The following is a 72,089-nucleotide window of genomic DNA, read 5'->3' on the forward strand; positions in this document are numbered from 1 at the left end:
ACACACAGCCCTGCTACATGCAGTGGTCATATACACACAGCTCTGCTACATGCAGTAGTCATATACACACAGAGCTCTGCTGCATGCACTGGTCATATACACACAGAGCTCTGCTGCATGCACTGGTCATATACACACATAGCTCTGCTACAAGCACTGGTCATATACACACATAGCTCTGCTACAAGCACTGGTCATATACACACATAGCACTGCTACAAGCACTGGTCATATACACACAGCTCTGCTACATGCACTGGTCATATGCACACAGCTCTGCTGCATTCACTGGTCATATACATACACAGCTCTGCTACATGCACTGGTCATATACACATAGCTCTGCCTCATGCACTGGTAATATACACACAGCTCTGCTACAAGCACTGGTCATATACACACGGCTCTGCTACATGCACTGGTAATATACACACACAGCTCTGATGCATGCACTAGTCACATACACGCAGCTCTACCACATGCACTAGTAATATACACAGCTCTGCTGCATTCACTGGTCATATACACAGACAGCTCTGCTACATGCACTGGTCATATACACACAGCTCTGTTACATGCACTGGTCATATACACACAGCTACGCTACATGCACTGGTCATATACACACAGCTACGCTACATGCACTGGTCATATACACACACAGCTCTGCTACATGCACTGGTCATATACACACAGCTACGCTACATGCACTGGTCATATACACACAGCTCTGCTACATACACTGGTCATATACACACAGCTCTGCTGCATTCACTGGTCATATACATACACAGCTCTGCTACATGCACTGGTCATATACACACAGCTCTGTTACATGCACTGGTCATATACACACAGCTCTGCTACATGCACTGGTCATATGCACACAGCTCTGCTACATGCACTGGTAATATACACACACAGCCCTGCTACATGCAGTGGTCATATACACACAGCTCTGCTACATGCAGTAGTCATATACACACACAGCTCTGCTACATGCACTGGTCATATACACACAGCTCTGCTGCATTCACTGGTCATATACACACAGCTACGCTACATGCACTGGTCATATACACACAGCTACGCTACATGCACTGGTCATATACACACACAGCTCTGCTACATGCACTGGTCATATACACACAGCTACGCTACATGCACTGGTCATATACACACAGCTCTGCTACATACACTGGTCATATACACACAGCTCTGCTGCATTCACTGGTCATATACATACACAGCTCTGCTACATGCACTGGTCATATACACACAGCTCTGTTACATGCACTGGTAATATACACACACAGCCCTGCTACATGCAGTGGTCATATACACACAGCTCTGCTACATGCAGTAGTCATATACACACAGAGCTCTGCTGCATGCACTGGTCATATACACACAGAGCTCTGCTGCATGCACTGGTCATATACATACAGCTCTGCTACAAGCACTGGTCATATACACACATAGCTCTGCTACAAGCACTGGTCATATACACACGGCTCTGCTACATGCACTGGTAATATACACACACAGCTCTGATGCATGCACTAGTCACATACACGCAGCTCTACCACATGCACTAGTAATATACACAGCTCTGCTACATGCACTGGTCATATACACACAGCTCTGCTACATACACTGGTCATATACATACACAGCTCTGCTACATGCACTGGTCATATGCACACAGCTCTGCTACATGCACTGGTCATATGCACACAGCTCTGTTACATGCACTGGTCATATACACACAGCTCTGCTACATGCACTGGTCATATGCACACAGCTCTGCTACATGCACTGGTAATATACACACACAGCCCTGCTACATGCAGTGGTCATATACACAGCTCTGCTACATGCAGTAGTCATATACACACAGAGCTCTGCTGCATGCACTGGTCATATACACACAGAGCTCTGCTGCATGCACTGGTCATATACACACAGAGCTCTGCTACAAGCACTGGTCATATACACACATAGCTCTGCTACAAGCACTGGTCATATACACACAGCTCTGCTACATGCACTGGTCATATGCACACAGCTCTGCTGCATTCACTGGTCATATACATACACAGCTCTGCTACATGCACTGGTCATATACACACAGCTCTGTTACATGCACTGGTCATATACACACAGCTCTGCTACATACACTGGTCATATACACACAGCTCTGTTACATGCACTGGTCATACACACGCAGCTCTGCTACATGCAGTGGTCATATACACACAGCTCTGCTACATACACTGGTCATATACACACAGCTCTGCTGCATTCACTGGTCATATACACACAGCTCTGCTACATACACTGGTCATATACACACAGCTACGCTACATGCACTGGTCATATACACACAGCTCTGCTACATGCACTGGTCATATACACACAGCTCTGTTACATGCACTGGTCATACACACACAGCTCTGCTACATGCACTGGTCATATACACACAGCTCTGCTACATACACTGGTCATATACACACAGCTCTGCTGCATTCACTGGTCATATACACACACAGCTCTGCTACATGCACTGGTCATACACACACACAGCTCTGCTACATGCACTGGTCATACACACACACAGCTCTGCTGCATGCACTGGTCATATACACACACAGCTCTGCTGCATGCACTGGTCATATACACACACAGCTCTGCTGCATGCACTGGTCATATACACACACAGCTCTGCTGCATGCACTGGTCATATACACACACACAGCTCTGCTGCATGCACTGGTCATATACACACACAGCTCTGCTGTATGCACTGGTCATATACACACACAGCTCTGCTACATGCACTGGTCATATACACACACAGCTCTGCTGTATGCACTGGTCATATACACACACAGCTCTGCTGCATGCACTGGTCATATACACACACAGCTCTGCTGCATGCACTGGTCATATACACACACAGCTCTGCTGCATGCACTGGTCATATACACACACAGCTCTGCTGTATTCACTGGTCATATACACACACAGCTCTGCTGTATTCACTGGTCATATACACACACAGCTCTGCTACATGCATTAGATGAAAATTACTTACCCAGACAAAAAAAACAGCACATAATTAATGCTACATGTGAACACGCTGGGCAGTGACATTACATGTGTACCATTATACCCACACAGCTCTGACGAAGCTGAAGTTGGTTTCTTATTCGTTCAGTTTCTTATTCGTCGGTTTCTCATTCGGCAATTTTTTCTTTTCTGTTTTTTATAGATTTAACAACAAAAAATGATCATCACAATAATAACACAATGCAGCGAGGAGCCCTGATGTGAATACACTTAAAAACGGCTACAAAAACAATAAAACTGGCACAAAAATGGGCATCAAAGTGGGCACCAATGAGCGCTGAAGAAAGGGTTAAATGCCTTTGGGCCACTGATCTAACACTGCAGACATATAGAACAGGGCGCCCCACATCAAAACCAGTTTTTTCCAGCCTGGCCCAAATGGGTTCTGGGCACCAGAACTGGCATCAAAGTGGGAAAACAGCCCATTTTCACAGATTTGAATAAGTAACTGATGTTTTTAAGGGGTTAAATGCCTTTGGGCCACTGATATGACATGTAAAATTCACAGACAGTGATGCCCTGCATCAAGCCCAGGTCCCTCCAGCCTGGCCCAAATGGGTTCTGGGCACCAGAACTGGCATCAAAGTGGGCAAACAGCCCATTTTCACAGATTTGAATAAGTAACTGATGTTTTTAAGGGGTTAAATGTCTTTGGGCCATTGATATGACACGTAAAATTCACAGACAGTGATGCCCTGCATCAAATCCAGGTCCCGTCAGCCTGGCCCAAATGGGTTCTGGGCACCAGAACTGGCATCAAAATGGGCAAACAGCCCATTTTCACAGATTTGAATAAGTAACTGATGTTTTTAAGGGGTTAAATGCCATTGGGCCACTGATATGACACGTAAAATTCACAGACAGTGATGCCCTGCATCAAATCCAGGTCCCGTCAGCCTGGCCCAAATGGGTTCTGGGCACCAGAACTGGCATCAAAGTGGGCAAACAGCCCATTTTCACAGATTTGAATAAGTAACTGATGTTTTTAAGGGGTTAAATGCCTTTGGGCCACTGATATGACACGTAAAATACACAGACAGCGATGCCCTGCATCAAACCCAGATCCCTCCAGCCTGGCCCAAATGGGTTCTGGGCACCAGAACTGGCATCAAAGTGGGAAAACAGCCCATTTTCACAGATTTGAATAAGTGATGTTTTTAAGGGGTTAAATGCCTTTGGGCCACTGATATGACACTTACAATACACAGACAGTGATGCCCTGCATCAAACCTAGGTCCCTGCAGCCTGGCCCAAATGGGTTCTGGGCACCAGAATTGGCATTAAAGTGGGCAAACAGCCCATTTTCACAGATTTGAATAAGTAACTGATGTTTTTAAGGTGTTAAATGCCTTTGGGCCACTGATATGACACGTAAAATACACAGACAGTGATGCCCTGCATCAAACCCAGGTCCCTCCAGCCTGGCCCAAATGGGTTCTGGGCACCAGAACTGGCATCAAAATGGGCAAACAGCCCATTTTCACAGATTTGAATAAGTAACTGATGTTTTTAAGGGGTTAAATGCCTTTGGGCCACTGATACGACACTTAAAATACACAGACAGTGATGCCGTGCATCAAACCCAGGTCCTTTCAGCCTGGCCCAAATGGGTTCTGGGCACCAGAACTGGCATCAAAGTGGGCAAACAGCCCATTTTCACATATTTGAATAAGTAACTGATGTTTTTAAGGGGTTAAATGCCTTTGAGCCACTGATACCACAGTGCATATGTCAGGAAATAGGAAGAAGTCCTGATTACTTCAATTACACATACAGCGCTCTGAGCTGCAATTTCCTCTGCCTCCCCATACAAGGCTGGAATTCTAAGCCACTCTTTCTCCCTCCCCCCTCTATACAGCCGTAATGTAAGACGAGCCTGCCAGCGTCATTGAAGAATTTATATGGCCCTGTGCTGCTGTCACAGTAATGCCAAAAATTGTCATATTGTGAGTGTAGTTTAAGAAGGACATGGCTAACCACACACACACACTCACAATGCAGCTGCAACCCCTTGCTCTTCCCCCCACTCAGCTTTACTCCTACCCGAAACAAAGCCTATGATAGAGACTGGCAACCTGATACTAATGGTGGGCAGGGTGTGGCTTTAAACTGCAGGTGACCAATCCGGCAAAGCCCCCCGTTGTCCCTCCCCTCTCACTCAGGAATGTCTTTGTCTGAGACCTTGGAATAAGGTAAAGAACTATCCGATCAGTGCATATCATTAACCAGCCCTTTAGTGATGTCACAAGCTCAGAAGTATAAGTCACTATACTCTTAGACCAGCCATCAGTCTTGGCCGGGAAGCGATCTAACACAGCTAGGCAAAGCTGTTCCATGCATCTGGATGTATTTATCCTCCTAAGCCACAGGCCAGCCTATGACGGGGTGTACGGCAGAGCAAGAAGGGACAACAGGCCGAGGGATGATTCAACAGATTTATTATCAAGAACGCTGGAACAACACATGCAGGTAGATCTACAGAGTCCACAGTTAGTCCAATGGAACAGGTTCGGGGGCACCTCCCGATAATCCTTGTGCCAGGTAACAAAGCAATAGTCCACAATTAGTCCAAGGGATCCCAAAACAATCTCACAAACGACGAGATATGTCCTCAGCTTAAGTCTCGCCCAGTTCGCTTCCACAGTCCCAGATGGGCGTGGGGTCTTGCCTCAGCTAAGAATCCCCACTCCTTCTCCTTCAAGGACAAACTCACATCTGATCTCAAAATAAGAATGGATTGTCTGAGCTCCTGGGATCCGCCCCTGAAGGGGGGTAGGGGTCACACCTTCTATTCAATGGTTGGGTCCACCAGAAGATTCTAGACTGGTGGGCTCCGCGGAGTCTATGTAGTATGTACATTTGACTAGCCACCTGCTGTGAGGAAGAATGGCTATTCCTCCACTAGTGATGTTGGCAAAGCTTAATTACATTAGAGCTTAGGGCTGCAAGTATTGAGGGAAGGAGACATTGTTACAGGTGAACTCCCAGCCAAGAAAATACATAAATTACAGCTAATAGAAACCAGAGAACAGTTACATACATCAAATGGCATATTATTCAAATACAGGACAGGGCAAAAGTACATATCATGACACAGCCAAGATAATAAAGTTGTCTGCAGTATGCGTTTTTTCCCCATAGACTAACATTACAGACGTTTTGCTACAGGTCGCAACCGTCGTGCGACGGTTGCGCCATGTTGTGGCGGACCGCCTGTGACGGGGTGTACGGCAGAGCAAGAAGGGGCAACAGGCCAAGGGATGATTCCACAGATTTATTATCAAGAACGCTGGAACAACACATGCAGGTAGATCTACAGAGTCCACAATTAGTCCAACGTAACAGGTTCGGGGGCACCTCCCGATAATCCTTGTGCCCGGTAACAAAGCAATAGTCTACACGAGTCCAAGGGATCCCAAAACAATCCCACGAACGACGAGATATGTCCTCAGCTCAAGTCTCGCCCCATTCGCTTCCACAGTCCCAGATGGACATGGGGTCTTGCCTCAGCTAAGAATCCCCACTCCTTCTCCTTCAAGGATCAACTCACATCTGATCTCAAAATAAGAATGGATTGTCTGAGCTCCTGGGATCCGCCCATGAAGGGGGGTAGGGGTCACACCTTCTATTCAATGGTTGGGTCCACCAGAAGATTCTAGACTGGTGGGCTCCAAGTAGTCTATGTAGTATGTACATTTGACTAGCCACCTGCTGTGAGGAAGAATGGCTATTCCTCCAATAGTGATGTTGACAAAGCTTAATTACATTATAGCTTAGGGCTGCAAGTATTGGGGGAAGGAGACATATTGTTACAGGCGAACTCCCAGCACAAGAAAATACATAAATTACAGCTAATAGAAACCAGAGAACAGTTACATACATCAAATGGCATATTATTCAAATACAGGACAGGGCAAAAGTACATATCATGACACCGCCGACACAAAAAAACGTTCAATGTAGCTTTTTTTGTGCATTGTGTCCGCCCCCTCCTCCCCGCAACTCACAATGGGGCAGCGGATGCGTGGAAAAAATGCATCCGCTGCCCCCGTTGTGCGGCGCTTCCTCAGCATGCGTCGGTACCTGGGCCCGACGCTCTGCGACGGGCCGAGCCCGACGCTAATGTGAAAGTAGCCTAAGCCACAGGCCAGCCAAGATGATACCATGACATAACCTGTAAGTTCTCTTTTCAACGTTAATCCTTTTTTATTTTGTAATCTGTAATGTACTGTATTTTCCGGCGTATAAGACGACTTTTTAACCCCTGCAAAGCATCTCAAAAGACGGAGGTCGTCTTCTATGCCGGGTACGGCATGTGCAGGGAGCGGTCCTGTATGGTTCCCAGGATCTAAAGGAGAGGAGACTCTCCTTCAGGCCCTGGGATCCATATTCATGTAAAAAAAAGAATAAAAATAAAAAATATGGGATACACTTACCCTTCGACGGCCCGCGGCTCTCATCGGTGCAAGGGCCGGCCTCCAATCCTAAGGATGCATTGAGTGAAGGACCTTCGGTGACGTCACGGTCACCCGACCAGTCACGCGACCGCGACGTCATCAAAGGTCCTTCGTTCAATGCATCCTTAGGAACGGAGGCCACCTCTTGCGCCGCTGAGAGCCGCGGGCCGTCGGAGGGTAAGTATATCCCATATTTTTTATTTTTATTCTTTTTTTTACATGAATATGGATCCCAGGGCCTGAAGGAGAGTCTCCTCTCCTCCAGACCCTGGGAACCATCCGCACCGCACATGCCGTATAAGATGACTGGGCATATATGGATCGCCCCCAGACACAGGGCCACGCGTTCTCGGTACCAGGCCTCTCTGGTTCGGTTCCTGGGCTGTCACGGTGGCTAGATCCGGTCCGCGATCCTGCTAATGGGCGTCCAATGAAGGTGGTGCAGTCTATCAGGGGTTCCTGACGCCACCTGTGGTGTTCGGTCAGGGTGACCGACGCTGCTGTGGGGTCCGCTGGGGTGATGGAATGGCAGCTGGATGGTATACCTTCCCACAGGTGAAGTATGTCCCCAGGGCTTCCCAGTAAGGTAGATGGTAATGGTGTAGGGTGCAGTCAATAACGAGGACACAGGGTTGCAGTCTATTTACCTCTTTACTGAAGACTTCAGGATCCGCAATCCAGAGCACATTTAACAGGGCTATCTGAGACCGGCCGGTCCGATGGGCACATCCAGAGTTTCCTTCGCAGATGGAAATCGTTGCCTACCACTAGCGCCTGTGTGTTGTAGTCCTACCCTGCTGAGAATTCGGAATAGTCCTCACAACTGCTGTTCTCGTTCGTTCGTTCTCTACAGCTCTCTCTTTCTTTGGTTCCAGATCTTTCTAGTTCAACGTCCCCCAGGTATGTTATGGCGAGGACGCACCCGTATGACGGGAAGGCCTGGAGTTCTTCCGGGACCCTAGAGACGCCCCTCTCCCACAGTTGCCCCCTATGTCTTCGTAGGTGTTTAGGTGAGACAGCCAACCTATAATTAACTGTCCTGCGGAGTTCGAAGTAAGGCCTAGAGTCAGTTACTCCCGCGGTGTTCTGGCCACCGGCTACGCGCCTCAGTAGGATGTTGCCTCGGTCTCACGGCACGACTCCTACTGGTACTCCTTTGTGCATGATCTCGTTTACACTGTTCCACAATATCCTTCCCTTCGTGTCTCTCTCTTGGATACCTGGAACAAGAAAAAAGCTGACGCACTCTAATACCACATACTGATATGAACAAGATGGGGGTGCGAACCAAGGTGGCTGAAGTAGTATTGGAACAAAAAAAAAAAAGCCACTAGAACATATTCGCACACCACCAATAATACATATCAAAAAGGAACAACTTTATTGGAAGCATACAACAACAATACTGCAAATACTGCAGAAATGGCGCCAAAATGGTAGGAAATTGTTATACACAATATACATGTACTGGGATACAATACAGAGAGTCAAAACCTGCTACTGGGCAAGGGTACATCCTCAAATAAGGAACGTCAAGATATGATAGAAATGATAAATAAATGGTCCTACCATTTTGGCGCCATTTCTGCAGTATTTGCAGTATTGTTCAGGCTTTATATGTGGGTGGAGGCAGCTGTTGTTTGTACTGATTTTAACTGTTTTTAATTATGCTTCCAATAAAGTTGTTCCTTTTTGATATGTATTATTGGTGGTGTGCGAATATGTTCTAGTGGCTTCTTTTTTTTTTTCTTTTGTTCTCTCTTGGATACCGCCACGGGGTGTGCAGGTGCGGTTCCATTACGTTCTGTTCTGTTCGCTAGGTACCTGCAAGGTTCCCACGCCTGACAGGGACCCCCTGTGTCTTCTCCCTGCAACACCCCTTGCCACGGGATGTTGCCTGAATCCAACCCAGTCAGCTTCTGACTAACTTTCTATCCAACCCCTTTGTTTTACCAGTGTGAGGAGTGGCCCAATAAATAAAGCCTTTTGCTCCCCCTAGTGGCCGGAGTGTGAAGTGTAAAGTGTTCTGGTGATACCTGGTCAGGAGAACTCTTTTAGTGCCATCAGACGTGCCATCACTCCCCTTAGTGGCAGAGTGTCATACTGCAACGACCAGGTCTCTGGGGCGCTGCATTTACAAAGTATAAAAAGATATTAGAAAGGAGACAATTCATATATACCGTATGTTCTGGTGTATAAGACGACCCCCAACTTTTCCATATAAAATATGGAGTTTGGGATATATTCGCTGTATAAGACGAGGGTCATCTTATACGCCCAGTCATCTTATACAGCATGTGCGGTGCGGATGGTTCCCAGGGTCTGGAGGAGAGGAGACTCTCCTTCAGGCCCGGGGATCCATATTCATGTAAAAAAAGAATAAAAATAAAAAATATGGGATATACTTACCCTCTGACGGCCCACGGCTCTCAGTGGCACAAGCGGCGACCTCCGTTCCTAAGGATGCATTTAACGAAGGACCTTTAATGACATCACGGTCGCATGACTGGTCGGGTGACCGTGACGTCACCGAAGGTCCTTCGCTCAATGCATCCTTAGGATCGGAGGCCGGCACTTGCACCGATGAGAGCCGCGGGCCTTCGAAGGGTAAGTATATCCCATATTTTTTATTTTTATTCTTTTTTTACATGAATATGGATCCCAGGGCCTGAAGGAGAGTCTCCTCTCCTTTAGATCCTGGGAACCATACAGGACCGCTCCCTGCACATGCCGTACCCAGCATATAAGACGACCTCCGTCTTTTGAGATGCTTTGCAGGGGTTAAAAAGTCGTCTTATACGCCGGAAAATACAGTACATTACAGATTACAAAATAAAAAAGGATTAACGTTGAAAAGAGAATTTACAGGTTATGTCATGGTATCATCTTGGCTGGCCTGTGGCTTAGGCTACTTTCACATTAGCGTCGGGCTCGGCCCGTCGCAGAGCGTCGGGCCCAGGTACCGACGCATGCTATGGAAGCGCCGCACAACGGGGGCAGCGGATGCATTTTTCACGCATCCGCTGCCCCATTGTGAGTTGCGGGGAGGAGGGGGCGGAGCTTTGGCCGCGAATGCGCGGCCGAAAATGGCGGACACAACGCACCAAAAAGTTACATTGAACGTTTTTTTGTGCCGGCGGTCCGCCACAACACGGCGCAACCGTCGCACGACGGATGCGACGTGTGGCAATACGTCGGTAATGTTAGTCTATGGGGAAAAAACGCATCCTGCAGACAACTTTGCAGAATGCGTTTTTTCTCTAAAACGACGCTAGTGTGAAAGGAGCCTTAGGAGGATAAATACATCCAGATGCATGGAACAGCTTTGCCTAGCTGTGTTAGATCGCTTCCCGGCCAAGACTGATGGCTGGTCTAAGAGTATAGTGACTTATACTTCTGAGCTTGTGACAACACTAAAGGACTGGTTAATGATATGCACTGATCGGACAGTTCTTTACCTTATTCAAAGGTCTCAGACAAAGGCATTCCTGAGTGAGAGGGGAGGGACAACGGGTGGCTTTGCCGGATTCGTCACCTGCAGTTTAAAGCCACACCCTGCCCACCATTAGTATCAGGTTGCCCAGTCTCTATCATAGGCTTTGCTTCCCGTAGGAGTGAAGCTGAGTGGGGGGGAAGAGCAAGGGGTCGCAGCTGCATTGTGAGTGTGTGTGTGTGTAGTTAGCCATGTCCTTCTGAAACTACACTTACAGTACAATAAGACATTTTTTGGCATTATCGTGACAGCAGCACAGGGCCATATAAATTCTTCAATGACGCTGGCAGGCTCGTCGTACATTACGGCTGTACAGCGGGGGGAGGGAGAAAGAGTGGCTTAGAATTCCAGCCTTGTGCGGGCAGGCAGAGGAAATTGCAGCTCAGAGCGCTGTATGTGTAATTGAAGTAATTAGGACTTCTTCCTGTTTCCTGACATATGCACTGTGGTATCAGTGGCTCAAAGGCATTCAACCCCTTAAAAACATCAGTTACTTATTAACCCCTTACTGACCTCGAACGGGATAGTACGTCCGAGGTCAGCTCCCCTGCTTTGATGCAGGGCTCCGCGGTGAGCCCGCATCAAAGCCGGGACATGTCAGCTGTTTTGAACAGCTGACATGTGCCCGCAATAGCGGCGGGTGAAATCGCGATTCACCCGCCGCTATTAACTAGTTAAATGCCGCTGTCAAACGCAGACAGCGGCATTTAACTACCGCATCCGGCCGGGCGGCCGGATATGAGCGCATCTCCGACCCCCGTCACATGATCGGAGGTCGGCGATGCTTCTCCATTGTAACCATAGAGGTCATTGAGACCTCTATGGTTACTGATCGCCGGTAGCTGTGAGCGCCACCCTGTGGTCGGCGCACACAGCACACCTAATTTTCTACTACATAGCAGCGAATAGCAGATCGCTGCTATGTAGCAGAGGCGATCGCGCTGTGCCTGCTTCTAGCCTCCAATGGAGGCTACTGAAGCATGGCAAAAGTTAAAAAAAAAGTTTAAAAAAATGTGAAAAAAATAAAAAAAATATAAAAGTTTAAATCACCCCCCTTTCGCCCCAATCAAAATAAATCAATAAAAAAAAAAATCAAACCTACACATATTTGGTATCGCCGCGTTCAGAATTGACCGATCTATCAATAAAAAAAAGCATTAACCTGATCGCTAAACGGTGTAACGAGAAAAAAATCGAAACGCCAGAATTACGTTTTTTTGGTCGCCGCGACATTGCATTAAAATGCAATAACGGGCGATCAAATGAACGTATCTGCACCAAATTGGAATCATTAAAAACGCCAGCTCGGCATGCAAAAAATAAGCCCTCGACCGACCCCAGATCATGAAAAATGGAGACGCTACGACTATCGGAAAATGGCGCAATTTTTTTTATTTTTTTAGCAAAGTTTGGAATTTTTTTCACCACTTAGGTAAAAAATAACCTAGTCATGTTAGGTGTCTATGAACTCGTAGTGACCTGGAGAATCATAATGGCAGGTCAGTTTTAGCATTTAGTGAACCTAGCAAAAAAGCCAAACAAAAAACAAGTGTGGGACTGCACTTTTTTTGCAATTTCACGTACACGTCATGCTAAAACCAATGATGTCGTTCAAAAGTACAACTCGTCCCGCAAAAAATAAGCCCTCACGTGACCATATTGACGGTAAAATAAAAAAGTTATGGCTCTGGGAAGGAGGTGAGCGAAAAACGAACACGGAAAAATGAAAAATCCCAAGGTCATGAAGGGGTTAATATATGTAAAAAAGGGACGTTTGCCCACTTTGATGCCAGATGTGGTGCCCAGAACCCATTTGGGCCAGGCTGAAGGGACCTGGATTTGATGCAGGACATCACTGTCTGTGAATTTTAAGTGTCATATCAGTGGCCTAAAGGCATTTAACCCCTTAAAAACATCAGTTACTTATTCAAATCTGTGAAAATGGGCTGTTTGCCCACTTTGATGCCAGTTCTGGTGCCCAGAACCCATTTGGGCCAGGCTGGAGGGACCTGGGTTTGATGCAGGGCATCACTATCTAAGTATTTTAAGTGTCGTATTAGTGGCCCAAAGGCATTTAACCCCTTAAAAACATCAGTTACTGATTCAAATTTGTGAAAATGGGCTGTTTGCCCACTTTGATGCCAGTTCTGGTGCCCAAACCCATTTGGGCCAGGCTGAAGGGACATGGGTTTGATGCAGGGCATCACTGTCTGTGTATTTGAAGTGTCGTATCAGTGGCCCAAAGGCATTTAACCCTTTAAAAACATCAGTTACTTATTGAAATCTGTGAAAATGGGCTGTTTGCCCACTTTGATGCCAGTTCTGGTGCCCAGAACCCATTTGGGCCAGGCTGAAGGGACCTGGGTTTGATGCAGGGCATCACTTTCTGTGTATTGTAAGTGTCATATAAGTGGCCCAAAGGCATTTAACCCCTTAAAAACATCAGTTACTTATTCAAATCTGTGAAAATGGGCTGTTTGCCCACTTTGATGCCAGTTTTAGTGCCCAGAACCTATTTGGGCCAGGCTGCAGGGACCAGCATTTGATGCAGGGCATCACTGTCTGTGAATTTTAAGTGTTGTATCAGTGGTCCAAAGGCATTTAACCCCTTAAAAACATCAGTTACTTATTCAAATCTGTGAAAATGGGCTGTTTGCCCACTTTGATGCCAGTTCTGGTGCCCAGAACCCATTTGGGCCAGGCTGAAGGGACCTGGGTTTGATGCAGGGCATCACTATCTGTGTATTTGAAGTGTCCTTTAAGTGGCCCAAAGGCATTTAACCCCTTAAAAACATCAGTTACTTATTAAAATCTGTGAAAATGGGGTGCTTGCCCACTTTGATACCAGTTCTGGTGCCCAGAACCCATTTGGGCCAGGCTGCAGGGACCTGGGTTTGATGCAGGGCATCACTGTCTGTGAATTTTAAGTGTCATATCAGTGGCCCAAAGGCATTTAACCCCTTAAAAACATCAGTTACTTATTCAAATTTGTGAAAATGGGCTGTTTGCCCACTTTGATGCCAGTTCTGGTGCCCAAACCCATTTGGGCCAGGCTGAAGGGACCTGGGTTTGATGCAGGGCATCACTGTCTGTGTATTTGAAGTGTCGTATCAGTGGCCCAAAGGCATTTAACCCTTTAAAAACATCAGTTACTTATTCAAATCTGTGAAAATGGGCTGTTTGCCCACTTTGATGCCAGTTCTCGTGCCCAGAACCCATTTGGGCCAGGCTGAAGGGACCTGGGTTTGATGCAGGGCATCACTATCTGTGTATTTGAAGTGTCCTATTAGTGGCCCAAAGGCATTTAACCCCTTAAAAACATCAGTTACTTATTCAAATCTGTGAAAATGGGGTGCTTGCCCACTTTGATACCAGTTCTGGTGCCCAGAACCCATTTGGGCCAGACTGAAGGGACCTGGGTTTGATGCAGGGCATCACTGTCTGTGTATTTTAAGTGTCGTATCAGTGGCCCAAATGCATTTAACCCCTTAAAACATCAGTTACTTATTCAAATCTGTGAAAATGGGCTGTTTGCCCACTTTGATGCCAGTTCTGGTGCCCAGAACCCATTTGGGCCAGGCTGCAGGGACCTGGGTTTGATGCAGGGCATCACTGTCTGTGTATTTTAAGTGTCATATCAGTGGCCCAAAGGCATTTAACCCCTTAAAAACATCAGTTACTTATTCAAATCTGTGAAAATGGGCTGTTTGCCCATTTTGATGCCAGTTCTGGTGCCCAGAACCCATTTGGGCCAGGCTGGAGGGACCTGGGTTTGATGCAGGGTATCACTGTCTGTGTATTTTAAGTGTCATATCAGTGGCCCAAAGGCATTTAACCCCTTAAAAACATCAGTTACTTATTCAAATCTGTGAAAATGGGCTGTTTGCCCATTTTGATGTCAGTTCTGGTGCCCAGAACCCATTTGGGCCAGGCTGGAGGGACCAGGGTTTGATGCAGGGCATCACTGTCTGTGTATTTTAAGTGTCATATCAGTGGCCCAAAGGCATTTAACCCCTTAAAAACATCCGTTACTTATTCAAATATGTGAAAATGGGCTGTTTGCCCACTTTGATGCCAGTTCTGGTGCCCAGAACCCATTTGGGCCAGGCTGAAGGGACCTGGGTTTGATGCAGGGCATCACTGTCTGTGTATTTTAAGTGTCGTATCAGTGGCCCAAAGGCATTTATCCCCTTAAAAACATCAGTTACTTATTCGAATCTGTGAAAATGGGCTGTTTGCCCACTTTGATGCCAGTTCTGGTGCCCAGAACCCATTTGGGCCAGGCTGAAGGGACCTGAGTTTGATGCAGGGCATCACTTTCTGTGTATTGTAAGTGTCATATCAGTGGCCCAAAGGCATTTAACCCCTTAAAAACATCAGTTACTTATTCAAATATGTGAAAATGGGCTGTTTGCCCACTTTGATGCCAGTTCTGGTGCCCAGAACCAATTTGGGCCAGGCTGAAGGGACCTGGGTTTAATGCAGGGCATCACTGTCTGTGTATTTTAAGTGTCGCATCAGTGGCCCAAATGCATTTATCCCCTTAAAAACATCAGTTACTTATTCAAATCTGTGAAAATGGGCTGTTTGCCCACTTTGATGCCAGTTCTTATGCCCAGAACCCATTTGGGCCAGGCTGGAAAAAACTGGTTTTGATGTGGGGTGCCCTGTTCTATATGTCTGCAGTGTGAGATCAGTGGCCCAAAGGCATTTAACCCTTTGTTCAGCGCTCTTTGGTGCCCACTTTGATGCCCATTTTTGTGCCAGTTTTATTGTTTTTGTAGCCGTTTTTAACCCCTTAGCGACCGCCGATACGCCTTTTAACGGCGGCCGTTAAGGGTACTTAAACCACAGCGCCGTTAATTAACAGCGCTGTGGAAAAAGTCCATAGCGCCCCCCAGAGGCCGATTTTCTCCGGGGTCTCGGCTGCCGAGGGTAGCCGAGCCCCCAGAGAACATGATTCGGGGGGTTTTTAACCCACCCCGCATTTGCGATCGCCGGTAATTAACCGTTTACCGGCGATCGCAAAAAAAAAAAAAAGCGATCTCTTTAATTTCTCTGTCCTCCGATGTGATCGCACATCGGAGGACAGAGAAAAGGGGTCCTAGGTGGCCCCCCAATACTCACCTAGCTCCCCCGATGCTCCTCGTGTCTCCCGGTGGGCGCCGCCATCTTCAAAATGGCGGGCGCATGCGCAGTGCGCCCGCCGGCCGGCACCGGGAGAATATTTGGGGTCTCGGCTGCTGGGGGTAGCCGAGACCCCAAAGAGCATGATCGGGGTCGGTATTACCGACCCCTGTTTTGCGATCGCCGGTAATTAACTGTTTACCGGCGACCGCAAAAAAAAAAAAAGTAAAGTGTAATTCTCTGTCCTCTGATGTGATCGCACATCAGAGGACAGAGAAATAGGGGGATTCGGGGACCCTAGCATACTCACCTAGGTCCCTGGATCCTCTTGCTGCTCCTCCTGGCCGCCGGCAGCAGAACATGGCGGACGCATGCCCAGTGCGCCCGCCATCTGTCTCCATCTGCCGGCCGGCAGGAGAACAGCAGTTGGAGCTAAAATTAGGGTTAGGGTTAGGGGTAGGGTTAGGGGTAGGGGTAGGGTTAGGGGTAGGGTTAGGGTTAGGGGTAGGGGTAGGGCTAGGGTTGGGGCTAAATTTAGGGTTAGGGTTGGGGCTAAACTTAGGGTTAGGCTTCTTTCACACTTACGTCGGTACGGGGCCGTCGCAATGCGTCGGCCTGACATACCGACGCACGTTGTGAAAATTGTGCACAACGTGGGCAGCAGCTGTAGTTTTTCAACACATCCGCTGCCCAATCTATGTCCTGGGGAGGAGGGGGCGGAGTTACGGCCACGCATGCGCGGTCAGAAATGGCGGATGCGACGTACAAAAAAACGTTTTATTGAACGTTTTTTTGTGCCGACGCTCCGCCAAAACACAACTGATCCAGTGCACGACGGACGCGACGTGTGGCCATCCGTCACGATCTGTCGGGAATACAAGTCTATGGGCAAAAAACACATCCTGCGGGAACATTTGCAGGATCCGTTTCTTGTCCAAAACGACGGATTTCAATGGAATGCCAAACAACGCAAGTGTGAAAGTAGCCCTAGGGCTAGGGTTAGGGTTGGGGCTAAAGTTAGGGCTAGGGTTGGGGCTAAAGTTAGGGTTAGAGCTGGGATTAGGGTTAGGGTTTGGATTAGGGTTGGTATTAGCGTTAGGGTTGGCATTAGGGTTACGCTTGGGATTAGGGTTAGGTTTGGGATTAGGGTTAAGGTTAGGGTTGTGATTAGGGGTGTATTGGGATTAGGGTTAGGTTTGAGGTTAGGGTTGAGATTAGGATTAGGGGTGTGTTGGATTTAGGGTTTTGATTAGGGTTATGGTTAGGGTTGACATTAGGGTTGTTTTGGGGTAAGGGTTGTGATTATGGTTAGGGTTAGTGATTAGGATTATGGATCAGGTTGGGATTAGGGTTAGGGGTGTGTTGGGGTTAGGGTTGGAGCTAGAATTGGGGGGTTTCCACTGTTTAGGTACATCAGGGGGTCTCCAAACACGACAGCCAATTTTGCGCTCAAAAAGTCAAATGGTGCTCCCTCCCTTCTGAGCTCTGCCGTGCGCCCAAACAGTGGTTTACCCCCACATATGGCGCATCAGCGTACTCGGGATAAATTGGACAACAACTATTGCAGTCCAATTTCTCCTGTTACCCTTGTGAAAATAAAAACTTGGGGGCTACAATATCTTTTTTGTGGAAAAAAAAATATTTTTTATTTTCACGACTCTGCATTCTAAACTTCTGTGAAGGACTTGGGCATTCAAGGTTCTCACCACACATCTAGATAAGTTCCTTGGGGGGTCTAGTTTCCAAAATGGGGTCACTTGTGGAGGGTTTCTACTGGTTAGGTACATCAGGGGCTCTCCAAACGCGACATGGCGTCCGATCTCAATTCCAGCCAATTCTACATTGAAAAAGTAATACGGCACTCTTTCTCTTCCAAGCTCTGCGGTGCGCCCAAACAGTGGTTTACCCCCACATATTGGGTATCGACGTACTCAGGAGAAATTGCACAACAACTTTAGTGGTCTAATTTCTCCTGTTACCCTTGTGAAAATAAAAATTTGTGGGCAAAAAGATCATTTTTGTAGAAAAAATGCGATTTTTTTTTTTTTTTCACGGCTCTACGTTATAAACTTCTGTGAAGCATATGGGGGTTCAAAGTGCTCGCCACACATCTAGATAAGTTCCTTAAGGGGTCTAGTTTCCAAAATGGTGTCACTTGTGGGGAGTTTCCACTGTTTAGGCACATCAGGGGCTCTCTAAACGTGACATGGCGTCCGATCTCAATTCCAGCCAATTCTGCATTGAAAAAGTCAAACGGCGCTCCTTCACTTCTAAGTTCTGCGGTGCGCCCTAACAGTGGTTTACCCCCACATATGGGGTATTGGCGTATTCAGGAGAAATTGCATAACAAAATTTATGGTTACATTTCTGTTTTTACACTTGTGAAAATAAAAAAAATGGTTCTGAATTAAGATGTTTGCAAAAAAAAGTTAAATGTTCATTTTTTCCTTCCACATTGTTTCAGTTCCTGTGAAGCACGTAAAGGGTTAATAAACTTCTTGAATGTGGTTTTGAGAACCTTGAGGGGTGTAGTTTTTAGAATGGTGTCACACTTGGTTATTTTCTATCATATAGACCCCTCAAAATGACTTCAAATGTGATGTGGTCCCTAAAAAAAAATGGTGTTGTAAAAATGAGAAATTGCTGGTCAAATTTTAACCCTTATAACTCCCTAACAAAAAAAAATTTTGTTTCCAAAATTGTGCTGATGTAAAGTAGACATGTGGGAAATGTTATTTATTAACTATTTTTCATGACATATCTCTCTGATTTAAGGGCATAAAAATACAAAGTTTGAAAATTGCAAAATTTTAAACATTTTAGCCATATTTCCATTTTTTTCATAAATAATCGCAAGTAATATCGAAGAAATGTTACCACTAACATGAAGTACAATATGTCACGAAAAAACAATCTCAGAATCAGCGGGATCCGTTGAAGCGTTCCAGAGTTATAACCTCATAAAGTGACAGTGGTCAGAATTGCAAAAATTGGCCCGGTCATTAAGTACCAAATTGGCTCTGTCACTAAGGGGTTAAGCGTATTCACATCAGGGCTCCTCACTGCATTGTATGTTATTATTGTGATGATCATTTTTTGTTGTTAACCCCTTAATCCCATATGACGTACTGTCCCGTCCAGGTGACCTGGGACTTAATTCCCAGTGACGGGATAGTACGTCATATGCGATCGGCCGCGCTCACGGGGGGAGCGCGGCCGGGTGTCAGCTGCCTATCGCAGCTGACATCCGGCACTATGTGCCAGGAGCGGTCACGGACCGCTCCCGGCACATTAACCCCCGGCACACCGCGATCAAAGATGATCGCGGTGTGCCGGCGGTGCAGGGAAGCATCGCGCAGGGAGGGGGCTCCCTGCGGGCTTCCCTGAGACGATCGGTACACGGTGATGTACTCACCGTGTACTGAGCGTCTTCTCCCTGCAGTCCCCGGATCCAAAATGGCCGCCGGGCTGCATCCGGGTCCTGCAGGGAGCACTTTCGGGTCAGGATCAGGCTGCAGCTGCAGCTCTAATCCTGCCCGGCTGTATGTCAGATCACCGATCTAACAGAGTGCTGTGCACACTGTCAGATCGGTGATCTGTGATGTTTCCCCCTGGGACAAAGTGAAAAAGTAAAAAAAAAAATTTACACACTTGTAAAAAAAAAAAAAAAATTCCTAAATAAAGCAGAAAAAAAAAAAATATTATTCCCATAAATACATTTCTTTATCTAAAAAAAAAACAAAAAAACAATAAAAGTACACATATTTAGTATCGCCGCGTCCGTAACGACCTGACCTATAAAACTGGCCCACTAGTTAACCCCTTTAGTGAACACCGTAAGAAAAAAAAAAAAAAAAACTAGCCAAAAAACAACGCTTTATTATCATAACGCTGAACAAAAAGTGGAATAACACGCGATCAAAAAGACGGATATAAATAACCATGGTACCTCTGAAAACATCATCTTGTCCCGCAAAAAACGAGCCGCGATATAGCATTATAACCAAAAAAATAAAAAAGTTATAGTCCTCAGAATAAAGCGATGCCAAAATAATTATTTTTTCTATAAAATAGCTTTTATCGTATAAAAGCGCCAAAACATAAAAAAAAAATATAAATGAGGTATCGCTGTAATCGTACTGACCCGAAGAATAAAACTGCTTCATCAATTTTACCAAACGCGGAACGGTATAAACGCCCCCCCAAAAGAAATTCATGAATAGCTGGTTTTTGGTCATTCTGCCTCACAAAAAATCGGAATAAAAAGCGATCAAAAACTGTCACGTGTCCGAAAATGTTACCGATAAAAACGTCAACTCGTCCCGCAAAAAACAAGACCTCACATGACTCTGTGGACCAAAATATGGAAAAATTATAGGTCTCAAAATGTGGAGACGCAAAAACTTTTTTGCTATAAAAAGCGTCTTTTAGTGTGTGATGGCTGCCAATCATAAAAATCCCATATAAAAAACGTTATAAAAGTAAATCAAACCCCCCTTCATCACTCCCTTAGTTAGGCTAGGTTCACATTGCGTTAATGGGTTAACGCTAACGGACAGCGTTGCACGGCGAAAATGTCACAATTAACGCCGTGCAACGGGTCCGTTAGCACAACCATTGACAGCAATGTGATTTTCGGGTGTAGCGCATCGCTAGAGCGTGCCATTTTCAGCTCGCGCTAGCAAGGTGCCGTTCTTTTGTGGCGCGCCTCAGACGCTGCTTGCAGCGTCCGCGGCGCGCCCGAGGTCCGATCCCCGATCTTCCAGAGCGGGGACGTTAACGCGACCACTAAACACGACACCTAAAAACACATTGCGTTAGCGCAATCCGCTAGTGCTAAACGGATTTCCCTAACGCAATGTGAACCTAGCCTTAGGGAAAAATAATAAAATAAAAAAAAATGTATTTATTTCCATTTTCCCATTAGGGTTAGGGCTAGGGTTAGGGTTTGGATTACATTTACGGTTGGGATTAGGGGTGGGATTAGAATTAGGGGTGTGTCAGGGTTAGGTGTGTGGTTAGGGTTACAGTTGGAATTAGGGTTAGGGGTGCGTTTGGATTAGGGTTTCATTTATAATTGGGGGGTTTCCACTGTTTAGGCACATCAGGGGCTCTCCAAACGCGACATGGCGTCCGATCTCAATTCCAGCCAATTCTGCATTGAAAAAGTAAAACAGTGCTCCTTCACTTCCGAGCTCTCCCGTGCGCCCAAACAGGGGTTTACCCCAACATATGGGGTATCATCGTACTCGAGACAAATTGGACAACAACTTTTTGGGTCCAAGTTCTCTTGTTATCCTTGGGAAAATAAAAATTTGGGGGGCTAAAAATCATTTTCGTGGGAAAAAAAAAGGATTTTTTATTTTCACGGCTCTGCTTTGTAAACTGTAGTGAAACACTTGGGGGTTCAAAGTTTTCACAACACATCTAGATAAGTTCCGTGGGAGGTCTAGTTTCCAATATGAGGTCACTTGTGGGGGGTTTGTACTGTTTGGGTACATCAGGGGCTCTGCAAATGCAACGTGACGCCTGCAGACCAATCCATCTAAGTCTGCATTCCAAATGGCGCTCCTTCCCTACCGAGCTCTGCCATGCGCCCAAACAGTGGTTCCCCCCCACATATGGGGTATCAGCGTTCTCAGGACAAATTGGACAACAACTTTTGGGGTCCAATTTATTCTGTTATCCTTGTAAAAATACAAAGCTGGGGGCTAAAAAAATCATTTTTGTGAAAAAAAAAAGAATTTTTATTTTCACGGCTCTGCGTTATAAACTGTAGTGAAACACTTAGGGGTTCAAAGTTCTCACAACACATCTAGATAAGTTCCTTGGGAGGTCTAGTTTCTAATATGGGGTCACTTGTGGGGGGTTTGTACTGTTTGGGTACATCAGGGGCTCTGCAAATGCAACGTGACTCCTGCAGACCAATCCATCTAAGTCTGCATTCCAAATGGCGCTCCTTCCCTTCCGAGCTCTGCCATGCGCCCTGTCATGATCCCAATGGCAGGGGATCACAAAAGGACAAGCACACAAAAAACAGAACAAGCTCTAGGATGATGGAAACTGAGCTGACCGCGATCCTGAACCTAATTCACAACACTAGCAGTAGCCGGGGAACGTGCCTACGATGATTCTAGACGTCTCGCGCCAGCCGAAGGACTAGCTTCCCCTATTAGAAGAAACAAAGACCTCTCTTGCCTCCAGAGAAACACCCCACAGAAATAGCAGCCCCCCACATGTAATGACGGTGAAATGAGAGGAAAGCACATACATAGTAATGAAAACAGATTCAGCAAAATGAGGCCCGCTAAAACTAGATAGCAGAGGATACAAAAGTGAACTGCGCGGTCAGCGAAAAACCCTACAAAAAAACATCCTGAAATTACCTGAACTCATGTGCCAACTCATGGAACATGAGGAGTAATATCAGCCCACTAGTGCAACCAGCAACAAGGAATCACATAACTGCAAGCTGGACTAAAACAAAAATAAAGCAAAACGTGGAACAGGAAAATCAAAAACTTAGCTTGTCCTGATGATTACAGAAGCGGAAAGCAGAGGTAACAAGACACACTGATTACATTGATCGCCGGCGAGGAAATGACAAGAAAGCCAGGTTAAATAGGAAACTCCCATATCCTGATAGAACAGGTGGACACCAGAGACCGCAGAGAACACAAGTCACCCAGTACCATCTGTAACCACCAGAGGGAGCCCAAAAACAGAATCCACAACAGCACCCAAACAGTGGTTCCCCCCCACATATGGGGTATCAGCGTACTCAGGACAAATTGTACAACAACTTTTGGGGTCCAGTTTATTCTGTTACCCTTGTGAAAATACAAAACTGGGGGCTAAAAAATAATTTTTGCGAAAAAAAAAAAAATTATTTTAACGGCTCTGCGTTATAAACTGTAGTGAAACACTTGGGGGTTCAAAGCTCTCAAAACACATCTAGATAAGTTCCTTAGGGGGTCTAGTTTCCAAAATGGTGTCACTTGTGGGGGGTTTTAATGTTTAGGCACATCAGGGGCTCTCCAAACCAACATGGCGTCCCATCTTAATTCCAGTCAATTTTGCATTGAAAAGTCAAATGGCGCTCCTTTCCTTCCGAGCTCTGCCATGCGCCCAAACAGTGGTTTACCCCCACATATGGGGTATCAGCGTACTCAGTACAGATTGTACAACAATGTTTGGCATCCATTTTATCCTGTTACCCTTGGTAAAATAAAACAAATTGGAGCTGAAATAAATTTTGTGTGAAAAAAAGTTAAATATTCATTTTTATTTAAACATTCCAAAAATTCCTGTGAAACCCCTGAAGGGTTAATAAACTTCTTGAATGTGGTTTTGAGCACCTTGAGGGGTGCAGTTTTTAGAATGGTGTCACACTTGGGTATTTTCTATCATATAAACCCCTCAAAATGACATCAAATGAGATGTGGTCCCTAAAAAAAATGGTGTTGTAAAAATGAGAAATTGCTGGTCAACTTTTAACCCTTATAACTCCCTAACAAAAAAAAATGTTGGTTCCAAAATTGTGCTGATGTAAAGTAGACATGTGGGAAATGTTACTTATTAAGTATTTTGCGTGACATATCTATGTGATTTAAGGGCATAAAAATTTAAAGTTGGAAAATTGCGAAATTTTCTAAATTTTCGCCAAATTTCCGCTTTTTTCACAAATAAACGCAAGTTATATCGAATAAATGTTACCACTAAAATGAAGTACAATATGTCACGAGAAAACATTGTCAGAATCGCCAAGATCCGTTGAAGCGTTCCAGAGTTATAACCTCATAAAGGGACAGTGGTCAGAATTGTAAAAATTGGCCCGGTCATTAACGTGCAAACCACCCTCGGGGCTTAAGGGGTTAAACCTATAAAAAACAGAAAAGAAAAAAATGCCTAATAAGAAACCGACGAATAAGAAACCAACTTCAGCTTCGAACAGCTCTGCACATCTGCTTTCTTCCTTCTTTTCTATGGTCCCAATTTATTGTTTGTGTTTTTTAGTCAGCTTTGTTTTTTGGTCTTGTGGTATCCATTAAGTTTTGCGCTACAGTCTTCAAAATGGAGGACAGGGGTTTAACAATTTTGTGTAAAATAAAGAAAATAATTCAAAACTCCACCAGCGCAGATTGGCTCAGACTGGAAAATGTTTGCGCAAAAAAAGTCGCAATTGTGAACGAAACGAGAACTAATCTGTAGTGAAAAAAAAGCAGAAACACAAAATAGACTAAATTAAGAGCAAATGAAAAACCTAAATGCAATGTCACAATGTAAGACTGCAATGGAAGTGTCATGCGGCACATGGAGCCCCAGCGTAAGGCCATGTTCACATGCTCAGTATTTATAAGCCAAAACCGGGAGTGGGTGAGAAATACAGAAGTGGTGAGGTGTTTCTATTATACTTGTCCCCTGACTGCTCCAGGCTGACAGATACTGAGGTAAAATACTGACCAAATACTGAGTGTGTGACCGTGGCCTGATGGCGGGGGCAGTGACTGGTGCGCACACATCACCTACTGCTGTGCCACATAGACAGCACTGAGCTCTCAGCAAGAGCTGAACTCCTCCCACACACATGACTCATCACATGATCATGACATCACCACAGGTCCTTCAGCTGCAGCCTGAGCCTGGGAGCTTCACCGTCTGCCTCAGGTATGTGTGTGACTGTGGCTGCACCACATCTCCCAGCAGAAAACCCAGTTGCAGCACAGCTGCCTTACACCTGTACTGGGGGAATATAACAGTGGGGGGCGCTCTCCTACTACCATGTAAGCCAGAATCAGGAGTGGAGCCTCGAGAGACAGTATGAGGAGACCCCCACCCCGGTGTTATAATAATAATCTTTATTTTTATATAGCGCTAACATATTCCGCAGCGCTTTACAGGTTGCACACATTATCATCACTGTCCCCGATGGGGCTCACAATCTAGAATCCCTATCAGTATGTCTTTGGAATGTGGGAGGAAACCGGAGAACCCGGAGGAAACCCACGCAAACACGGAGAGAACATACAAACTCTTTGCAGATGTTGTCCTGAGTGGGTCAGTGTTGTGCCATCTGTACGGTGTCGGTGTTCTGCCATCTGTACGGTGTCAGTGCTGCTATCTGTACGGTGTCGGTGTTCTGCTTGTCCGTCCATATACACTTCCCTATACCCAGCACCCGATAACACGCTCCTAACCACTGGCAGACATTTAGGTCGTCAGCTCTGTTTAGCTTTGTTAAACTTTTTTGTTTTTACTTTTTGTATTCTTGATTTTTCTTCCTGTTTTTCCAAGATATATCACTTTTTTTTTAATTTTTCCATCTACGTATTTCTGGGCCGAGTTGTCATTTTGATTGTTGCCGTCCTAGTGGGGGTGAAATGGGTGAAAAGCTGCAGTTCCACCATTGTTTTCTGCGTTTTGTTTTCACGGTGCTCATTGTACAGTAAGATAACCTGGTCATGTAGTTCTCCTGGGCGTCACCATCTGAATAACAAACTTGTATTGTTTCCCCATGTCTTGCATGCAGCCCTATCTACACACAGCTATGTAAGCCAGGACGCGGCAGCTGCTGCCCCCCGGTGTTGTGAGACCCCAACTACAAGGTATAACACCTCCGCAATCCGTCATGGCTTCCCGCACAATGCCTCCATCTCTCCATCCAAACACCGCTGCTGTCGGTGAGTGCTCACCTGAGGAGGAAGAGGAGGAAGAAGAGGTAAATAATGAGAAGACCACATGTATTTGTCTTATATAGCGTATGCTGTTTGTTACCTTGTTTATTAAGATTGCCTTGTTCTTGGCATGATTAGAGCAGAGGAAATATGGCCCCTGGTAATGACCACAGCAGGAATGTAATAAATCCATGTCCGAGTGTTGTTATCTGGGCAGATACCACGTGTTCTAAGCGTGTGTCTGATAGAGACTGTAGGACACTCGCTGAGGCCTCAATCAGAAGTCTGTGATTCTTCAAGTACACATAAACATGCTCCGAATGTATACGGCCTGTGTAATGTTTTTACCATCATCAGTGTTTTTCACAGATCATAAATTAATTACAAATATTCTCCTATTTATTGCAATGTGACTCCCGGACAGCACATGGACTGTACTCTGATGCCATCCGTGTGCTGTGTGTGATCCCATAGACTTGTATTCTTACTTTTTATCCTTGATGTTGGGTAAAAACAGACATGTGGCCGTGATTTTTGATTGAACCTATGATCTGCAAACAACACAGATGAGTGAGTAAGGCTGCAGTCACACTAGCAGTATGTGGTCAGTATTTTACATCAGTATTTGTAAGCCAAAACCAGGAGTTGAACAATTAGAGGAAAAGTATAATAGAAACATATGCCCCACTTCTGTATTTATCACCCACTCCTGGTTTTGGCTTACAAATACTGATGTAAAATACTGACCAAATACTGACAGTGTGACGGCAGCCTAAGATTGTAGCTTGTAATGAAAAGTGTTCCAAAAGTGAAAATCATTGACAGGACGTGTATGTGACTCTCAGACGCCTAAATGAGGCCTATGTCTTCCAACATAATTACTTTTGTGACCTAACATACAAGTAAATATGGGAATGCATTATAGATTGATGCGGTGTCATTTGACCTCTTCCACCCTGGATATACAGTTGTTACTACCAGGGCTGTGGAGAATGAAATGGACCGACTCCTAAAATATATACTACATTGGGTACAGTAGTACAGTACAGGATGTGATGTAAGTGTTTTCATAATAATTTTGTAAAGTTATGAAATATCCTATAAATGTCTGTTCCGTTCCTGATCTAAGGATCTTGGCTTTTAGATGAGACGAATCTGCGCTACATTTTATGTACATGCTCAATAGTGACCAGTGCTGTGGAGCCGGAGTCGGAGGTTTGACTTACTGGCCTCACAACCCTGGTAACTACCTGTACTGCGCACCACCAAACTCCAGAAGATTCATGGATTTGACTTAATTTATATTAATATTTCCATGTGAGCAATATGTCCTGCTGCAAGGGGTTAATTACTAGCTTAGAAGTGAAATAAACTGTTACTTAATTTGCACATAAGGAACTATGCAAATTATTCCTACCCATGCCTAGGAATTAAATCGGGGTTTACATCACTTTTTAAAAACTTACCAGAAGGAAGGGATATTTATAAAATAAGGAACTAAATGGTACTTAGTCCTCCAAACCTCCGCCGCTCCAGCACAACTCTGGTTGTCTAAGTTGGCAGCAGAAGTGATGGTGTCTGGTCTGTGCAGTCGTCTGACCACTGAAGACACTTGTGTATTTCTCAACATTCCGTATTTAGTATAGAAATAGGTCCACTGAAATATTAGCCCAAACAGCAGAAATAAATATTGTGCCACCTGACAAACACAGACAAACTCAGTTATGAGTCAACTGTATTCATTAAGGGAGCCCCCATCTTCTCCACAGTGATTGATGGCAGCTGTGCATGCATGCAGTTATATAGGGGCCCATCAGTCACTGGTAAGAGGCCAGAGTGACTTACAGTAAATAGAGCTGTATTTTTATTACGTGTCGGTCAACCTTGCATTATATAAAACAGAGAAGCATGGTGTGATTGCAGATTTCCTTTAGGTATGTTTTTTTTTTAAATTTCTACTAAACTGATGTGTAAGATACGTGAAATGAATAAGATATAAAACGGAACAATCCACTCCTAGCTTGGGTTAAAAAACAAAAAAATCTACAGCCCTGTTGATAACACTTAATTTCCTAAACAGTCGATTGTACGTGTGTGAATGAATGAATTAAATTAAAAAATACCTTTTATTAATTCTTAATGAAAATATGTGAGGCCAGAAAAATATAAATTCTACATAGGCTGTAATCAATATAAAAACAAGCAACCATCAGGCCACTGTATGTGGTCACCAGAATAATTCTTATTAATCTTTACAAGAGTGCAAACAATCTCTAATCATTTAACAGTTGAAGCCAATATTTACAAAAAAAGATCAACTGTCTCCCTTCTGATTCATGGAGAAAGTTAGTGCACTTGTTTAATAAAAGGTATTTTTTAGCTTAATTCATTCATTCACACACGTACAATCAACTGTTTAGAAAACTGAGTGCTATCAATTTGGCTGTAGCTTATATTGAGAGTGGTGACAGGTAGTCACATACCCATGCTACATTCTAAAAACAATGATATCCAAAAAATGCACCTTTTTCTGAATGAAGAACTGTGTGTGCTTCTAGCTCTAAGCTGGAATGCTTATCTGATAGATGTTGTGTTTAGTTGATGATTGTAGAGGTGACATGGTTTCTCTCCTTTCAGGAACAGCTGGTCATGGTGGAGTTAACGGGAATCATTGACTCTGACATTTTAGAAAAGTGCGGCGACAAGTGCAAAATTTTGGTAAAATGCAACTTTGATAATCTAATGCAGTAGTTATTTAGTTTAACAATTTACAGAATGCACAAAAATAAGGATGAGGCTTCTCCTTTTTATGTCCCAACATATGAGCTATTTGAATGTCGGAGTATTGGTGACGATGGCAACAATGGCTTGTTTAGGAGAAACTAGGCAAACCCTCCGTTTTAGGCCACGTTCAACAAAGACTGGCTGCAGCGTATCAGAGAAAACCTACTATGAAAACATACTGGGCTACTTGTGTTCGCTAACTAGTGTGAGGCCAGTCCCCTCAGCTTGGCATCGCCTTGATTCTTTTGATTGACAGGCCTCTCCTTATATAGATGCATTGGGAGAGATCTGGCGGTCAACTAGAAAGGACTGTACAAAGGCTGCTGGAGACGGGCCTGGGATGCGGTCTTTCAGTGTAAAGCATACCTGCAATCGTGCAGCCAGACTGATTCCTGTGATTGAATCTGATGACTGGTTTCCTTTAAGTTAGTGATACAGAGCTATTTGCACTAGTGCTGGCGGAGTAGCTTGATTTGTGTAAGATTCTGGGAGAAATCAGAGATATAACCAGTTAGATATCATGTTTGCATGCAGACCACCATAACTGGTCTTTCCACTGTCCTCATGTTTATTGGCTAATTCTTTCACATAGTTTCTAAGAATAAAGAATAATTTACATATTTAAAGCAGAACGCTGATTTCTAATTTCTTTTTCCATCCAGGGAATAAATACAGAAAAGCCTTTGTTGCAAGTTGATAAATACGTGTTTGCAGGCGAGTATGAAGGTAAGGGGTTAGTGAGTTACTGTGCTGTCCTTGCCAGCTAATTAGCTTCAGTGGTCACACACTGTTTCCCTATCACCCTCTACAAAAAAAATAGTGATCAACTAAACTGCAGTAAATAAATAGTAATAGTACATGCAGATAACATAGTGTACTTAGTTAACACTATATTGATTAAAAAATAATTAAAAGCCATACCAACGCGACAAGGCGTACCCAATCAGGATGGTCCCTCACTTTGTGTCAGCAGGCCTCAAAATAGACAGGGGCAGAGCTGTACCCAGGTCTGACTGTTTTGTACCTGCCCATGGACAAGACGCACAGCCCAAAAAGAGTTTTCCATGTCCCCATATGTATAAAGAACCAGCCCAAATCCTCTCCAGCAGCCTTGTCACATGCTAAGGTATTGGTGTCATGTACAGTAATGCAGTGGATGTAGCTCTCGCTGTGCCCGGCGTATGCTTTTCACACCCTTTGGTACATATGCAGGAATTGTATAGAAAATATAGAAACCTACTTCTTCCTAAATAGGTGTCATTGAGTTTTTAAGTATGTTCACAAGTAGAGCCCTGCATTAGCTATTTATTACCCAGACTTGCATGTCGGCTTACAATGAAACAAGCCATCACCCGAAATATTAGGTTGTTAATATAGAAACTATGGTGTTTTATTGTCATTCTAGATGCACTGGGCACATGTGTGATCTTTGAAGAAATGCCAGATCAAGGTAAAGGCTTGGACTGAGAGTATATTACAGTGTTCTCTTCTACTATTATGAAACACTAGATAAATGATCATGTTGTTTCCACAGCGAGGCCGATCATTTTAAAGTGATTTTTATAATTGTGTCATGGCAAATCACAAAGATTTATTCGCTAATTATGGCAATATAAGACAAGGAACAAGCTACACAAGTTTTATGTGGAACCTTAATTTCAGTTGAGTTTTGATAGATTTCAAAATTTCCAGTAATGTTGCAGCCAAGCCACAACAGGCTGGGGGTGAACATCTGTTCAGGATAGCAAACTTCGTTATCCACTAGTAGTATTAGTGAGATAGATGCTTAATAAGAAACTTTTAATGTTCGTCCCTGAAAACCATCTGTAAGATTGGTGCCAAAATCACATCAGTTACTATTCGGTGTGTAAAGCGGCCAACACCTGCTCTGTACGAATCGGGGTCCGCTCCACATATTCATCGCGAACAACCATTGGACATGTACGGGAGAGATCTCTTAAGGGGTTAGAGCAGGGGTCCCCAACTCCAGTCCTCACGGCCCACCAACAGGTCATGTTTTCAGGATTTCCTTTGCATTGCACAGGTGATGCAATTATTACCTGGGCAAGACTAAGGAAATCCTGAAAACATGACATGTTGGTGGGCCTTGAGGACTGGAGTTGGGGACCCCTGGGTTAAAGAACCTAAGCAGTAGAATGCGCACAATCCAGGATCCAGGGAATATCCAGTCCAGTGTAGGCGACACCCCAATCTCTCTGTTGAGCCCTATAGATGCTACACTATTCCTCAGTCTTTTATGGTTGCCCTTATTAGTCTTGCAGACTGCAGGGCATCTGTAAATAACCATATCCTTTTTTTTATCCAAACTAGATGAAAAATAGACTTCTCAGCCTTTTCCTTTGCAAACAAGTAGGTTTGTGAACATGCCATAGACTATAATGGGTGCATGTTCTTATAGTAAAAAAAACACTGCTAAAACACGTATGACAAGAACGGACGTCTAAATAAAACTTGTATTTTAATCATAGACATGGCTCTGAGTTGTGCAGTCAATTATTAGACTGAAAACGGGAATATCAAGAAATGAGATGCAAGTTATACTGAAACCTCTCATTTTCTGCTGGCAGATCACACCGTATGTTCAATGTGTCCGATTTCCTTTAGCAGATTTTACATAAGACACTAACTATGGGTAAATACCTGTTATTCATGTGCATTTTAGCACTAACCGATAAGGGCAGGCTTCCAATTAGTGGCTGAAATTCCGCAGCATTTCCTAGTGGGAATATGTGCTGCCTGTATACTGATCGAGCTGCCCAGGCCCCTAAGCTTCATACTGTTCAAGTTGGCTTCACAAGTACTCACCAAGCAAATTTGTGAATTTCCACCTGCTGAGTATGAATGAGAGTAACAGTAATATTTATATTCTTATTTTTGTTATTTCACACTCAGGAGATGGAGAAAGTACAAAACCCAAACTGAAGTACAAGTGTCACACAGTAAAGAAACTGAATATGACCAGAACCTTTCTGACAGAAAAGAAAGAAGGTGACGATGGAGGTAAGAATTTGGTTTTGAGTAATATGTTATGCTGTCTATTTCCCACTGTATAGAGGAATGCTCAGCCAGGATGTATTTGACTTGTGTGTGTATATAATCCTGTAATATGGAACACAAAGTGTGCCAAATAGTCTAGATTATTGGATTATCAAAAAAATCTAGATTTGTGACAATGGAGCTGTGAGGACATCACATAACTGTATTCCTTGGTTCTCTCTGCTCAGCATCTTGTGCAGTTCAGTGCTCAGACAAAGGCTTTAGATATTTAAAATTAATTTGTATTTGCCATGGCTTTCTTATTCTTGCTGTAATTTGGTGTCCCCCTCACTAGCCCACTGAAAAAAAAGTTATATTTGTTCCTTGTTAGTTCTTTATTTAATTTTTTTTTTTTTTTTACATTGTTCCTCTGATGTGCGTGGCCGTAATAATGGACAATTTAATTGCAGGGGGTAAGATTGAATGGTTCCAGATTAAAGATGACAGTTCAGCTAATTGGCCACAGATGATATGCAGCTTTGCCCAGGAAAATGAGGATGCGGGCGAGTCTCAAAGTGAAGAAGATGACCATGGACAGTTGGATGTATCTAATGAGGAGGCTGGACATGTAGAGCAGAGCTATTACTCAGATGGGAAGCAGAATGCGTGTGATCCTAAAATGAGACCTTCCGAATCTGAGCACCTGGACACTGAGAATGCCGACAGTAACATAATGGTATCTGAGCAAGAAAGTCATTCAGCGGCGGAAAAAGGCTCTACTCCCCAAGATGATCAGACGGCTTCAAATGATTAGATGGCGAAGCATGAAGACTTTCTAATTCACTGCACCAAAGAGGTTATGGTTAAAGGGGTTGTCCTGTGAAAGAAAGTTACCATTTATCCAATGGTCGGGTAATAGCTTGGTGATCGGTGTAATCCGCACCAATTGACAGATCAAGGAATTCATATCTCCAATGGGGTACTTTTATCCTCATTACAAAATGGTGCGACAGGTCAGCGCCGACCACTGCTCCATTCATTCTCTATGGGGATTCTGGAAAAGGACGAATGCAGCGCTCTGCAGCCCCCATAGGAATGAGAGGAGCTTGGGTCGAGAATGCGTGTTTCTGCTCCATTCTAATGGGGAGAAAGTGTCCAGTTCTGTTGATCGTTAGCTGTCGGACTTTCATCAATCAGCAAGTTATCACCTAATCTATGAATTGGTGATAACTTGTTTTCACCCCACAACCTTTTCCAGTTTATGTCATAGGCAAGTGTAGTTGGACCTGTTGCATGGCAAGTTGTACCTGATCTAAGCAAAATGTGCATAGAGAAATGTGGCCCTTGTCTTCTGTTACATGGACCAATTTTAAATGCTGAGTTTTCATTTGAAATTTTGACAGTATAGACATTTAATATACAAAGTTCTTCCCTTCACATGTAGATCTATTGTTTTATTGTATCTGTCCAGCCACTCACTTCTGTGTCAGGAGATGAGCAAAGCTGGTGATGTTACGCCTCCATGTGCAGAATCAGCAGATATTGGGCACCAGTCCACTTCTAATGACTTTGACAAGTGTGTGATACATGGAGATCGCAGGACTTGTGTGCACACCTGACTTGTTCACCTCCCAATGTGGAACTGACAATCCCTTTAAGTTCTAGTGCAGCAACCAACACAGGAGGAGGAGAACTCAGATTCTGAGGACTTCCCAAATTGTGACTTTTAATTGCTAACATACTGTAGCATTTTCTGTGCCCCATGTACTTTCTGTATCTTTTTTTTTTCTTTGAGAAATAGAGCCCATTTCCTCAGAAGGCGTAGAAGGTTTTCTTTGGTACAATTTTTTTTCCGTCCTTTGTTCATACATCTAGATACCGAGGGTGTACAGTTGTCCAGGCTGGCTGTGTAAACCTGCAATAACCTTGACTCGCCTCTAGGTGGTGCTTCTGTACTTGTGAATTGCAGACGCATGCTAGGATTATCCGGATTCTAGTCCTTGTGATGTGACACTTCTGTCTATATTTTCCATCATTGTCAGACAGGAATGTGCACTGTTCTCTTACCCATCCATTTCTACTTCACAGGGTGGCAAATGAGCTAAAAATATAGTCCTGTTCCTTTGCGTAAACCCACATGTTGTTGACAGTGAAATGCCTTGTGTGGATGAGAGATTCTGATATTTTGTAAAATGAGTATTTTGTATATCATGATAATAAACCATTGCTTTTATGCAATATTTAATAATATTGTGCATTTCTTTTTGACCCCAGATCACCACTATATAAAGCACGTGTGTGCATCGGAGGAAGAAATCGGACCGCTCACAAAGCGCCATGTCACATTTATAAGATCTCCAGGCTTGGCAGTGCTATTGTTCACTGTGATTTGCCATCTTTGTACATTATAGACCTTTCACTGGCATTAAAACAATAGTTTAAATGTACTTTCTCTTACCCCATGACGGCACTAACGAGAGAGAGGGATCCGCCCTCAGGGACAGGAAACCCACAGGTTAAAAAGGCGGGACCTCTCCTCCACCTCAGTTCGGTTTCCTGTCCCCGACGGGGATCCCACAGCTCACCATCCAGGAGTCCAGGGACCATCGGGCCGAGTTCAGGCAGCGGGGGGCCCTGCCACGGTCTCAGGTGGATTCCTCCCTGAAGGCGCGTTCCGGGGTCGGCGGGCCTCGTGCATATGCGCGGAGGGGAGGCAGTGAAGAGGAGAAGACAGCCTGCCTCTTCCCCTTTCAAGGAGTCGATCGGTAATAGGTAGCGGCGGCTACCTGGAGGTTTCCTCCGCCGGTCCATGAGGCGCACAGGGGGTGGTGACGCCGGTCACCGACAAGCGGCAGATCGCAGAGAGCAGCAGCGGCTGCGGAAGCTCCGTCCCTCCTGTGAGCCGGTAACTAATGGGCGCGCGCGCGAGGTTCAGCGTCTTACTGCGCAGGCGCGGGGGTCACTTCCGGGGCGGCGCAGGGTACCTCTGGGTAAACCGGAAGTTACCTGGCGCCGCTCTGTCAGTATATATCCGGAAGGAAAGGGGCATACCGCTGCTCAGTGATTACCGCCATGAGTGGAATAGAGCAGTCGGTGGAAGAAATTTCACAGGCCCCTGTGACAAAGAATCCGAAGGAGCGCCATTCGTCACGGAAACCTACGCAGCGCAGCAGCTCAGGATCCCCAGCGCAGCAGAGGCTCTGGTGGATCCAGGAGGGAGACAGTGGTTCAAGTGGAGGAGGCATCCTCAAAGCCACAACCGGTATCTTCCTCACATTAGGAGGGTAAGTGACCTCCGTGAAAGTGTATATTCTAATAGGGGTTTATTGTTTCCTAGGGAAAGAAATGCCAAGGGAAAAGTAAACATAAAGTGTGCCCACTTTGTTCAGCAGATTTGCCAGATTCGTGGGTTAAAAAACTCTGTGCGTCATGTATTAGGAACACCATTAATGAGGAGACGCCGAGTTTTACATCTGAATTAAAAGACTTAATTAAAACCCAAGTGGCAGACGCACTAAAAAGCGTAAAAAATCGTAAAAGAAAACGAAAAGAAAAAACTCCAGATTACAGCTCCAGCGAGGGAGATAGCACGAGTGAGGATTCAGATAGCTCTACAGCTTTAGCATCCTCCTCCGCATCTTCAGAAAGCGGTCGCAACTGTTTCCCAATAGATGAAACGGATGCGCTGGTAAAAATGGTTAGGGCGACAATGGGTCTGGCGGACACTCGTTCCAAAAAATCCGTACAAGATCTAATGTTTAGTGGCCTGGAACAAAAGAAGTACAGAGTATTCCCATTAAACGAAAAAATACAAGCCCTAATAAAAAAGGAGTGGAAAAGACCAGACAAAAAAGTACTGTTGACACCCAAAAGGAAATACCCATTTGACGACCCAGCCTGCGCATCATGGGGAAAGGCGCCAAAATTAGACGTCGCCATTGCGAAAGCCTCCAAAAAATTCGCTCTGCCTTTTGAGGACATGGGAACCCTCAAGGATCCTATGGATAAAAAGGCCGATGTCTTTTTAAAGGGGTCCTGGGAGGCCGCCAGCGGGGGGCTAAAACCCGGTATAGCTGCTACTTGTACAGCAAGAGCTCTGATGGTCTGGCTAGATCATTTAGAAACTCAATTAAAAAATAAAACCCCGAGAGAGTCTATACTGGACTCAGTGTCAGCAATGAGAGGTGCCGCTGCGTATCTAGCAGATGCCTCAATAGACTCAGTTAGGCTGACGGCAAGATCAGCTTCTTTCTCAAATGCGGCTAGGAGAGCATTATGGCTGAAGTGCTGGCCGGGGGATCTGCAAACTAAAGCCAAGCTGTGTTCCATACCGTGTGAAGGGGAATATTTGTTCGGTCCCACCCTAGACGATGTCCTCGAAAAAGCGGTGGATAAAAAGAAAGCCTTTCCAGGATTCCCAAATCAGTCTTACAGGCGGCCCTTTCGAGGGAGAAGGTTCACACAAAGACGCCCCCCAAAAAACCAAAAGGAGGGGTGGGAAGACAGAAAATTCAAAAAAGGAGGGTTTATGTTTAACAAACCGGATAATAAAAAACAGCCACAATGAGGGTGCGCCCCAGGTAGGAGGGAGACTGACTCACTTTCTTCAAACCTGGGAAAAAATTTCTGGAAGTGCCTGGACTTTAAACATCATAAAGACGGGCCTAAAACCAGCCTTTCACACAATGCCACACAGTCAGTTTGTGGTTACACCACAAAGAAAGTCGGAGATCGAGCAACTGAGTATCCAGAGGGAAGTTCTCAGTCTTCTGGAAAAGAAAGTCTTACAGGAAGTTCCACGACAGGAAGAGACGAGGTGATTTTATTCTCCACTTTTTCTTCGAACGAAGCCGGACGGAACTTTCAGGGTGATAATAAATTTGAAACAACTAAACAAATACCTGGTGATAGAGAAATTCAAAATGGAAACAATAAAATCATGTGTCAGATCCCTTATCCCGTCTTGTTTCATGACTGTAATAGACTTAAAAGACGCGTATTATCATGTGCCAATACATCCGGAGTTCCGAAAGTACCTCAGAGTGGCAGTGATGATACAAGGGAGATTAAAACATTACCAATACAGAGCTCTTCCGTTTGGTCTAGCCATTGCCCCAAGGGTATTTACAAAATTAATGGCGGAAGTAATGGCCCATATAAGGGAACAAAACATATTGATTGTGCCTTATCTGGATGACCTACTAGTGATGGGCAGTTCCTCTCTTCATTGCAGCCAGCAACTAGACAGAGTGATGGTAGCCCTATCAAATCTAGGATGGTTTCTGAACCTGGAAAAGTCCAGGCTTATCCCGTCTCAAGTGCAGCTGTACTTAGGGATAGTAATAGACTCGACAAAGCAAGAGTGTCGTCTACCAGAAGAGAAAGTATCCAATATGATACATCTAGTGAATCAGTTGAGTGTTTCTCCTCTGATCACTCTAAGGAAAGCCATGTCCATACTGGGATCAATGACATCTTGTATCCCAGCGGTCCAGTGGGCTCAGAGCCACTCGAGAGATCTCCAGTGGGAAATACTAGAAGCAGTATCCCACGCAGGAGGAAATTTAGAGACGCAATTAAAAATATCCTCTCGAACAAAAACTTCCTTAAGCTGGTGGACAAATCCATCCAACCTCAGGAGGTTGGCCGGTCTCGATAATCCTGACCACAGACGCAAGTCCTTGGGGGTGGGGGCCCACCTAAACAGGCAAATTGCCCAAGGTCCTTGGTCAGGGGAAGAAAAAGACCTTACTTCGAACATGAAAGAGCTTTTAGCAGTTCAGTACGCCATCAATCATTTTTTAACATCCCTCCGTTCCCACCACGTGAGAGTACTGACGGACAACAGGGTGGTAGTAGCATATTTAAATCATCAGGGAGGGACGAGGTCTCAATCCCTAATGAAAGTGACAAATTTCATCATGTCGCAAGCAGAAGCCAACTTGTCCTCCCTGACAGCCCTTCACATAAAAGGGTCAGAAAATCAAACTGCAGATTTTCTAAGCAGAACCCAATTAAAACAGGGGGAATGGGAGTTAAATACAAAAATATTCAAACGCATAGTGGATCTTTGGGGGGCCCCGGATATAGATCTATTTGCAAACAATCAAAATCGGAAAACGGAGGCCTTCTGCTCGATAGATCCTCGGGGGAGTCCAGTGGCTATAGACGCGTTGTTAATTCCATGGAAATTCCATCTAGCTTATGTGTTTCCTCCGATAGCTCTAATTCCCTTAGTCTTGAAGAAAATCAAGGAAGACAGAGCCAAAGTGATATTGATAGCTCCGTTCTGGCCGAAAAGAGTATGGTTCCCATGGCTACGCCTAATGTCCATAGCGGATCCATGGGTACTCCCAGATATCCCAGACCTTCTGCATCAAGGGCCAGTGAATCACCCACAAATAAAAAGTTTGCACATGACGGCCTGGCTTTTGAAAGGGAACTGTTAACAAAAAAGGGATTTTCTTCAAATTTAATTTCTACCCTGCTGGCCAGTAGAAAACCTATAACTACCAGAGCCTATGGCAAAGTCTGGAAAAAGTTCCTCTCCACGTCAGGGGTTATCCTATCAAATCAGATGCCAATTCAGGAAATTTTAGAATTTCTTCAAAAAGGATTAGAGAAAGGCCTAGCAACAAACACTCTGAAAGTTCAGATTGCAGCATTGGGTGCCCTTTACAACCAGGATTTGGCGGGGAATCACTGGGTAAAAAGATTTATTAGAGCATCTACTAGGTCCAGACCAGTTATACATCTCACCGCTCCTCCCTGGGATCTGAACTTAGTCCTTTCAGCACTAACTAAGGCACCGTTCAAACCTCTATCTCAGGCTTCACTGAAAATAATATCTTGGAAAACCTGTTTATTGGTGGCCCTAACCTCAGCTCGCAGGATTAGTGATCTGCAGGCCTTATCAGCTTACCCACCTCTAACCCAAATATTAGATGACAGAGTAATCCTTAAAACTGACCCTTCTTACCTTCCCAAAGTGGCGTCAAAATTCCACAGATCTCAAGAGATAGCGTTACCATCTTTTTGCCCCAATCCAAAAAACAAAAAAGAGGAGGCTCTACACACACTAGACGTAAAGAGATGTCTAACACACTATCTGTCAGCCACAAGGGAGTGTAGGAAAGGGAGGGCTCTGTTTGTCTGCTTTCAGGGACCAAATAAGGGTCACAAGGCATCGAAAGCCACGTTGGCAAGGTGGGTAAGAGATGCCATCAAGATGTCATATACCTCTTCCGGAGAACAAGCTCCGGACACAATTAAGGCCCATTCAACCAGGTCGGTGGCAACCTCTTGGGCTGAACGTGGTGGAGCATCAATAGATCAAATATGTAGAGCAGCCACTTGGTCTTCCCCCTCTACATTCTTCAAGCACTATCAGCTTAATCTATCTTCTCCCTCAGACTTAACTTTTGGTAGGAGAGTTCTTGAGGCAGTAGTCCCACCCTAAAACTTTCATTCTTTGAAATTCTCTCGTTAGTGCCGTCATGGGGTAAGAGAATATCGTAGTTACTTACCGATAACGGTATTTCTCTGATCCCATGACGGCACCTGTATATTCCCTCCCTTCACGTATGGGTGTCCACACTACTAATAATTTAAGTCACGAGGTGTGCAAAAAAAAAAAAAAAAAATATATATATATATATGAGCTTATATAAGTTATATAGTTATGATTTGTTGTGTAAAAATAACCAATTAAGTTACAGCAGAAATTCCCTGCAAGGCTCTGTAAACCAACTGAGGTGGAGGAGAGGTCCCGCCTTTTTAACCTGTGGGTTTCCTGTCCCTGAGGGCGGATCCCTCTCTCTCGTTAGTGCCGTCATGGGATCAGAGAAATACCGTTATCGGTAAGTAACTACGATATTCTTATATTTAATATATTATCTATTATTCAACCCTTTAAATAAGTGCTGTTGTATTAATGAAAAATGAGTACTAGTACACTCTGACCAGCAGCTAAAGCCCCTCTATATGCACAGGCAGTTACACAGGGTACAGCAGGGGTACAACGTTGCTGATTCCATTGCATATTTTTCCGCATGGATTCTGAAGAATCTGCAGGTATAATTACCTGCGTTTTACCTGCGGGTTTTCTGCAGATTTCGCCTGCGTTTTTACACCTGTGGATTCCTATAATGGAATAGGTGTAAAACGCTGCAGACAAAGAATTGACATGCTGCGGAAAATCAACCGCTATGTTTCTGCGCGGTATTTTCCGCAGCATGTGCACTGCGGATTTGGTTTTCCATAGGTTTACATGCTACTGTACAACGCATGGAAAACTGCTGCGGATCCACAGGGCAAAATCCACTGCGGATCCGCAGCCAAATCGGCAACGTGTGCACATTACCCTAACTGTGAAACTAATTTTTAATTTTCTATCAATTAAATATTGGTTTTGTTTATGGGACATCCCTTTTAATGGCCTGACACTTATATTTTTGTCACATGAGGGTGGGTGTAGAGCAGGCTCTGGAGCTGAGCAGGGCAAATACCAGATATGTTATACAATCATTATATGCCCTGATAGCTTCTGTTTAACCATTTAAATGCCGCTGTAAATTAATAACCGAGGCATTTAAATATAATGGTTGCCTGTGCACTCGTGCATCAGCTTCCATTGTGCCCCCCCAGCGACACAATCATAGGGAGCAGATGGGTTACCATGTCAGCTGGGGCCTACTGAAGGACACCGCTGCTGCCATCTTGGTCTTCTGAAGATAGGAAATTGTCAGTTGTACTTTATTATTGTATTGCCGTATATAGTAAAAAATGCTTACAGGTTCAGGTGTATGTGTGTTTATATATACGGTACATACAGTGATTAGCATAAGGGTAACAATGTTTTGAACCTTAGACTTTCGGGCTCCATATTTCATTATCCACTTCTGCTTTGATCGTGAGACTACCATCATTTTTTACATAATTATCTTGGCTATCTCATACATACATTTAAGTGTACGGCGTATTGTGGTAGATTGGACAGATACTCCAGTCTTGGCTTGGGAACTCTGCTCCTTCAGGGTTACTTTTGGTCTCTGTGCTGCCTCTCCCTCCTTGTCCGGATTGTGAGTTTTGGTGGACCCTCTCTTGGCAGGTTTGTTGTGGTACCATGTTCTTTCCATTAGATTATACTGGTTTTGGTTTTGATGGTGCTCTGGGGATCATCATAGATTGGAGTATTTTTTTATAACCCAACCCTGACTTGTTCTTCCCAACAACTTTGTCCCTGACTTGTTTGGAGACCTCCTTGGTCTTCATGGGGTGGTTTGGTTTGTGTTGCTTTTTGCTTAATGGGGTTGCAGCCTCTATGGCCTTTCAGAAAAGGTAAAGTGTATATACTGAAAAAAAGATATGTTCAGCTCACCCTTTTAGATGAATTTCCTTATGAGTCCAGGAAATCTTGAGCACGGATTCGCGTCTCTGCCAGACGCCTGGAGATGTACATGTGGAAAAAAGGGAATCCAGCTCCAAGAGATAAAATCACTTAACCTTAATAGTATTCATTTAAAATAGAAATAGGCTGTAAGACATACACAAACCTGATATACCAGAGGGAGAGTGTCTGTCTAAACTGTGCGCGTGTCGAACACACAAGTGCTCTTGGGGTATGTTTCCACGTTCAGGAAACGCTGCGTGTTTGACGCTGCGTTGAGCCGCAGCGTCAAAAACGCAGCGTCCAGATGTTACAGCATAGTGGAGGGGATTTCATGAAATCCCGTCTCCACTATGCATTAAAAGACGCATGCGGCAGACCTGCGAAAACGGACATGCGGCGCGTCTTTTAAGAACGCAGCATGTCCTTACATTGCAGAAACAACGCAACGACAGCGCAGGTGACCTGCCAGTGACCTCAGGTGCAGATTTGGTCAGGATTTTACCTGCATCAAATCCTGACCAAATCCTGATGCAATCCTGAAAGTGGACACATACCCTAAGTCTCAGTTAGCTCTGGCCAGGCATAGCATCAATTTATACAAAGACATAACAGGTGTGGAAAGTGAAAAAAAAAAAAGCACACACCACCACCTTCAATAAATATATAAAACAATGAATTAAATGTTAAAAGCTGGAATTGTTGATGAAACAAAGAACAGTCAATAATGCAACATGATTTCTTTTTTAAGATTTAAACCTGATGGAAAACGTGTATTTAACAAATAAATTCAAAATGCTTCTGTATCACGTAATTTCATCTCTGTCCTCACCCCGTGGATCTATATTAATTTGTTCTATTGCAAAAACTTGAAGGAACGTGGTTTGTCTATTGTGAGCGGTAACAAAATGATTTGATAAATTAGAAATATGTGTAGTTGGTTGTGAAATTTCATATAAATGTTCTCTTATTTTTTTTTTGGGGGGGGGGGGGGGGGGGGTTGTTTGTTTTTTTTCCTTTCCACACATGTTATGTCTTTGTATAAATTGGTGCTATGCCTGGCCAGAGCTAACTGAGACTAAGAGCACTTGTGTGTTTGAAACGCGTACAGTTTATACAGGCATTCTCCTTCCGGTATATACGGTTTGTGTATGTCTTATAGCCTATTTCTATTTTAAATGAGTACTATTAAAGTTACCGTAAGTGATTTTATCTGTTGGAGCTGGATTCCCTTTTTTCCACATGTGCAAAGTGTATATACTGACACACCATGTGACACTTAGCTGCATGCTTGTGGACTTCCTTTCACGAAGCATGGGACTTATGAAGGTAATTGCTTGCACCAGAAGTTTTTAGGAGCTTCACCCCCAAAGAGGTGCCAATTTTTAGTTATTTGATCCCATACATTTAATTTATGCCTATATTTTTCTCATTTCACAAATTTACACTATTTAGTGCTGATGCATCACACACAAATCTGATTACAAAAATATTTAAACATGTAATGTATCAAAATAGTTAAGAAGCCAAGGGAGTGAATACCTTTGCAAATATATGATAACCTTGCATCTTTTTCTCATTTTTAATGCTCTTGGAATTTTTTTTCCTGGTTTTGAGTACATTATATGCCAAAAGGATTGGTGTCATTAAAAACCACAAAGACGAAAGCCCTCCAGAGGCAATGTCGACAGAAAATTGGTAAAAGTTATGGCTCTTGGAAGAAGGGAAGAGAAAAAAAGAGGCGCAAAAAGTAATAATTGCTTGGTGCTTAATGGATTAACTTGTAAGAATTGTACTGGCCATTCTCCTGTATCTTCCATGCTTCTCTACCAGATAATCTGGTAGTCTGTATTGCCACTATGCAAAGCCGTGAGTGATGCCATCTTTATCTTCCAGGATAGGAAAGGCTGGAACAATGGATCCTCCGTTCCATCCACACCACGCATAGCAGGTACCAGCATAGGATGTAGAAGCTGGTTCTTGGTGAGATGGTGATTGCCCTGGGACTGGAAAGCGTTGATGTTTACCATTGCAGCATATTGAAAACCAATTCTCCAGGGTGTAGGTAATGTACAGAAAGAACATCCTCTGGGCACGAGAGCTGTGCAGCTGGAGCGGGATGTTGTATAGAAAATGCAGCGCTATAGTAGTGTGACCAACGGCACATTCTCTATGTAACTGGGGACTATAAACAGAAAAAAATTCTATTTTACATTTTAAGTATCATTAGATATGAATATTTATATATGGTAGTTTCACTATTTGGATCACTATGCACAATGCTCAGTAATTATCTTAAGCCTATAATGTTTGCACTTGACAGATCTATAGTCACTAATCAGGGCATCATATTAATAGCGAATATACAGTGGGGCAAAAAAGTATTTAGTCAGTCAGCAATAGTGCAAGTTCCACCACTTAAAAAGATGAGAGGCGTCTGTAATTTACATCATAGGTAGACCTCAACGATGGGAGACAAACTGAGAAAAAAAATCCAGAAAATCACATTGTCTGGTTTTTTTAACATTTTATTTGCATATTATGGTGGAAAATAAGTATTTGGTCAGAAACAAAATTTCATCTCAATACTATACTATACTATAATATATCCTTTGTTGGCAATGACAGAGGTCAAACGTTTTCTGTAAGTCTTCACAAGGTTGCCACACACTGTTGTTGGTATGTTGGCCCATTCCTCCATGCAGATCTCCTCTAGAGCAGTGATGTTTTTGGCTTTTTGCTTGGCAACACGGACTTTCAACTCCCTCCAAAGGTTTTCTATAGGGTTGAGATCTGGAGACTGGCTAGGCCACTCCAGGACCTTGAAATGCTTCTTACGAAGCCACTCCTTCATTGCCCTGGCGGTGTGCTTTGGATCATTGTCATGTTGAAAGACCCAGCCACGTTTCATCTTCAATGCCCTTGCTGATGGAAGGAGGTTTGCACTCAAAATCTCACGATACATGGCCCCATTCATTCTTTCATGTACCCGGATCAGTCGTCCTGGCCCCTTTGCAGAGAAACAGCCCCAAAGCATGATGTTTCCACCACCATGCTTTACAGTAGGTATGGTGTTTGATGGATGCAACTCAGTATTCTTTTTCCTCCAAACACGACAAGTTGTGTTTCTAGCAAACAGTTCCAGTTAGGTTTCATCAGACCATAAGACATTCTCCCAAAACTCCTCTGGATCATCCAAATGCTCCCTAGCAAACTTCAGACGGGCCCGGACATGTACTGGCTTAAGCAGTGGGACACTTCTGGCACTGCAGGATCTGAGTCTATGGTGGCGTAGTGTGTTACTTATGGTAGCCCTTGTTACATTGGTCCCAGCTCATTCACTAGGTCCCCCAGCGTGGTTCTGGGATTTTTGCTCACCGTTCTTGTGATCATTCTGACCCGACTGGGTGGGATTTTGCGTGGAGCCCCAGATCGAGGGAGATTATCAGTGGTCTTGTATGTCTTCCATTTTCTAATTATTGCTCCCACTGTTGATTTCTTCACTCCAAGCTGGTTGGCTATTGCAGATTCAGTCTTCCCAGCCTGGTGCAGGGCTACAATTTTGTTTCTGGTGTCCTTTGACAGCTCTTTGGTCTTCACCATAGTGGAGTTTGGAGTCAGACTGTTTGAGGGTGTGCACAGGTGTCTTTTTATACTGATAACAAGTTTAAACAGGTGCGATTACTACAGGTAATGAGTGGAGGAAATAGGAGACTCTTAAAGAAGTTACAGGTCTGTGAGAGCCAGAAATCTTGATTGTTTGTTTCTGACCAAATACTTGTTTTCCACCATAATATGCAAAAAAAATGATAAAAAAACAGACAATGTGATTTTCTGGATTTTTTTTTCTCAGTTTGTCTCCCATAGTTGAGGTCTACCTATGATGGAAATTACAGACGCCTCTCATCTTTTTAAGTGGTGGAACTTGCACTATTGCTGACTGACTAAATACTTTTTTGCCCCACTGTATATACGGTATGTTATCGTACTTGTCTATTTTGTAGGTACAGTCTGTGTCATTTCCAAAAGCATAGCCCCCGGCTCATGATCTTCTTTCGAAATCTTTTACATTTGACTGCTTTTTCTTGTTAGACTGGAAACTTGTCTTGCATATTTTGACTGTAAGTTGGAGACAAGCAACAATGTAAGCAGAATACATAACATAGACTGCAGGGTAATTATGTAGAAAATGCACTGCTACGTATTCACTGGAAAGAGTTTGCAGATGTGCACCTGCTTCTATTCCAGTAAAACTTGTTTATAGACTAGGTAAGAAAAGTTTCAGGTTATCCTCTCATTCCCAAATTCTGAATCTATGTGATATCGTTCATTTTATTACTCCTCTACATTGCGACCTCTACTGTATTGTAAAATGGTAGGGCAGACAGAAAATTCATTTCTGGGGGCACCGATAAGTCTATACCCTCTTCCCTTTTCTTATATTGGGGTACATTCTTACATAGGGTTACATTTTTTCATGTTGAAAACGGATAATTTTAGCCAATGTGAGATCCATTTTGCATCTTTTTCTTAACTGAATGCAGAAAACTGTCCGAGTCTTCTCTACATTGTCACTTACTAATGGATCTGATAAGTGTGTGCAGAATAGCTGCCTTCAGTATTTCATCCTATTTTAATGGATGGATCACCATGGCTTTTAATAGCTGATTCTAATGTGCAGTAACTGATGTGAATAGTACGTGTGCTGAGTTTAATCAAATGGACACTCTAATCTACATATAACCAGATGTGTGAACGGTTCCATTGAACTCTTTTGGTCAGTTTTAAAAACAAATGGCGCACGGAGGATAAAAACTGATGTATGAATGTGAACTTTAGCGTCCCTCTAAACACTCATGTTTCCTTGGATCATACTTTGTTTCATATTGTAATTAAAGAGAGAGGTAAAATCTATATAAAACAAATTCTGTTTGGATCTCAAGAGCTCAACTAAATCATCCTCCTCCTGATTGTCCTGGATATAGCAGGTAGACAACTAGCTACAGCAGAAGCTTTCCCACCGTGCCTTGTGTAATGAAGGGCAGAAGACCACCTAGACCCTCTTCCGTCCCTATTATCAGTCTTAAAGTGAACCTGTCAGCATGATTGTGCACAGTAACCTACAGACAGTGTCAGCTTGGCGCCGTTATACTGATTAAAATGATACCTGGGGTGATGACATCTGTCTTGTGGTTAATGTTTTAATATTTATTTTCAGTTTTGAGTTACTGATATGCTCGTACTCCGGGGCGGCCTGTGGGGAGGGACTTCATCTATTCACCAGTATGGCTCCTGACAGGTCACTGATCCCTTAGTGACCTGCCCCCTATTTTACATACTGAATATTATTATTTTGGAAAAAAAATAAAATCACCTTCAGCAGGCGGGATGAAAATAGACCACGCCTCTTCACAAGCACAGTTGTGCTCTTTCCCTATTTTATCACCATTAAAGCAACCTACCTGCAATTTGATCTACTATCTGTTCTGAAGAAGGCCAGTATAAGCCGAAACGTCAAATTACATGAGTGGACTCCTTTTTTGTACAATAAACGTATATAATTTCAGCATTAAAATATTGGAGTGCCAAATTCCTTTTTTCTGCTATTTTATGGGCTGGAACCCTATTTGAGCACCCTACAAGAGGACACAAAACAAGAGGGGTGGATGGCACCATCATGATTATAACAAGCTGGGATCAACCCGGAGTATGTCCAAAACAAGTAATATGGAGAAGCAAGAAAAAGGAGACATACACAGAGCCGGGGATCACCGAAGAAAAGGAACAATAATCCTAATAATACAATAGTCAATGTTATTATGGTCAAACAAAGACACAACACACGATTAAAAACACTTAAAAACGATAGTAGTACATCCCCACATGGGGAATACCCCCCAAAACCTGAGAAAGATAAATACTGATATCAATGTATATACATACAATACAGATGGTATACAAAGCGCATACAGAAAAAAAAAAATATATATATATATATATATAGTAGGAAAAAAGGAACAGCACAACGCTTGTAGTTATCTTCAGGTGCAAGGCCCCAGGCTACCAGTCCAACGATTGCACCAGATTCACAAAGATTCAAAGAAGAGGCAGCACTCCATTATTCAAAGTGAAAAAAGTGGAAGGTTTAATCAACCCACATAGCCGGGCGACGTTTCAGCTCCATCTGAGCCTTTTTCAAGCCTTGAAAAAGGCTCAGATGGAGCTGAAACGTTGCCCGGCTATGTGGGTTGATTAAACCTTCCACTTTTTTCACTTTGAATAATGGAGTGCTGCCTCTTCTTTGAATATATATATATATATATATCTGCTCAAAAGACAAGGCAAAAATATATATACGCCCTAAAGGCATACAATTGTTATGGCCATAACAAAATGAGCGAAAAAATAGTTTATCATGCTCCCAAGGTCATATTGGTCAGTCTCATGTGCCACCAAATATTTAAATGTATAGAGCAGATATTGCCCAAACACGATGAAAGTCAATAGCATATGGTCAGATGCAATGAAATTAGCACAGGGGACAATATCATATGGCTAATCAAATTTATACTAGTATGTACGAGTGTGCCATGTATATTGTAAAGATCCAAGAAATATAAGGTGCTAGATACAAGATTTTACAAAACCATGATATGAAATAAGGGAAATACCTAGACCCCACAAATCAGCAATGTTATATATATACGCCTGGAGATAAAAGACATATCCATATAGTACCTGCCTACAAGCAGTAGCTACTGTACATACAGGGAGAAGGCATACAGATACACACCGAGGGGAGCAAAGAGGAGCCATAAAGGTCCAATATAACCTGCCCAGGGCTGAAAAGCAGCGCTTAAAGTAACATAGAACCGGTCAAGGGGGGCAGAAGGAGCCCAACGCGTGTCGCCACAGCGTGGCTTCGTCAGGGGTGAGAGCCTTCTCCCTGTATGTAGCTACTGCTTGTAGGCAGGTACTATATGGATATGTCTTTTATCTCCAGGCGTATATATATAACATTGCTGATTTGTGGGGTCTAGGTTTTTCCCTTATTTCATATCATGGTTTTGTAAAATCTTGTATCTAGCACCTTATACAGTTAGGTCCATATATATTTGGACAGAGAAAACATTTTTCTAATTTTGGTTCTAGACATTACCACAATGAATTTTAAACAAAACAATTCAGATGCAGTTGAAAGACTTTCAGCTTTCATTTGAGGGTATCCACATTAAAATTGGATGAAGGGTTTAGGAGTTTCAGCTCCTTAACATGTGTCACCCTGCTTTTAAAGGGACCAAAAGTAATTGGACAATTGACTCCAAGGCTATTTCATGGACAGGTGTGGGCAATCCCTTCGTTATGTCATTCTCAATTAAGCAGATAAAAGGCCTGGAGTTGATTTGAGGTATGGTGCTTGCATTTGGAAGGTTTTGCTGTGAAGTAAACATGCAGTCAGAGGAGCTCTCCATGCAGTTGAAACAAGCCATCCTTAAGCTGCGAAAACAGAAAAAAACCATCTGAGAAATTGCTACAATATTAGGAGTGGCAAAATCTACAGTTTGGTACATCCTGAGAGAGAAAGAAAGCACTGGTGAACTCATCAATGCAAAAAGACCTGGTCACTCACGGAAGACACCAGTGGTGGATGATCGCAGAATAATCTCCATGGTGAAGAGAAACCCCTTCACAACAGCCAACCAAATGACCAACACTCTCCAGGAGGTCGGCATATCAATATCCAAATCTACCATAAAGAGAAGACTGCGTGAAAGTAAATACAGAGGGTTCACTGCACAGTGCAAGCCACTCATAAGCATCAAGAATAAAAAGGCTAGACTGGACTTTGCTAAAAAAAACATCTAAAAAAGCCAGCACAGTTCTGGAAGAACATTCTTTGGACAGATGAAACCAAGATCAACCTCTACCAGAATGATGGAAAGAGGAAAGTATGGCGAAGGCGTGGTAAAGCTCATGATCCAAAGCATACCACATCATCTGTAAAACTCAGCGGAGGCAGTGTGATGGCTTGGGCATCCATGGCTGCCAGTGGCACTGGGTCACTAGTGTTTATTGATGATGTGACACAGGACAGAAGCAGCCAAATGAATTCTGAGGTATTCAGAGACACACTGTGAGCTCAGATCCAGCCAAGTGCAGCAAAACTGATTGTCCATTTGTAGTATGAAACGACGACCAATGACCCAAAACAGAAAGCCAAAGCAACCCAGGAGTTTATTAAAGCAAAGAAGTGGAATATTCTTGAATGGCCAAGTCAGTCACCTGATCTCAACCAAATTGAGCATGCATTTCACTTGTTAAAGACTAAACTTCAGACAGAAAGGCCCACAAACAGCAACTGAAAACCACTGCAGTGAAGGCCTGGCAGAGCATCAAAAAGGAGGAAACACAGCGTCTGGTGATGTCCATGAGTTCAAGACTTCAGGCAGTCATTGCCAACAAAGGGTTTTCAACCAAGTACTAAAAATGAACATTTTATTTAAAATTATTGAATCTGTCCAATTACTTTTGGCCCCTTTAAAAACAGGGTGGCACATGTTAAAGAGCTGAAACTTCTAAACTCTTCATCCAATTTTAATGTAGATACCCTCAAATGAAAGCTGAAAGTCTGAACTTCAACTGCATCTGAATTGTTTTGCTTAAAATTTATTGTGGTAAGGACTATAACCAAAATTAGAAAAATGATGTCTCTGTCCAAATATATATGGACCTAACTGTATTTCTTGGGTCTTTACAATATACATGGCACACTCGTACATACTAGTATAAATTTGATTAGCCATATGATATTGTCCCCTGTGCTAATTTCATTGCATCTGACCATATGCTATTGACTTTCATCGTGTTTGGGCAATATCTGCTCTATACATTTAAATATTTGGTGGCACATGAGACTGACCAATATGACCTTGGGAGCATGATAAACTATTTTTTCGCTCATTTTGTTATGGCCATAACAATTGTATGCCTTTAGGGCGTATATATATCTTTGCCTTGTCTTTTGAGCAGATATATATATATATATATATATATATATATATATATATATATATATATATATATATATATATATATATATTTTTTTTTTTTTTTTTTTTCTGTATGCGCTTTGTATACCATCTGTATTGTATGTATATACATTGATATCAGTATTTATCTTTCTCAGGTTTTGGGGGGTATTCCCCATGTGGGGATGTACTACTATCGTTTTTAAGTGTTTTTAATTGTGTGTTGTGTCTTTGTTTGACCATAATAAAATTGACTATTGTATTATTAGGATTATTGTTCCTTTTCTTCGGTGATCCCCGGCTCTGTGTATGTCTCCTTTTTCTTGCTTCTCCACCCTACAAGAGGACCACACAGCCTTTTTGTACTCAGATCATTAGTGATGGCCATGATGATTACTGTGGCATCACGTTTTTCAACGTAGAACATGGATGGTTGTGTTGAACTTCTGTAAAGACACCATGTAAAGATAGATATGAAATAGAGAGACTAGATAGTTAAGAGAGAGAATGGTTAATAGATCCAGCCAGGTGGCTCGGAAAGGATGGGTAGATGTTTGAGAGATTTAGCCATACACTTTAGACTAATCCCACAACAGTGACTATCTTCTACTAAACTTTGAAAGATTTACATGGTGGAGATAAGTCTTGTTGAAATTAACTTTTCTAGTTCATAGTCATATTCTTGATTGCAATATTCTTCGCTTAGTAATTTCTAATTCTCTGCACTTTTCTGCCCTTTTCTAATGAGTAGCCCGGCAGCATGTTTCCATCAGCTGTACAATCCTCTGGAGAAACCACTTAGCAACCTCACATGGAGTTTTCAGCTCTCCAGGGAATGGGCTGAACAAACCTACGTGTGTTTGTAAGTCTCAAATGGACAAGTTTTGTTACAGCACCTACATAATCCAGAACATCAGCATTTTAGATGTCTGACAAACACATAAAACATTATTTTAGCAATAAGTGTTACTATAACAGGAATGGCATTAAATTGCATGTTGTCTACATGTGATACTCTAATGCAGTGGCACTATAGAGATGGCTTCCACTTTCTCTTCCCGATCTGAGCCTTATATGGGGCTATCAAGAAGCTCTTATAACAATAAGCAGAGCCCATAATCCCTTTAAAATATATATTTAGAACATGTAAATTTGAGTGCTCATGAAATGGAACCCAACTATTACAGTGTTAGTATTTGGAAGGGCAGTCAATGTTCTTGAGCCATAGGGCCATCATAAAGAGGTTGTCCACTACTCTGACCTCTTCTCAATGCCTATGCTTCCCCCAGTAAAATAATATTTATACTCCTCTCAGGTGCCAGCACCATTCCAGCAATGTGTGCACTGGCTCTCCAGGGGAAAGCGTGTCATAACAATCAGCGCTGGCTTCATTCTCTTCTATGGACGTAATTAGCATCCAGAAGAAGTGATCACTGCGGCTGCTCTCACTACCTCCGAATGTCTAGATTTGTCCAAAGAAGGGGAGAGTGAAGCCAGTGCTGATTGACTGCGTGTGCCAACGCTACTGGGATGGCATTAGTACCAGATGTAAGTATAAGTATTATTATTTTATTGGGGAAACATAGGGATTTTTCCACTGAATATGTATCTAATTTACAGCAAAGTGGTTGTCCATTACTGTGATATTGATGACCTATCAGAGGATAAGTATCAGTATTAGATCAGTCTCGAGGTCTGACACCTGCCACCTCCACAGATCAGATCCTATTAATTGTAACAAGAATCACTAATGGCATCTCCCCAGTGTATGGAGCCGTGGAGTTCCAGCTCCGAACACAGTTTACATCTGCCTGCTGCCAGTTAATTGGTGAGTTGCTTGGTGTCTGTGCTACATCGATCTGACATTGATGGCCTATTCAAAATATAGTTTGTCAATATGAAAACAGTGGACAGCCCTTTTAAAGGCTTATATACAAAAAAAGGTTGCACTCTATTGTGCTAAACTATGTCAATGTGAAATATATGAAATATGAATAGCAATACGGCTTCTGATACGTAGGAACCCATCAGTTTTTTGAGACCACCTTGACGTTGGTTGATGGGCAGGCATGATTTGGCCACATTTATGTGCAAAGCATCTCATTTTTTTCCTAATATTCAGAAGCAGTACTGCTATTATCTCACATTGTCATGCTTTAGCACAATAGAGTGCAAGCTTTTTTGTATATTGTATATGGAGGTGGCTGCTCCTGGTATGCACCTATTCACACTGTCTTGGATGTGCCAGTCAGTCTTTTGTTACTTTTAAATGCTTAGTCACCTAAAAACTATCTCTCCTGACTCTCTTAGGCTAGGGTCACATTGCGTTAGCAGCAGCCCGTTCAGCACATACGCTAACGGGCTGATGCTAGCGCAAGTGCCTGCGCTGCATCACGCTAGCGCAGATGGAGGTTCTGCTAGCTCCATCTGCGCTAGCAGTGACGGACCCGGAAACGCTGCAGCCAGCGTCTCGGATCCGTCACTCAATGACGGCGCATCACTAGCGCACGCCCATTCTGGGCGTGCACTAGGAGATGCGTCCGACATTGCATTCAATGGCGGCGTTAACGGAGTACGTTACACCATGTTATGCCGCGGTGTAACGTACTCCGTTTAACGTTGCCCCTGAACGCAATGTGAACCTAGCTTTATACACAGGAATGTTTGGCTTGGCTTAGTGCTAGTGTTGTCTATGACACATGAGTTTGGCAGTGGCTTATCTCCTCACCAATCAAATGCATCAGGCCGGATGCATCTCTCTCCCGACATCATCTGTCAGGGAAGATTCGGGAGGCCTATATACACCTTAGATGGCCATCCGAATTCTGAGCAAAACGCTCGATCATCAGTTAAAATTATTTTTAAGCTTGCTTAAAAATCATTTTTCTCAGTGATGTATCCTCTTGTGTAAAGAGGACTTAAGCTATCTTAAATAATGGTAGCCTATGCGCCCAGAACGATCTATCACAAATCGTTCATTGCGCAAAGTTTAGCATGGTCTTCCTGTCAAACAGGCTTTTAAATATTTACTGATTGGCGGTTGCTTAGTGCTGCTGGTCGGTTCATGCCTTCTAAAAATCTAAGGTAATCCTGCCATGTTTGTTGGTTTTCTAATGCACCATATCCATTCTTTTGTGAAATTTGGCCACACCTAATACTATTATCCAGGGTCAGGTAGCTGAATCTGAATATCGTAAACAACGGCACCGCGCTCGGGTTATAAAAGAAATGCCATTACCCTAATACCCCTGGATATGCTGATGAACACATATGTCCTGCTGACAACAAGATATAGGCTGTTGCACTAAAGTCAGGGGCTGCACTGCTATGTGCTTACAATGAGCCCCTTCTAGGAAACAATACTTAGGGGCCAAATAGAAAAAAGGAGGAAAGGAAGAGGTTCCTTACCGTGAATGACAATACTGGGCACACTCCGCTGCTGATGGGCGTATGAACGGATGAGGCACAGTCATGGACGCTGGCAATGATCAGAGGGTGGGCACGCAGGAGCGTGTGCGGTCGGGCGGTACGGATGCAGCACAATCCGTGCCAGCTGGCAATGACCGGAGGGTGGGCACACAAGAGCGTGTGCGGACGAGCGGTATACAGTGCCGCTACTGAGTGCAGAGCCAGGGAACGTCCCGGCCGGAGGCGTCCCTGGTTGCACTAGGAAACCAAGATGGCCGACGCTGACAAGCAGCGTGTGACGTCACAGGCCTACGGAGGCTCCCGAGGACCAAAAGGATTACCAACGCGTTTCAAAGGGTGAGCGCCCTTCTTCATCAGGGTTATGGCCCCGCAGGAGGACTCCTCAACTAAATACCTTTGCTCGTCCTATATCCCCACCCACCGAGAAACATTGCCCACCCCAGTGTCTAGAATGACCAGTGCCCTATAATATCTATTGACATCTCTTGCTCATCTCCCAATCCACAGCGCTGAGTAGGCAAAGTCTAAACTGTAATTAGAACACATGACCCACACCTAAAAACTAAAGAATAAATAAATAAAAAATGGCATCCGTGAGCCGCCAAACAGGGAAAATGATCCAAAAATATATGAAATGCAAGTATAAAATTTACTTTATTAGGTGCAAAATTGCTGCTAAAATTGATGGCTTTATTATTAAAACATGCGTTCAATTTAGCTTAAAAATATATATGTAGAAATATACCACCATAATAAAAAAGTGCAATGTATTACTTAAAAAAAAAAAAAAATATTCCTTATTTTAAAATAAAAGATATAAAATGCATATATTTATTAAAAAACGTATATGGGCCTATTAATGCATAATGAATTATGCGTCACCCTCTCCCCGCAATATGCAACTGCGTGAGAAAGGTGGGTTGGAGCTTATCAGTATGCCTAACCTCGTCAGATCTAATGAGGCCGCCCATATTCATAATATTAGAATTAAAAATAAGATATCTGATACTACTAAAATAACATGTCCGGCTTGCCACTACCGCCATTAAAATGCATATAATTCGAAATCATGATTAAGACCCCTAGGGGTAAGGCAATCTAGCCTAAATATCCACTCTGACTCTACTTTAGACATTTGTTTCAGAAAATTGCCCCCTCTCACATTTTGGCGGACTTTTTGAATCCCACAAAAACGGACATCCTTCATATTTCCATTATGTTCCTCCTTAAAATGACGAGAGAGGGGGTGACCCAGGAACCCCTTCTGAATATTCCTAAGGTGCTCCTTGATCCGTACCATTAGTCTTCTCTTGGTTCTACCCACATAAAGTTTACCGCACGGACATTGAATCAAATAAATGATACCTGTTGAGTAACACGTGATTTTATCCCGAATGCTGAATGTTTCTGTGCCAGCAGAGTCTTTGAATGTGACTTGGCACCTCCTCTCAATACCCGTATGTGTGCAGCAGTAGCACCCTCCACACGGCATGAAACCTCCGTTAGGTTCAGGTTTCTGGCTTGCCGGCTGGACTTGTGTATTATAAGCCAATTTGGCTGTGGGAGCTAACAGATTGGTCAACGTCCGAGCCTTTCTGTACACAAATCTTGGATGTACAGGTAGATGGTCCCCTATGATTCTGTCCTTCTGCAGGATTGCCCAATGTTTACGAATAATCCCCTGGAACTGCCTAAAACCAGCATGGAGCTGCATTATAATAGGCAGTTGTTTGAATTGATCAGGAATGGATGCTGTTCCTTGGGGAACGGATTCAGATTTATGAATCAAGGAGCTCCTAGGTATGTCTCTTACTTCACTAGCTGCTTGTTCCACCAATGGCATAGGGTAACCTTTCTCCAGGAATTGTGTAAGATGTCCTGATTCCAAATCAAAATCCTCTAAGTTGGTACAATTACGTCGAATTCTAGTGAATTGTCCCTTCGGAATATTGGTGAGCCACACCGGAAGGTGGCAGCTGCTGGTATGGATGAAGCTATTCGAGTCCACCTCCTTCCGGTAACATTTGGTACGAAGATGACCCTCTTTAATAAAAATAGTCAAGTCCAAGAAGTTAATGGTACTGTCACTTATAGTGGGTGTAAACTCTAAGCCAAAATTGTTAATATTCAGGCCACCAATGAATGAGTCCAAGTCCACTCTAGATCCATCCCAAATCAAGATGACGTCGTCTATAAATCGACGCCATAGTATCACTCCCGTGCGTGGCTGGCCTTTATTGTAGATGGCTGACTCCTCCCATTTGGCTACATATAGGTTAGCGAATGCGGGAGCAAATCGTGTCCCCATTGCCGTGCCCCATTGTTATAGAAAAAAATGACCCTCGTACATAAAATAGTTATGTTGGGCAATGAACATAATACACTCCTGTATATACTCGATTTGAATTGAAGAGTACGTGCCTAGTTTATGAAGAAAATGCCCAGACGCCTGGCAACCCATCTCCTGATTGATAACGGTATATAGGGATTTAATGTCCAAAGTTACCAGAATATATTCGGGCTTCCACTTAATCGTCTCCAATATCTCCAGAGTATGGCCCGTATCCTTTAAATATGCCGGAATAAGGGACATACATTTTTGGAGATGAGTGTCCACATATTTTGACAAATTGGCCGTGAGGCTTCCAATACCCGAAATAATCGGCCTTCCTGGGGGGTCCGTCAGGCTTTTGTGAATCTTGGGTATATGGTAGAAGAAGGCCTGTTCTAATTACAGTTTAGACTTTGCCTACTCAAAGGAAGGAGGTGGACTCGAATAGCTTCATCCATACCAGCAGCTGCCACCTTCCGGTGTGGCTCACCAATATTCCGAAGGGACAATTCACTAGAATTCGACGTAATTGTACCAACTTAGAGGATTTTGATTTGGAATCAGGACATCTTACACAACAATTCCTGGAGAAAGGTTACCCTATGCCATTGGTGGAACAAGCAGCTAATGAAGTAAGAGCCATACCTAGGAGCTCCTTGATTCATAAATCTGAATCCGTTCCCCAAGGAACAGCATCCATTCCTGATCAAATCAAACAACTGCCTATTATAACGCAGTTCCATGCTGGTTTTAGGCAGTTCCAGGGGATTATTCGTAAACATTGGGCAATCCTGCAGAAGGACAGAATCATAGGGGACCATCTACCTGTACATCCAAGATTTGTGTACAGAAAGGCTCGGACATTGACCAATCTGTTAGCTCCCACAGCCAAATTGGCTTATAATACACAAGTCCAGCCGGCAAGCCAGAGACCTGAACCTAACGGAGGTTTCATGCCGTGTGGAGGGTGCTACTGCTGCACACATACGGGTATTGAGAGGAGGTGCCAAGTCACATTCAAAGACTCTGCTGGCACAGAAACATTCAGCATTCGGGATAAAATCACGTGTTACTCAACAGGTATCATTTATTTGATTCAATGTCCATGCGGTAAACTTTATGTGGGTAGAACCAAGAGAAGACTAATGGTACGGATCAAGGAGCACCTTAGGAATATTCAGAAGGGGTTCCTGGGTCACCTCCTCTCTCGTCATTTTAAGGAGGAACATAATGGAAATATGAAGGATGTCCGTTTTTGTGGGATTCAAAAAGTCCGCCAAAATGTGAGAGGGGGCAATTTTCTGAAACAAATGTCTAAAGTAGAGTCAGAGTGGATATTTAGGCTAGATTGCCTTACCCCTAGGGGTCTTAATCATGATTTCGAATTATATGCATTTTAATGGCGGTAGTGGCAAGCCGGACATGTTATTTTAGTAGTATCAGATATCTTATTTTTAATTCTAATATTATGAATATGGGCGGCCTCATTAGAGCTGACGAGGTTAGGCATACTGATAAGCTCCAACCCACCTTTCTCACGCAGTTGCATATTGCGGGGAGAGGGTGACGCATAATTCATTATGCATTAATAGGCCCATATATGTTTTTTAATAAATATATGCATTTTATATCTTTTATTTTAAAATAAAGAATATTTTTTAATTTTTTTTTTTTTTAACCCCTTTACCCCAAGGGTGGTTTGCACGTTATGGACCGGGCGAATTTTTACAATTCTGACCACTGTCCCTTTATGAGGTTATAACTCTGGAACGCTTCAACGGATCCCGGTGATTCTGACATTGTTTTCTCGTGACATATTGTACTTCATGATAGTGGTAAAATTTCTTTGATATTACTTGCGATTATTTGTGAAAAAAACGGAAATATGGCGAAAATTTTGAAAATTTTGCAATTTTCCAACTTTGAATTTTTATGCAATTAAATCACAGAGATATGTCACACAAAATACTTAATAAGTAACATTTCCCACATGTCTACTTTACATCAGCACAATTTTGGAACCAAAATTTTTTTTTGTTAGGGAGTTATAAGGGTTAAAAGTTGACCAGCAATTTCTCATTTTTACAACACCATTTTATTTTGGGGGCCACATCTCATTTGAAGTCATTTTGAGGGGTCTATATGATAGAAAATACCCAAGTGTGACACCATTCTAAAAACTGCACCGCTCAAGGTTCTCAAAACCACATTCAAGAAGTTTATTAACCCTTCAGGTGTTTCACAGGAATTTTTGGAATGTTTAAATAAAAATTAACATTTTACTTTTTTTCACAAAAAATTTACTTCAGCTCCAATTTGTTTTATTTTGCCAAGCGTTACAGGAGAAAATGGACCCCAAACCTTGTTGTACAATTTGTCCTGAGTACGCTGATACCACATAAGTGGAGGTAAACCACTGTTTGGGCGCATGACAGAGCTTGGAAGCGAAGGAGCGCCATTTGACTTTTTAATGCAAAATTGACTGGAATTGAGATGGGACGCCATGTTGCGTTTGGAGAGCCACTGATGTGCCTAAACATTGAAACCCCCCACAAGTGACACCATTTTGGAAAGTAGACCCCCTAAGGAACTTATCTAGAGGTGTGGTGAGCACTTTGACCCACCAAGTGCTTCACAGAAGTTTATAATGCAGAACCGTAAAAATAAAAAATATTTTTTGTAAAAAAAATGATCTTTTCGCCCCCAATTTTTTATTTTCCCACTGGTAAGAGAAGAATTTGGAACCAAAAAGTTGTTGCACAATTTGTACTGAGTACTCTGATACCCCATATGTGGGGGTATAACACTGTTTGGGCGCATGGGAGACCTCGGAAGGGAAGGAGTGCCGTTTGACCTTTCAATGCAAAATTGACAGGAATTGAGATGGGACGCCATGTTGCGTTTGAAGAGCCACTGATGTGCCTAAACATTGAAACCCCTCACAAGTGACACCATTTTGGAAAGTAGACCCCCTAAGGAACTTATCTAGAGGTATGGTGAGCACTTTGACCCACCAAGTGCTTCACAGAAGTTTATAATGCAGAACCGTAAAAATAAAAAATCATTTTTGTGAAAAAAAAAAAAGATCTTTTCGCCCCCAATTTTTTATTTTCCCAATGGTAAGAGAAGAAATTGGAACCAAAAAGTTGTTGTACAATTTGTCCTCAGTACGCTGATACCCCATATGTGGGGGTAAACCACTGTTTGGGCGCATGGGAGAGCTCGGAAGGGAAGGAGCGCCGTTTGACTTTTCAAAGCAAAATTCACAGGAATTGAGATGAGACGCCATGTTGCGTTTGGAGAGCCACTGATGTGCCTAAACATTGAAACCCCCCACAAGTGACACCATTTTGGAAAGTAGACCCCCTAAGGAACTTATCTAGATGTGTTGTGAGCACTTTGACCCACCAAGAGCTTCACAGAAGTTTATAATGCAGAGCCGTAAAAATAAAACAAATTTTTTTTCCCACAAATATTATTTTTTAGCCCCCAGTTTTGTATTTTCCCGAGGGGAACAGGAGAAATTGGACCCCAAAATTTGTTGTGCAATTTGTCCTGAGTGCGCTGAAACCCCATATGTGGGGGGGAACCACCGTTTGGGCGCATGGGAAGGCTCGGAAGGGAAGGAGCGCCATTTGAAATACAGACTTAGATGGAATGGTCTGCAGGCGTCACATTGCGTTTGCAGGGCCCCTAATGTACCTAAACAATAGAAACCCCCCACAAGTGACCCCATATTGGAAACTAGACCCCCCAAGGAACTTATCTAGATGTGTTGTGAGAACTTTGAGCCCCCACGTGTTTCACTACAGTTTCTAACGCAGAGCCATGAAAATAAAAAGAAAAATTCCCCCCAAAATTATTTTTTAGCCCCCAGTTTTGTATTTTCTCGAGGGTAACAGGAGAAATTGGACCCCAAAATTTGTTGTGCAATTTGTCCTGAGTGCGCTGATGACCCATATGTGGAGGGGAACCACCGTTTGGGCGCATGGGAGGGCTCGGAAGGGAAGGAGCGCCATTTGGAATGCAGACTTAGATGGAATGGTCTGCAGGCGTCACATTGCGTTTGCAGAGCCCCTGATGTACCTAAACAGTAGAAACCCCCAACAAGTGACCCCATATTGGAAACTAGACCCCCCCATGAACTTATCTAGATGTGTTGTGAGAACTTTGAGCCCACACGTATTTCACTACAGTTTATAACGCAGAGCCGTGAAAATTAAAAAAATCTTTTTTTTCCCACAAAACTTATCTTTTAGCCCCCAGTTTTGTATTTTCCCAAGGGTAACAGGAGAACTTGGACCCTAAAAGTTGTTGTCCTATTTGTCCTGAGTACGCTGATACCCCATATATTGGGGTAAACTCCTGTTTGGGCACACGGGAGAGCTCGAAAGGGAAGGAGCACTGTTTTACTTTTTCAACGCAGAATTGGCTGGAATTGAGATCGGACGCCATGTTGCGTTTGGAGAGCCCCTGATGTGTCTAAACAGTGGAAACCCCCCAATTATAACTGAAACCCTAATCCAAACACACCCCTAACTCTAATTCCAACGGTAACCCTAACCACACCTCTAACCCTGACACACCCCTAACCCTAATCCCAACCCTATTCCCAACCGCAAATGTAATCCAATCCCTAACCCTAGCTGTAGCCTTAACCCTAACTGTAGCCTTAACCCTAACTGTAGCCTTAACCCTAACTGTAGCCTTAACCCTAACTGTAGCCTTAACCCTAACTGTAGCCTTAACCCTAGCCCTAACCATAACCCTAGCCCTAACCCTAGCCCTAACCCTAGCCCTAACCCTAGCCCTAACCCTAGCCCTAACCCTAGCCCTAACCCTAGCCCTAACCTCAGCCCTAACCCTAGCCCTAACCCTAGCCCTAACCCTAACCCTAGCCCTAACCCTAATGGGAAAATGGAAATACATATATTTTTTAAATTTTTTTTACTTTTCCCCAACTAAGGGGGTAATGAAGGGGGGTTTGATTTACTTTTATAGCAGGTTTTTTAGCGGATTTTTATGATTGGCAGCCGTCACTCACTGAAAGACGCTTTCTATTGCAAAAAATATTTTTTGCGTTACCACATTTTGAGAGCTATAATTTTTCCATATTTGAGTCCACAGAGTCATGTGAGGTCTTGTTTTTTGCGGGACGAGTTGACGTTTTTATTGGTAACACTTTCGGGCACGTGACATTTTTTGATCGCCTTTTATTCCGATTTTTGTGAGGCAGAATTACCAAAAACCAGCTATTCATGAATTTCTTTTGGGGGAGGCGTTTATACCGTTCCGCGTTTGGTAAAATTGATAAAGCCGTTTTATTCTTCGGATCAGTACGATTACAGCGACACCTCATTTATATCATTTTTTTATGTTTTGGCACTTTTATACGATAAAAACTATTTTATAGAAAAAATAATTATTTTTGCATCGCTTTATTCTGAGGACTATAACTTTTTTATTTTTTTGCTGATGTTGCTGTATGGCGGCTCATTTTTTGCGGGACAAGATGACGCTTTCAGCGGTACCCTGGTTATTTATATCTCTCTTTTTGATCGCGTGTTATTCCACTTTTTGTTCGGCAGTATGATAATAAAGCGTTGTTTTTTGCCTCGTTTTTTTTTTTTTTTTTTCTTACGGTGTTTACTGAAGGGGTTAACTAGTGGGCCAGTTTTATAGGTCGGGTCGTTACGGACGCGGCGATACTAAATATGTGTACTTTTATTGTTTTTTTTTTTTTATTTAGATAAAGAAATGTATTTATGGGAATAATATTTTTTTTTTTTTTTCATTATTTAGGATTTTTTTTTTTTTTTTTTACACACTTGTAAAAAATTTTTTTTTTACTTTTTTACTTTGTCCCAGGGGGGACAATACAGATCGGTGATCTGCCAGTTTGCACAGCACTCTGACAGATCACCGATCTGTCTGAGAGCAGTGCAGCGTTACCAAGTGCCTGCTCTGAGCAGGCACTTGGTAAGCCACCTCCCTCCCTGCAGGACCCGGATCCGCGGCCATATTGGATCCGGGACTTGATGCAGGGAGGGAGGTGGGAGACCCCCGGAGCAACGCGATCACATCGCGTTGCTGCGGGGGGCTCAGGGAAGCCCGCAGGGAGCCCCCTCCCTGCGCGATGCTTCCCTGCACCGCCGGCACATCGCGATCATGTTTGATCGCAGTGTGCCGGGGGTTAATGTGTCGGGGGCGGTCCGTGACCGCTCCTGGCACATAGTGCCGGATGTCAGCTGCGATAAGCAGCTGACACCCGGCTGCGATCGGCCGCGCTCCCCCCGTGAGCGCGGCCGATCGGCTATGACGTACTATTCCGTCCTCGGGAAGTAAAGCCCACCCCACATGGACGGAATAGTACGTCTAATGGCAGAAAGGGGTTAAGTAATACATTGCACTTTTTTATTATGGTAGTATATTTCTACATATATATTTTTAAGCTAAATTGAACGCATGTTTTAATAATAAAGCCATCAATTTTAGCAGCAATTTTGCACCTAATAAAGTAAATTTTATACTTGCATTTCATATATTTTTGGATCATTTTCCCTGTTTGGCGGCTCACGGATGCCATTTTTTATTTATTTATTTATTTATTTATTCTTTAGTTTTTAGGTGTGGGTCATGTGTTCTAATTACAGTTTAGACTTTGCTTACTCAGCGCTGTGGATTGGGAGATGAGCAAGAGATGTCAATAGATATTATAGGGCACTGGTCATTCTAGACACTGGGGTGGGCAATGTTTCTCGGTGGGTGGGGATATAGGACGAGCAAAGGTATTTAGTTGAGGAGTCCTCCTGCGGGGCCATAACCCTGATGAAGAAGGGCGCTCACCCTTTGAAACGCGTTGGTAATCCTTTTGGTCCTCGGGAGCCTCCGTAGGCCTGTGACGTCACACGCTGCTTGTCAGCGTCGGCCATCTTGGTTTCCTAGTGCAACCAGGGACGCCTCCGGTCGGGACGTTCCCTGGCTCTGCACTCAGTAGCGGCACTGTATACCGCTCGTCCGCACACGCTCTTGTGTGCCCACCCTCCGGTTATTGCCAGCTGGCACGGATTGTGCTGCATCCGTACCGCCCGACCGCACACGCTCCTGCGTGCCCACCCTCTGATCATTGCCAGCGTCCATGACTGTGCCTCATCCGTTCATACGCCCATCAGCAGCGGAGTGTGCCCAGTATTGTCATTCACGGTAAGGAACCTCTTCCTTTCCTCCTTTTTTTCTATTTGGCCCCTAAGTATTGTTTCCTAGAAGGGGCTCATTGTAAGCACATAGCAGTGCAGCCCCTGACTTTAGTGCAACAGCCTATATCTTGTTGTCAGCAGGACATATGTGTTCATCAGCATATCCAGGGGTATTAGGGTAATGGCATTTCTTTTATAACCCGAGCGCGGTGCCGTTGTTTAAAAAAAATTTTTTTGGTTCTTTCAGAAAGTGGCACATGTTCTGTGGCCACCAGCAGCTGGGTTATTGTGTTAGGTTATCCCCATTTATATAGTGGGTTGAGGTGTAGAGCGCCGGTGATAGTGTTTTTGAATCTGAATATCCTTTAGCATGCCCTTTCCATTCATTAGACAAACCCTATCTACACAGAATATTTTCTTTTTTATATGTACTTTTTTTTTTTTTTGTAAAATAAGGGGAGGGAAAAAAAGAAAATTGACACGAGTTTGTCCTTATGATCACATATTAATAGAGACTATTCATCACATTTGGAAATATTTAGGCATTGTTTGCAAACTATGAATTTCGTAGATCATTTTATGTAAATTAAAAATGTTACGTATGTCTGAACAATGTACAAAAACCTGCCGTATATGAACTGGAGAGCATATTTCTATATGGGCATGTCTGAGTTCTTGCTTTTACGAGACAAACATTGAACTCAGCAATTAGTGTTATCTCAGTTTGACCTTATCGTAACTTTGGGCAAACCCATCTATTGTAAAGAACTGCATAGTAAGCAGTTTACTATTTTGTGCCATGAATTAAAATAGCAGAACTTAACTAAATGAGTCACATTAAAGGCCCCTTCACATTTAGCGACGCTGCAGCGATACCGACAACGATTCGGATCGCTGCAGCGTCGCTGTTTGGTCGCTGGAGAGCTGTCACACAGACCGCTCTCCAGCGACCAACGATGCCGGTAACCAGGGTAAACATCGGGTAACTAAGCGCAGGGCCGCGCTTAGTAACCCGATGTTTACCCTGGTTACCATGCTAAAAGTAAAAAAAAACAAACAGTACATACTTACCTACAGCCGTATGTCCTCCAGCGCTGCGCTCTGCTTCTCTGCTCTCCTCCTGTACTGTCTGGGAGCCGGAAAGCAGAGCGGTGACGTCACCGCGCTGCTTTCCGGCTCACAGCCAGTACAGGAGGAGTGCAGAGCACAGCGCTGGAGGACAGACAGCGTTAGGTAAGTATGTATTGTTTGTTTTTTTTTACTTTTAGCATGGTAACCAGGGTAAACATCGGGTTACTAAGCGCGGCCCTGCGCTTAGTTACCCGATGTTTACCCTGGTTACCAGTGAAGACATCGCTGGATCGGTGTCACACACGCCGATCCAGCGATGTCAGCAGGAGTCCAGCGACGAAATAAAGTTCTGGACTTTATTCAGCGACCAACGATCTCCCAGCAGGGGCCTGATCGTTGGTCGCTGTCACACATAACGATTTCATTAACGATATCGTTGCTACGTCACAAATAGCAACGATATCGTTAACAATATCGTTATGTGTGAAGGTACCTTAAGCCTTAAACAGTCCTCTTCCTATGCCACCATACATATATGGGATCTACAAATAACTGCTAAACACTGTCCATTTCGCCTACTTATGAGCCGAGGTTCTTTTTTTATTACATGGATTTTTTTTTTCAGTTCAGAATGGAAGGTGGCCATTTGAGTAACTGAGAAGCGTTCATTTGTATCCACGTATGGGCTCTTTTTTTTTCCCAGAAGAACAACGGATAGGGCATGTTTAAAATAAAGCTGACATCTGTCATCACCGGAAACTAAGACACCCTTATAAACAATAGTTGGCCATATCTGGCAAAATTGGTGGTTTAGCCAGCTTGCATCGTAGGTGAATAGCCATACTAAAGGGGTTTTCTCACAAAAAAAGTTAATGTTAAAGTTGATTTTAATCAATAGATCTTGTTAAATAAAATGTTCCTGTGCTGAGATAATCTTATACATGTGCCCCTGCTGTGTACTGTGTAATGGCTGTGTCTGACCCTGCAGGAACAATGTCTGATCATACCACATCTCCTGGCCAGGGGAGGAAGATAAAAAGTATACAGACAGGACAGCACGAGATCACAGCTTTTTGTGATATAAAGGATTTCCCTGCCTGTTTTTAAAAAAAGTTTTGCCTCCAAATTAAAGAATTATTTGGGATCCCATGCTGTAATATCTGTACACTTTTTGTTACTTCCTCCCCTGCCCAGTAGCTGTGGTATGATCAGATCATGTTCCTGCACGGTCAGACACAGCCATTACACAGTACACAGCAGGGACACATGTATAAGATTCTCAGCACAGGAATATTATTTTTTAACATCCAATTTGGGAAATTTTAAATATTCCAAGATGTATTGATAAAAATTAGTGATGAGCGAATATACTTGTTACTCGAGATTTCTCGAGCACGCTCGGGTGTCCTCCGAGTATTTTTTTGTGCTCGGAGATTTAGTTTTCATCGCCTCAGCTGAATGATTTACATCGGTTAGCCAGCATAAGTACATGTGGGGGTTGCCTGGTTGCTAGGGAAGCCCCACATGTAATCAAGCTGGCTAACAGAAGTAAATCATTCAGCTGAGGTGAGGAAAACTAAATCTCCAAGTACTTACAAATACTCGGAGGACCCCCGAGCGTGCTCGTGAAATCTCAAGTAATGAGTATATTCATTCATCACTAATAAAAATGAATTTTGTTTGCGGGAAAAACCCTTTAAGAGTAGTCAACAGACAGAAGCAGAAGAGCAATGCCTGGATGTGAAATGGCATGACTGCAAAACCCAATCACTAGACTGTGATTGGCTGCAGTTGTCACATCATGTCATCTTGTCAGCTACGCTGCAGCCATAATAACAAAGCCAGGGGCTGCAGGAGTGTTCCAGTTAACATTCTTATTTTTTATTTTAAAAGAGGAAGCCTTTGACATAAAAAATTAAAATCAGAAAACACTTAGCATTGTGTGGTAATGTACAGATGTGTTCTTCCCTAACTCTCCTCTTTGCTTCAGATACTGTATATCCATGTGAATAACATTGGATGATTAGCTTTTATTTTAAAAAATAATACTTCAGCAATAAAACACCACTTACAGAGTAATTCAGAAAGTTTATTTTTATTAAAATCTGTTTACGTCATTTACTGACATTCCGCATGTCAACAATGTTATAAAAAAATATTGTAAGTATGATTGCCTTGGGTAACCTTCCTGTGTATGTCATTCCCTGTGTGCTTTTCTTAGAATGAAGGTTTCACACAAATAGTGCCCCCATTAACCCTCATGATGAGTCCATAAAATATCATTATCAACTACAAATGGGCTAAAGTTCCTCCTAAGGATAAACTAGTAGTATAATGTCTGTGTATAAGTAGTGTTCGGGGTATATAGAAATGCCTTCTCTCTGAGCTAAGCAGTGGTGATGCTGATCCATGGGTGATGATAGTTGGCCATGCGTAATTTTTTTAATATATATATATTTGTATCAAATTTCATAATTACGTACAAGAAAAATAAAGACATATACAATCAGAGCAATTAAAGTTATACAATTAGAATGTGTACCTCCTCTATATATTAAGGCAATTATCATTTAACCGAAATGGCATCTACTTATCAGATCTTATTCTTAAAGAATTGCATAAACAGATAAAAGGACATGACAGGAAAGTGACACACGAGGATATGAAGGGAAAGGGTAGATGAAGATGAAGATCCATAAATATAAATATTCCTATCTGACCAATGTCACCGCTTGCTACCATAGTCTTTAAGAGTCTCTTTGGACCCAATATATATCTCAGAGTCCACACCAACCGGTAACGTTCCAGTGTGTTATTCAATAGGGCCGTAAGATTTTCTATAACTCTAATATTTTGCAGAAAAAAGGAAAAATAAGTTGGCTTACCTGGTAAGCATATAGATTCGTTAAGTCCAGAACTCGCATGGATGAATTGATTAAGACGCAAGTCGAAACGCTTTGGTCCTAACGCTGCACTATGTGTACGATGCTGTTATGTTATATTCGGTGGAGCACTACTGGTGATGTTCTTATTTTAAATACCTCATTAAAAGCTATATTTTATCACAAAGTCACAGTCTCTCGCTGGATTCAACCTATCTTCCACTGTTCTAATATTTTGTATTCACAATTGAAGTTTGTTAAGTGAATGGAACTGAGTCGACCTCCGTTTGCAAGCTATCACACATCTATCAAACGTCGTCATCTGTAGTATAAGTTGTTTAATTTTACTACCCATCTGGAATGGCGAGATATTCATTAAATAAAATTTTGAATCCAAAGGGATCCGGAGGCCAGTAACTTTGAAAATAAGGGACATAACCAATACCCAAAAACCCTGGGGGACTGGACATAACCAAAACATATTGAGTAGGTCAGCTACTGACATTCCAAACCTCCAACAATGATCAGGAATTGTTAAGATTGTGCAAGAGAGAGAGAGTATGGTACCAAAACATAAGCAGTTTATATTGGTTTTCCCTGTAGGTATAACATGTAGATGTCTTGGCTGCATTTCTCCATATCTGTTACCAGACCTGAGGGGAAAGATGTTCTCCTAGAAATGTTCTCATTTAATAATGTAAAAGGTAATTCAGATGATCATCATCTGGGTTAGGGTTGAGTAAAATATGATAAATGTCCGATATCAGGCCCTTAATTGAGACACCAGCCCGGCACAGTCTTTTAAACAGAGTGGGGAGACTCCATGAGTGAAGAAAAGAGAGTAAATAAAATGTCTAATTTGTAAATATAGGTAGTGAGAATTGGTGGGTAGGTTATGATTAGTCCATAAACTATCAAAAGGTAAAAGAATCCTGAATTGTCTATCCACTATGTACACGAAGCAGAAAAGTTTTTTTTATTAAACCATTGTTTAGTCTGGTTATTATTCAGGCTGTCCGGCAACCTTGGATTAAACAGGAAAGATGTCAGGAGAATGTTCAGAGATAAGTGGGAATATTTTAGTTTAGAGCAGTATTTCTCAACTCCAGTCCTCAAGACCCACCAACAGGTCATGTTTTCAGGATTTACTTAGTGATAATTTCATCACCTATTCAAGCATTATTTCCATCACCTATGCAATAGTAAGGAAATCCTGAAAACATGACCTGTTGGTCGGTCTTGAGGACTGGAGTTGAGAAACACTGGTTTAGAGCATAAATCCCATATTGCCTTGGTAAAGATAATTGGACCCAACATATGCGGATCAAGTTTATTAGAAGAGGTCCCCCAGAGGAAAGAACTAGGGTATATTGGAGCTACACACTGCTTCTCTACCTCCATCCACCTAGAAAATGTTCTGAGGTTGGATCATCCTGGGATATGACATAAGTGGGTTGTCCAATAATGTTAAACATCAGGAACCCCCCAAACCACCCCCTGATTTGCTCGCATGTAGAATTTGATTTTTAATCCTGTGCCTTTTGTGGCCCCAAATAAATCAAAGAATAACTTGTTGGAATATTGCGTATCTCTCTATAAGTGACCCTCACTGGGAGGGTTTCAAACAGGTGGAGAACCTTCAGGAGTATGGTCATTATGACCACTGAAATGCTTTCGAACCACAATATCATAAGGCCATTCCACATACCCAGCATTCGCTTAACTTCTGTGAACAGGTAAGAATAATTATGCCAATATATTGGTTTTGCAACTGGCGTCAGTCGTATCCCCAGGTATGTTTAAAGGTATCTTCTTATAGTTATAATTTATTTTAATTGGCTTACCAAACTAGTCGGTATATTGAGGGAAGGGTTTCTGTTATATTATTATTAACTTTGTAGCCTGACGGACCAAACTGGCCCAATAGAGTGTGCAAATAAGGAAGGGTAATACAGTTGTGCTCAAAATTTTACATACCCTGCCAGAATTTTTGCTTTCTTGGCATTTTTTTCAGAGAATATGAATGATGACACCAAAACTTTTTCTCCACTCATGGTTAGTGGTTGGGTGAAGCCGTTTATTGTCAAACTACCGTATTTTCTCTTTTTTAATCGTAATGACAACCCAAAGCATCCAAATGATCCTGATCCAAAGTTCACATACCCCATTTCTTAATACCGTGTATTGTCCCCTCTAACATCAATGACAGTTTGAATTCTTTTGTGGTAGTTGTGGATGAGGTAATGCCATGCTTCAGCACGCCCTAGACACCCTGAAGGGTGGAACCGTGACAGTAATGTGACGCTAGTCACTTCTCATGGCCAAGATATCAGTCCCGAGTGGTCAAGGAGTCCAAGGTCAGAAGCCAGGAGAGTATGTCATAAATAGAAGGAAGAGACAAAAGTGTAGTTAGGTAACGTACTGAGGTCAGAGTACCGGGAGGATAACTGATCAGAGCTGAGAGGGTTAAACAGGCGGGTAGTCAGAATAAAGTCCAAGGTCAGGCAACAGATCAAACATATAGAACTCAAGGCACAGAGAGCACAGCACAAACCTCACAAGATGAATGTACATCTGGCAGTGATCTGGGAAACTCAGCTCCGTTAAGAAGCATGGCCATTAAGTAGGAAAATGAACACCTGAGAAAGCCGACGCCTCACAGTCTCCGATAGGATAGCTCAGCACGCCCCTGTACCAGATTGGATGGCCAAGCTGTCAATCAGAGTACTGACTGCTTCAGCACACCCCATACACCCTGTGGGGTGGAACCATGACATAACCTGTCTATTGTATTTGAACATAACAACATTGAAATCTCCAACTATCCAGGCAGATCGAGGAAGGCGCAAGAGCTTCAAGAACACCCAATTTAGGAATGAGATCTGCAAGACATTGAGCATAGTATAATACGTTGCATAGTATAATTGGGATATCTCTATATGTCCCTTGGAGTATAATATATGTAACCTGAGGGTCAGTGATTGCTGATAAAATTTGAACAGGACATGTCCCAGACTGGAATGCTAAATATATTGGGTATAACTTTTTATTCCTGTCTAAGTTTAACCCCTTCAAGTTGCGGCCCTTTTTCATTTTTGCGTTTTCGTTTTTCGCTTCCCTCCTTCCCTGAGCCATAACTTTTTTATTTTTCCGTCAATATGGTCATGTGAGGGCTTATTTTTTGCGGGACAAGTTGTACTTTTGAAAGACACCATTGGTTTGACCATGTCTTTTACTAGAAAACGGGAAAAAAATTCCAAGTGCGGTGAAATTGCAAAAAAAGTGCAATCCCACACTTGTTTTTTGTTTGGCTTTTTTGCTAGGTTCACTAAATGCTAAAACTAACCTGCCATTATGATTCTCTAGGTCATTACGAGTTCATAGACAGCTAACAGGTCTAGTTTATTTTTTATCCAAGTGGTGAAAAAAAATTCCAAACTTTGCTTAAAAAAAAAAAAGTGCCATTTTCCGATACCCGTAGCGTCTCCATTTTTCGTGATCTGGGGTCGGGTGAGGGCTTATTTTTTGCATGCTGAGCTGATGTTTTTAATGATACCATTTTTGCGCAGATACGTTCTTTTGATCGCCCGTTGTTGCATTTTAATGCAATGTCGCGGCGACCAAAAAAACGTAATTCTGTTTAGCCGTTTAGCGATCAGGTTAATGCTGTTTTTAAATTGATAGATCGGGCGATTCTGAACGCGGCGATACCAAATATGTGTATGTTTGATTTTTTTTTTTTATTGTTTTATTTAGGATGGGGCGAAAGGGGGGTGATTTAAACTTTTATATTTTTTATATATTTTTTTTCATATTTTTAAAAACTTTTTTTTTTACTTGTGCCATGCTTCAATAGCCTCCATGGGAGGCTAGAAGCTGGCATAGCCTGATCGGCTCTGCTACATAGCAGCGATCATCAGTGTGGTATAATGCTTCCACAACATCTCCGTTTATTGATCAGCAGTGCGGTATAATGCTCCCCCAACATCCAATATATATCCATAGTGCGGTATAATGCTCCCCCAACATCCAATATATATCTATAGTGCGGTATAATGCTCCCCTAACATCCAATATATATCCATAGTGCGGTATAATGCTCCCCTAACATCCAATATATATCCATAGTGCGGTATAATGCTCCCCCAACATCCAATATATATCGATAGTGCGGTATAATGCATGGCCAGATCAGTATATAACTTTACTTATCGCTGGGTAAAGATCACCCCCAATTTAGTAACATATCCATACACCTAAAGAACACAGCTAGCAGGAAAGTTTCCTAGGTTGTTTCTTTCCCGGCGATTGCTATGAGCAAAAGGAGGAGGCGGCAGGATGAGCTCAGCTGAATAGCCAGAGGCTGTAAGGCGGGGGGTGGGGGACGTGGGTGAGAGTCTGAGACATGCAGTGCGCATGCCCAGGAATCCTAGCCCCGCACTGTGCACAATGCATAACAGTGCGGGGCAGGGATTCCCGAGGTGGGTGGGCGCACTGCCAGCACAGGCGCAATCTGCAAGCCTGGCTGTGACGTCAGACAGCCAGAGCTTACTGCGCCTGCCCCACAAATATTTACACAGCGCCGGCGCCGGATTTGAAAAGAAAACAGCGCGGAGGGGGCGACGACCATCGCCCCAGAAGATGTGAGTGACGGCTGTTGGGCACTTCACAGAGGAGGCTTCAGACCCGCCTCCGTGGACAAAGACAGGTATTTTTGCAGAGTTTCAAAACGCTTTATTTTAGTAATACCTGAACACAAAACTAAAAGAGCCAGCTTGTTGGAATGCAGCATTACTGCTGCACAAGGTGGCTCTTTTAGTTTATAACGGCTGCAGGGGGGTGACAGTGGCTCTTTAAGTGAGTTTCCTGTAGAAAAACTATGTCTGCACGTTGTGTGTGTAGTTCATTGAGAACTAATGCATTTCTTGATGTTTGAATTGAGACCCTTAACATTTAGAGTTAAAATCTTAGCTATCTTCTCTAATAAAGTGGAACATATGTTGTTTTACCTAAAATGTTGTACTGTCGAGCTACAAGTCTGAGACAAACCCATCTTCGGGTCAGTGAATTACCTATCATTAGTTTCCAGTCATTTCGA

The 72,089-nt window shown here is 43.2% G+C and overlaps 1 protein-coding gene across 1 annotated transcript; it reads left to right on the plus strand.

Moving 5' to 3' along the window:
- Positions 1-24,798: 24,798 nt before the first annotated feature.
- GTF3C6 (general transcription factor IIIC subunit 6) lies at positions 24,799-33,912 on the plus strand. The gene is made up of 7 exons (XM_069765446.1): positions 24,799-24,876; positions 25,739-25,927; positions 28,521-28,601; positions 29,330-29,393; positions 30,073-30,117; positions 31,581-31,688; positions 32,135-33,912. The coding sequence occupies exons 2-7, from the start codon at positions 25,838-25,840 to the stop codon at positions 32,476-32,478; spliced, it is 732 nt and encodes a 243-aa protein (XP_069621547.1). The 5' UTR covers positions 24,799-24,876; positions 25,739-25,837; the 3' UTR covers positions 32,479-33,912.
- The last annotated feature ends 38,177 nt before the right edge of the window (positions 33,913-72,089 follow it).

Source organism: Ranitomeya imitator, chromosome 4 (assembly GCF_032444005.1).
Source record: "Ranitomeya imitator isolate aRanImi1 chromosome 4, aRanImi1.pri, whole genome shotgun sequence".
NCBI lineage: Eukaryota > Metazoa > Chordata > Amphibia > Anura > Dendrobatidae > Ranitomeya > Ranitomeya imitator.

Excerpts from the sequence above, each read along its gene's own strand:
- GTF3C6 (XM_069765446.1), top strand. The coding sequence starts at position 25,838 with ATGGCTTCCCGCACAATGCCTCCATCTCTCCATCCAAACACCGCTGCT. Across the intron at positions 29,394-30,072 it reads GTTTGCAGGCGAGTATGAAG|ATGCACTGGGCACATGTGTG; the intron begins GTAAGGGGTTAG and ends TTGTCATTCTAG. Across the intron at positions 31,689-32,134 it reads GAAAGAAGGTGACGATGGAG|GGGGTAAGATTGAATGGTTC; the intron begins GTAAGAATTTGG and ends ATTTAATTGCAG.